The sequence below is a fragment of the Syngnathus typhle genome, unplaced genomic scaffold (genome assembly GCF_033458585.1).
Source record: "Syngnathus typhle isolate RoL2023-S1 ecotype Sweden unplaced genomic scaffold, RoL_Styp_1.0 HiC_scaffold_115, whole genome shotgun sequence".
NCBI lineage: Eukaryota > Metazoa > Chordata > Actinopteri > Syngnathiformes > Syngnathidae > Syngnathus > Syngnathus typhle.
The window spans coordinates 170,868-237,401 of record NW_026872021.1 but is presented as its reverse complement, the minus strand read 5'-3'; the positions used below and the strand labels follow the sequence as shown (position 1 = coordinate 237,401).

Sequence of the window (66,534 nt, the reverse complement as noted above, 5' to 3'; positions counted from 1 at the left end):
GAGCTCTTGAAGCACGAGGGCACCTCACACAGCTCCAGAGAACGGTTGAAGATCCGTGCAAAGGTGGGTGCCAGCTGCTCAGCGCAGACTTTCAAGCAGGAAGGTGACACGCCGTCTGGGCCCGGTGCCTTCCTGGTCTTTTGTCTCCGGAACATCTGGCGCACTTCCTCCTCGCGGACCTGGAGTGCGGGCGCGGCCTCTGCAAGAGAGTGAGTGGGTGACAGCGATGATAGAGGTGTGGACAGAGCAGTTGTGGGGAGAGGTGAGTATGTAGATTGTGTTGCAGGAGGTCCCGTTGTGTGGGAGGACCGATCAAACCTGCAGTAGAGCTTGTTTAGCTGGTTAGCAAGTCTTGGGCTCTCTACAGGACGGGTGGTTCGTTTCTTGTAGCCCGTGATGCTCTGCAGACCTTTCCACACCGTTGAGGGATCAGGATTGGCAGAGAGGTGTCTCTTCAGGTTCTCCCCGTAACACCTCCTGGCTTTCCTGACCTCTTGGTTCAGCGCGTTTCTGGTCTGCCTGAACAGCTCGCGGTCGCCACTCCTGTAGGCCTCCTCCTTGACTTTGCGCAGCCTCCTGAGGTTCGGTGTAAACCAAGGTTTGTCGTTGTTGTACGTGCAGAAGGTCTTAGTCTGCACACACAGATCCTCACAAAAACTGATGTATGATGTGACAGTGTCAGTGAGTTCATGCAAGTCTGAAGTTGCAGCTTCGAAAGCTCCCCAATCGGTGCAGTCAAAGCAGGCTTGGAGGTCCTGCCTTGACTCCACTGTCCACTTCCTCACAGTCCTCACCACAGGCTTAGAAGTTTTTTGTTATTTGTTCATTTAAATGATGACTGTATAAATACTAGGAATAAACAGAAAATCTCCTGCACAAAATGGCCAGTTTACTTGTTCGAAAAGGTGTGGGAACAAGTGATCTATCCAATTTAAGACAAATGTAGTTACCTCTAACAATGTGTTACTTTAGCTATTGTTGTCTGTGACTTTCCCATGAATAAAAAGGAAGGAAGGACTCACCGGAGACGTCTTCGCCAACGTGCAAACGTTGTACTTTGTATCCTTCAAACATACTGGCAACGAACAGCGTGGAACCTAAAGGAATGGAAGAAAACTTTATCATTTGGCCTCAACCAACATTCACAGATACAACACAATGTGACGTGCGAGGTTAGGGTTAAAGATTGAGGGAGGGGCCCTCGTTTTAAACTACTTTTTTGAAAAGGAGTGGGGAATAGCAAGACTTATTAATTTATTTAATGGGAAGAAGTAAGACTTATTTAGTTTATTTAATTTATTTTTGTTCCCTGGCAAAATTGCATTTGCTGCAATTGCAGATTTCAACAAAGTATGGTGCCAAATCGTGACTTGAGACCTTATAGGATGTATTAAATGCTTAGTTTAATTGATAGAAGTTGGTAATAAGAGCGAGTGGAGTCACGGTGGTTGAATGGATGAATGAATGTTGAAAGTAATTTAAATTATGACTTTGTATAAATACTAGGTATTAACAAAACATCTACTGTGCAAAATGGGCAATTTACTTGTTTGAGAAGGAGTGGCAAGAAGAGAAGTAAGACTTATTTAATCTGTTTGTTCCCAGGCAAAATTGGATGTGCTGCAATTCCAGATGTTACCACATGATGGTGCCAGATTTTGACTTCAGCTCTGATAGGCCATATTAAACACTTAGTTGAATTGATAGAAGTTGGTAATAAGACCGAGTGGAGTAACATGAATGTTCTGAATTAGACAGTTTGAATATGCTTTTGAATATTTTTAGGTAAACAGTTTAGCTTCGCTTTGAGCATCATTTGAGCAGTCTGATAATCAACCAAATCTTTGAATTGAAGAATTTGGGATTTAAGAAATAGCTTGTTATCATGTTCAAGGTAATCAGATTTGTTTACAATTCGAATGGCCTTCTTTTAAAAACTATTCTGGACTACTACTTTGGATCTTTCTTGAATGGATGAATGAATGTTGAAAGTAATTTAAATTATGACTTTGTATAAATACTAGGTATTAACAGAACATCTACTGCGCAAAATGGGCAATTTACTTGGTTGAGAAGGAGTGACAAGAAGAAGTAAGATTTATTTAATCAGTTTGTTTCCAGGCAAAATTGGATGTGCTGCAATTCCAGATTCCACCACATGATGGTGCCAGATTTTGACTTCAGCCCTGATAGGCCATATTAAACACTTAGTTGAATGGATAGAAGTTGGTAATAAGACCGAGTGAAGTAACATGAATGTTCTGAATTAGACATAGTTTGTATATGCTTTTGAATATTTTTAGGTAAACAGTTTAGCTTCGCTTTGAGCATCATTTGAGCAGTCTGATAATCAACCAAATCTTTGAATTGAAGAATTTAGGATTTAAGAAATAGCTTGTTATCATGTTCAAGGTAATCAGATTTGTTTACAATTCGAATGGCCTTCTTTTAAAAACTATTCTGGATTACTACTTTGGATCTTTCTTGAATGGATGAATGAATGTTGAAAGTAATTTAAATTATGACTTTGTATAAATACTAGGTATTAACAGAACATCTACTGCGCAAAATGGGCAATTTACTTGGTTGAGAAGGAGTGACAAGAAGAGAAGTAAGATTTATTTAATCCGTTTGTTCCCAGGCAAAATTGGATGTGCTGCAATTCCACATTTCACCACATGATGGTGCCAAATTTTGACTTCAGCCCTGATAGGCCATATTAAACACTTAGTTGAATTGATAGAAGTTTTTTGAATATTTTTGGGGTAAACAGTTTAGCTTCGCTTTGAGCATCATTTGAGCAGTCTGATAATTGACCAAATCTTTGAATTGAAGAATTTGGGATTTACGAAATAGCTTGTTATTATGTTCAGGGTAACCAGATTTGTATATAATTATAATGGCCTTCTTTTGAAAACTATTCTGAATTACAATTTTGGATCTTTTCTTATATTACTTTGCAACAATATACTCGGTGACAGATTACACAGTATAATCACATATGTTAATTTGAGAGTGCCCACACTCAATTTACTTATGGTTATGTGTTACATTTATTACTGTTAGACATGAAATAGTGTTGAACATAAATGGAGGAAGAAAGGGGTACTCACGGTTGTGATCAATGAAGCAAGCCTCCAATTGATTTGTATAGTCATTCTTCTTACATTCTTCTTCTTCTAACAGTGGAAAACATACAGCAAACAACGTTGAACCTAATGGAATGAAATTAAACGTTAACATTTAACCTCAACCAACATACGCAGATGCAACGCAACTACGTTTCAGCTAGGGTTAGCTACTCAGCTACACATTGCTATTACACTGGACGCTAGCTACATCGACAACTTTAGTCAAACTTCACAAAAGTAAATCTCTTTAAACACTACGGCCATCTGCTCCTGGTTCCCGGTTCGGCCGGCGAGTCAAAAAGTTTGCCCACCCCTGCTCTAGACGGTCCAGTTGCAAGCAGAAATTAAAGATATTTCTGTTGATAATCGCCGAGTTTGTATTCGCGCCCACGAATTATAATCTCGGCGGGAGTAGCGCCAATTGCAGTCATATCGGCGTCACATGACTGCAACGTAATATTATCTAAAACGGTAAATTAGAGTTAAATAAAGTTCACTTTTTTATTCAACGCGATCATTTACAACCGTTGACCAGGGAGAATCGTCGAAATTCGGCCTCTGTGGTAGGCCCCAGACGCAGAGTTCGACGTAGCCGGCGCACTCACTCGCTTTTCAGGGCAACAAAAGTACTTCTTTTTAAAAGCAATGAGTTGTATTTACCGTGTACGCTCTAGACGGTCCAGTTGCAAGCAGGAAATAAAAATATTTCTCTTGTTAGTCGTCGCTGCGTCGCGTTTCTCGGCATTGCCGCCGTCCTACGTCCAGTTGCAAGCCGCGTCCTCGGATTTGAATTTTGGCGGAAGCTCCACCCACCGACGTCACGTCCGGGTCACATGACTGCGGCGTAATATTATCTAAAACGGTAAATTAGAGTTATATAAAGTTCTCTTTTTTAATCAACGCGATCATTTACAACCGTTGACCAGGGAGAATCGTCGAAATTCGGCGTCTGTGGCTGAAAGCAGACGCCGAGTTCGACGTCCCGCCCAACCGCCACACTCACTCGCTTTTCAGGGCTACAAAAGTACTTCTTTTTAAAAACAATGGGTTGTATTTACCGTGTGCGCTCTGGACGGTACAGTTGCAAGCAGAAAATAAAAATATTTCTCTTGTTAGTCGTCGCTGTGTCTCGTTGCTCGCCATTGCCGTCTTCCTGTCGCGAGCCGCGCGCTCGGATTTGAATTTTGGCGGAAGCTCCGCCCATCGACATCATGTCCGCGTCATGTGACCACAACATGGCTGACATCCTATAGCAACCGCTGTTTTGTTTAGTAGACTTACAGTTGTTATGCGTTGAAATAATGGCGCAAACTCAAAATAGATTTAAATACATTAAAAAAAGTCTTCCTATTTAATGACCAGCTCAGTGGCAAGATCCGCCCTTCAACGTCACGTGACCACGGTGTGGCAGACGTCATGACATGAAAAATTATGAATCATAACACACACGACATGTCATATTGTACCAATACATCAGAATGATGAGTTAAAAGTTAAATTCCCAATGATCGTCACACACACATCTGGGTGTGGTGAAATTTGTCCTCTGCATTTAACCCATCCCCGTGTGATCTTAATCCATCCCCGGGGGAGAGGGGAGCAGTGAGCAGCAGCGGTGCCGTGCTCGGGAATCATTTGGTGATCTAACCCCCCAATTCCAACCCTTAATGCTGAGTGCCAAGCAGGGAGGCAATAGGTCCCATTTTTATAGTCTTTGGTATGACTCGGCCGGGGTTTGAACCCACAACCTTCCGTCCGTCTCAGGGCGGACACTCTACCACTAGGCCACTGAGCTGGTCAAATAAGATGATCCTTTATTATTCCCTCAATGGGGAAACTCCTGTGTAAGCAGCAGTACACTTAACATATACACACACACACGCATGTGGAGAAGGGGGTAAAAGATTTTAAAAAGTAAAAGATATATATAATTAAAAAAATATGGACAGTATATACACAATATAAATAAATATTAGATAGAAAAATAGTGCAAAGGAAGAAAAAAAACTGTGCAAAAAATAAAGCAGGTAAAAAGAGTATGAGGTAGACAGATATTGCACGTTAATATTCTTTGTGTGACATGTGAAGAGATTGACAATAAAGCTGACTTTTGACTTTTTTGACTTTTTGATTATTGCACGTAATTATTGTCCGTTAGCTACAGTGATAAGCCTGGTTGTCCAGTCTGATGGCAGCAGGGAGGAAGGACCTGCGTGCGATGCCTCTCGGTGGGTCATCGTGGGTGACGAAGCCGGTCACTGATGGAGCTCTCCAGGGCTCTGACAGTCTCATGAAGGGGGTGGGAGATGTTGTCCATGATGGAGGACAGCTTAGCCACCCTCCTCCTCTCCCCTACCACCTCCACACGGTCCAGACTGCAGCCCAGGACAGAGCCGGCTTTTTTCACCACCTTGTCCAGCCTCTTTGTTTGCTACTTGGCACTATGATCATTTAGTAACTGCGTAGCTAAATTCCCTTGTCTCCTAAACATACGCATGGGTCACTGTTTATCTTGGAAATTGGCCGCACATTGCTGCAGGCCGCATTTTGTGTGTGTCGCTGGAATTACCAAAGCCGTGTGTTATTATTTAATAAATGCACCCTGTGTTCTATTTCCTGTCTTACAGTCTTAAGTCACCGAAGCGGAATCCAAATGTGAGAGACCTCCTCTGCTTGCGGTTGGAAGTCACGTTATGAAGACGTCACAGCTTGGCTTTGGCCAATTGATCCCTCAGCTCCAGCCAGGCGAGGGTGGAATAGCTGCAACTGATACTGAGTCCGACGTCAGCGCCACATATACTCCCTGAGTCGACAGCGGCGGGGGCCGAAGATTTCGATGCATTTAATGATTTGGAGTGACACGGATGTTTTGATCAACGTGTTATTTATGTTATATTTATTTGAATAACTGTTCATTTTACGTCAGTTCCTCGTTTGTGTTTATGTAACGTTACAATACCGTATGCGTATCGTTTAGGCTGTTGTTGCCTATTCGTGTCTGTTCTTGATGTTGGATTTTATCGAATTAAGTTCCGCCAAACATGCGACTTACGTTTTTTTTCTTTTTTATTATGCATTTTATGGCTGTTGTTGCGACTTGTACTCCTGAGCGACGGAAAACACTGTAGTTAGCAATCAGTAGACCAGCTTAAAAAAAATGTATGTTGATGTAACAGAACATATGTCTATACACGCGGTTGAAATGAAAGAGTGGGTTGTTAACACAAATGAACATTGAAATATTAAACATTTCTTTGAAGTTATGGACCTTGTGCGTTCTCCATTGAGCCTCTGACCTGGCCAAGCTGTTTCAGAACTCCAGGTCCCAGCCTGACTCGTCATCAGGGGGAGGGCCCTCGGTGTCCAGGGGGAAGTCATCAAAGTTGCTGTTGTCCAACGGGCCGTCCACCTGATGGCAAAAGCGTACAGCGCCGCAGAGCAAAACACCTTCAGCGGCGGGCGGTTTGTCACGCTCGGCATGCCGCGTCTTTGACGACGTCACAGTTGCTCAGCTGTGATTGGGTTAACTGAACAACCGTGACATTATTTTTCTGCAAGCAGCAGCAAAATGCACAAAGCCCTCCGATGGATCAAAGATTTGGCTGTCGCGTCATATTCTTCGAGCTGACTGCCTCTCGGAGCTCACGTGCAATCTTGGCTGGGGCTACCGTGGCGAGCCCTGCAGACGGCAAAGCGCTTCCAGCCCACGCAACCGAGGTGCCTCTAAAGGGGCGCCAACTCACCCTTGGCATAAAGGGACAGTCCAAGGTTCCCTGGCGGAGGCCATCCCAGTTGAAGCCCTCGAACCACCTGATTGCAGGAAGAAGAGGAGGGACAATGAGGGCGCGGACGACCGCCGGCCTGCACGTTATGTTACTCACTTGTGCTTCTGAATGTCCTTTACGCCGTTCTTCTGGTTCCCGAGACGTTCCGAGGGGTTGTCCCTGACACACACACACGCGCTTGCTTACGACGGCCATATTCAGCACTCGAATTCTATCATCTCCTCTACGTCTGCTCCCTTCTCGCCCAAACAGCTCTGACGTGAGCCGACTGTGAACGAGCCGCAGTCGACACCAACTGGCGCCCCGATGAGCAATTGGACGTCAATCCAAACGGAGCGCGGCGGGCGAGAAGAGCGCCCTAAGTGTGCCTTCTGTGAGCGCACAATTTGGGGCCGCTGCGCAAACTGGCCCTCTTGCGACCCCACCTCTCTTAACTAAGAAGGGCAAATACTTGGTAGCCTTTGCTGGGCCACAACCTGCAGAGTCTCTTGATGAGGTTTGCGGCACTCTTGGTGATCTTTTTGGGGAATTCCACCATGTCGATCCCCCTCAAGATGATGTTGTACGTCTTCATGGGGTCCGAGCCGGAAAACGGCGGACTGCGGGACCGACCGGGAAGGGATCAACGCGCTGCCGAAGCCCGCACGATCACGCCAATGCGCACAAGACCGCCCACCCACCTACCTTCCGCTGAGAAGCTCAAAGACCAGGATCCCCAGGGACCAGCAGTCGGCCGAGCTGTCGTGACCTTTGTTGAGGATGATCTCGGGGGCCACGTACTCGGGGGTCCCGCAGAAGGTCCAGGTCTTCTTCCCCAAGCCCACCTTCTTAGCGAAGCCAAAATCCACCTAGCGGCCGGACGCACGCACGCACGCCCGCGCCGCGCCCTCCGTTAGCGTCACGCCGCCGCTGTTGACGAGCGCCTTGAAGACTCACCAACTTGGCGTAGCCTCTGTGGTCAAGGATGATATTCTCCGGCTTGAGGTCTCGGTAGATGATCCCTTTACAGTGGAGCTCCGCCAGAGCCTCGATAACGCACGTCGTGTAGAATCTTGTGGTCCCGTCGTCAAAGGAGCCCCTGGTGGCACAGAAAGGGACAGCACGCTTGCGACGTCGGCGTTTGGGCCCATCTTTGTGACTTTCAAAGAACGCGGCCGGCGGTGCCTTCGCACACAGCGACAACGTGCTCATCCCGACCCGACACCCACCTGTCTCTTAAGAGCGTCCACAGCTCTCCGCCAAGACAAACCTCTAGCAGCATATACAAGTATTTGGGGTCCCGGAAGGTGCGGTACAACCTGCGGACAGGGACGCATTACTGTGCTTCAGAACAGCTGGCGGTGGCCACTTATGAGTAGGGGTGTGACGATGCATCGATATAATGCTCTACGATTTGTTGGCATCGATGCTAAACGTAAACATCGATCTATATCGCCCGTTTTTGACCTCAGACATTAGACGCGACTTTATTTTGAAATCCAGTTCATTGTTGCTTGCTTCCTCTTTCCGGGAGCAGCGCGCGGCGTGTTGTGTTGTGAGCAGAGCAGGCACGTGAAAGGGGAGCCGACAACTACGCGGCTCCTGGGCTGGTGCTATGGCTAGTGTCCAAGAAGACAAGGACATTCGTTCCCCTTTGGGCTTCAAGTCATTCATTTGGAAGCACTTTGTAATTTCCTAAATAAAGAGTTTGCAGTACCTTGTTGATTTTGCGTATGAATTGTTATAAATCAGGATATTGTTCTATATTTATCGTAGAGCACTATATCGTGATGTATCGTGAATGAATCACAGCAGGCTTTAAGATATGAATTGTTATAAATCAGGATATTGTTCTATATCGATCGTAGAGCACTATACCGTGATGTATCGTGAATGAATCACAGCAGGCTTTAAGATATCGGCAAATATCGTATCGTGGTTCTTTGTATCGATATATCGTATCGTGACAAAACCCGCGATTTACACCCCTACTTATGAGGGGAAAAGAAACAATGGGCTTGAGGCCGCTGGCACGCGGGCACCTCAAACCTGCGCTTGGCACCCCACGAGCTGGACTTGTACTTTGCCTGCTTTGGACATGAACGGAGGGACTAAACAGTGACCTGATGATGAAGGGGCTGTTGACTTCCATCATGATGCGGCGTTCCGACAGGATGTGCTCCTGCTGCCTGGTGTCCAGAATGTGGCGCTTCTTCAACACTTTGAGGGCGAAGGAGCGCCCAGCGTCTCTCTTGAGCTGCACCTGAAGGCGACGCGGCCACACGTCACCACGCGTCGGCACCACGGCCGCCGGCGCGGGGACCCACCCACCAGCTCCACGCGGCTGAAGCCACCCATGCCCAAGGTGCAGACCACGGCAAGGTCGTCGAGCGTCACGCCGGAGAAGAAGTCGTCCTCAGCCGGGCACCTGCGCACATGCGTTAGTGCATCGTTGCCTCGACGTCAATAGAGAGTTCGTCGGCGATGTACACCACTTACTTGGCTTTGACGTGCTCGTCGTCTCCCTGCTGGCGGTCCACTTCCTCTAAGCCGCCGATCAGCTGCTTGAAGGACCTGCGGAACAAAGGAGAGTGCCGTGAGGCAGCATGAACCCGACTGAGGAGCGGCCTCACTCCTTCAGATGATGTGGAAAACACACAAGGACGCCAAAGACTCTGTTTTTTAGGACTCTAAATATTCTTTTGATTTTGCTTTGTGTCGAGCAAGTTTCTGCAAGTTTCTGCCGCATTTGCTTCCGTGAAGGCATGACAGTGGCTGCTGGGATAAACAATGACTACTCAGCCATGCACGATGTTTGCCTTGTCTGATGTGAAAGGATGGAACGTGGGAGGAGGCCGTACGCACATCTTCCCTACGAGACAGGAAAGGCAGCACGTTAAATGGATGGCGGGAAGGCACGGGCGACGGCGACGTGAACGGCGTAGCGCGCTTTCACCCTTTCAGCGCTTGCTCGCCAAACCAGTCGCCTTTGGACAGCGTCTTCACCGGCACCTGCTGACCACTGGGGGCGGTCTGCTGCCACACCGTCACCTGCACATGCTCACAAGTGAGATTTTGCACGAAGGAAGCCAAAAGTCATACCTTGTGAGGCCGTGCAAAGTAAAAGTGAGCAGACTTTGCCCAATCCACTTTGGCAGCGCACCTTACGGGCAGGCACGGAACGAGTAGAAAAGCTCACCTGCCCTTCACTGATAATGAAGAAGGTGTCTCCCGTGGCGCCCTGCCGGATGATGTAGTCGCCATTGCTATAGTGAGTCTGATGTGCGCAGACACACACACACGGGGGGTCAGATGACCAGAGAGTGACACGTGCAGGCGGGTCTGGACTCACCTCCTCCAGAACATCAGCCAGCTTGCTGAGAACGTCCTCTGGAAGGGCCTGGAAGGACGGAACGCTAGCGACAGGGAGACGCCACGTCATTTGGACGTCAGGCTGCTGCCATGTCACGACGTCAAGGTTACCTGCGCAGGAAGTCCGTGTACTGGGAATGCTTGATGAGGCCGGTCCTCATCATAATGGTCTGAAAGCCCTGGCGATCAATGGCCCACAACTTGATGTCGGTCAGAGCTGCACACACGCACATGTGCATGCGCGCACACGCACGCACGCACACGCACACACACACGCTGGAAGATGACGCCTGGACTCCGGTCCTAGCTTCAGGGGGCGCTGTCGTGTGCACTGTGGTGTACCCGTCACTGTAGCCGTGCGCGTGCAGTTGTACAAGATGGCGAGCTCGCCAAAGACTTTGCCGGGGCCGATGGTGCACAGCTTTTTGCCTTCTTTGCTCACCTCCACCATGCCCTCTGTGGACGGACGCAAAAGGGAAAACGGGAGCCGTGACTCGGAAGCAAAAGCTGCAGTGACCCACCCTCCAGAACAAAGACGCTAGATCCGTCGTCGCCCTCCTGGATGACGCAGCAGCCTTTGTCCAGGCTGGTGGGCCGCATGCAGTCCAAGATGGTGAGGATCTGGAAACAGGGCGGACGTCAAAGCGTGAGCAAAACAGACGCCAAGTGGGGGGTGAGGGTGGAGGTGTGGTGGGGGGGGGTGGTTGGGGTCTTCTCACCTGTCCATGTTCCAGATGCTTCATGAAGTCATTGTCCATCAGCGCTCTCTGGATCAGCTCGCTGGACCTGCACGCAAACACACCCTGGCTCCAATGGGGCAGGCACCTTTCTCAGGGCCGGCCTTCTCGGTCTCCCACGACCCCGACCGAGAGGCAGCCTCGGCTTGAGGTAGGAAGCGTCGCCTCTGCGCAACACACACTCCTCACGGCTCTTTTTTTTTTTTCACAGCGGAAAGGAATGGTCCGAACCGCAGATGTAACGATTGAAAAGAGTCTGCAAAACACAGAACAAAAATAACATAAGCTCACTCTTTGCTCTTGCAGTAGCTGGTGAGCGTGACGTCGGTGAGTCGGGCAGGATCCAGAGCGCTGGGTTCTGCCGATATGGCCTGTCTCTTGGTGCGCTGAGGCTCATCGAGTGACGGTGCTGGCATTGCTGGAGCGCCACCTGCTGGATGCAACAAAAAAAGGTGAAGAAAATGTTAAAAAAAAACATAACCTCCGCCCGGGCGGACCTCAACAGTTCAGTGACTCAGGAGAACGTTTTGTCACACCTGCGTCGGGTGTCTGTGCAGCGGCAGTATCGTCGGTGCCCGGCATCAAACTACGATGACGGTCCAGCTCGGCCCGCAAATGGCCAATCAGGAGATCTTTGGCATCCAGTTCTGACTCCAGCTCCTCAATCAGCGCGTCTCGCTCCGTCAGCTCCTCAATCTTCCGCTGCAACGCCACCTGCAGGTCACGCAGCATGCCGCCGCCTCTCTTTGTTGCCGCCATCAGCCGAGTGCTCATGCCCTACAAGAAAGAGACTCTTTGTTGCCGCCATCAGCCTAGTGCCCGTGCCCTACAAGGAAGAGACTCGTGTGCAGTCAGACGCGCGCAGACGTGGTTGCACAGGTCAATCCACGGTTTCCATACAAAGGAGCTGATGAGGAGAGCTTAAGTGTGGCTCGGAATAAAACAACTTAGTGTAGGCGCAAAAATAATAATAATGCATTCAATTCATATAGTGTTTTTCAAGGATCCAAAGACGCTTCAATGCTCTGTCTGTTGGTTTTCATTCAGCCTGACCAATTCCGGCTTAAAAACAGCCCAGTTTGGTTCTAAATTGGACCAACCCAAGTACAGTGAAACCTTGGCTTACGAACATCTATGTATACTTGGCAACTTTTTGGGGTCTTGAGATGGTTTTCCCCCTCTGAGTCATTGTCTCCTTTTGTCCTCCCTCTATCGTTCACAGAGTCCTTTGACCATGTGTTGGTTGTTGGGTTTCACTTTCAAAGAGGACTAAGTAAAAAAAAAAGTTTTTTTAAAGAGGACGAAACAAACCTCCTTGTTGTGACTTCAGCACGCTTCTGGAATGAGGATTTGGAAGAATGTTCTGTCGGCGCGTCCTCGGATGAGCTACTCACACGTGCATGCGCACAGGTGACTTTGACAGCTCCTCCTCAGAAAAAAGAGAAAAAAAAGAGCAAAGAATCTGCCACAAATCTTTGCGTTGAAGAAACCGAAGAACTGTGAGCGAAACATTTAGCTTGTGTCAGAAGTCATCAAAGATACAAAGCGTGTATGATTTGGCAAAGGATAAACATATCAACCCACCCCGAACTATAGGCCTGGGACTGAGGTCCGCCACAAGCTCACACAACTTCATAGTACATACATTTGTGGTCGGTCACTCAACCGCGCAGAAGAAATAAATATCCTCCGAACCCGATGGTCGACTTTTGTGCGCTGTCTGCTCTGCCGCTAGGGGGCGGCCGCGCGGGAGGGCGAGCAACGAGTGTGCTCCGATTACTCGGACGAAGAAGGCTTCCGCAGACGAATAACATGGCGGCGCCCGAGAGCGGCGAGCAAGCGAGCCAATTGGAATTGTATCCTTGGATTGCAGTGATGTTGAAGCGTCGAGAGTTCTCTTTGCAGTTTCAGACAAACTAGCAATAAGGTTATCGCGTCTCCGACGTCTCTGGGCCTGATTCTCCGCGAGCGAGCTTGGCTTCTTTCCTGAGCGCTGACGTCGAGTCACTCGCACACGTTTCCTTGACCCTCCCCTTTTCTAGCTCGCTGCAAGTTCCCTTCCAGTCGGCGCGCCAGGCCGCTGTGGCTCTGCGCTCGCTGAGTCCCGACCGCGAGCCCCGGCGAGGAGGCGTCCGCAAGCGGCTGACGCTCGCCGGGAGTGTGCTCAGCGCGTGAGGAGCCTTCGCCCGGCCCCGCTGCCGTCGCCCGCACGCCCACCCGCCAGTGACCTCTTGTGACCTTTTCAGGAAGTGGCGTGCAGAGCAAGCTCGCGTCCTTCGCGTATCCGTCAACTCCTTCCTGGAGCACCTCGGCCTGGTCTTGGAGACCATGCGTGCCTTTCCCGCCGACGTCGGACAGGATCCTCACAACGTTCTTGGTCGTCCACCTTCGATGGACACGCGAGGGCCCGCCTTCATGGAAAACTTCAGCGAGCCGATGCTGCGTTCTTGATTTAAAGTTTTTAGCGTTAAGCATGTTTATCCTTTTTTTTCCTAAGTTGATTTCATCGCGCGCTTGATTACTGGCGTCAGCTATTGCCCAAAATGTCGCCACGAGCTGCTGTAGACGCAAGGCAGCCAAGCCAGCGCTCCGTTGGTTTTGCTCTGACCATTGTGCTCGTCTGCGTTGGGGCAGGGTATTTTTGGTTCTTATTTAAATGTTTTTCCCCTGATCTCACGTGTGCTTCATGTGTAAATGTACGTATCATTTTGCTTTGAATAAAAACAGAAGTCGCCTGCCTTTTTCTTTTTTTTTCTGGTTTGCTTCCTTTGTTCAGTTTGTGTCAAAGTACAAATGAAATCGCAGGGGTGTGACGGACCTGCCGAACCGCAAAAGGTGACACCTGGCTTCACTTGAAGTGTCCTGCCGTTTCTTCCTTGGGTCCTTCCCCGTTTCCTTCCGTCCTGGATCAAAAGTCGTCGTCGTTGCAAATGTCCAAGTAGACGTCAAAGGCTTCTCGGTTGCAGTTTCCGTCGGGCGTGAAGACGTACTTGTGGAAGGTGCCGTCCACGCAGATGGCTGCCATAGAGAGCAAAGGAAATGTTAGAGGCAAAATGTGGCTGGTGCGCAGCAAACGACGACCCCTCCCTCGGACCGATGACGGAGTTGACGTTCTTGGATGTGTTCTTCCCGAAGGCGCAGATGCAGGCGCACTCGGCGGGCACGGTGAAGCTGGCCAGCGACCACTGGCTGTCCACGTACTGGCCGATGACGGGGCCCACCTTGCCCACGCGCGCCAACCTGGCAGGCGCACACGCACGTTGAAGAGGGAGTGGGCGAGGGAGCGGGGCGGCGGCCTTACGCGGAGCGGCGGTCTTACGCGGAGCGGCGGTTAAGTTTGGTGTCTTTCAGGGCGAAGATGTGGACCGTCCCTTTGTCACTGGATGCGCACAAGAAGGACGAGTCGTGACTGAAGTTGAGGCTGTGCAGGTGCGGGGAGGGGACATGGTCAGCGGTGAGCAAACCTACAATTAAAAAAAATAATAATAATAAGGGGGGGGGCACGCTTACCAGTAGAGCGTGGCGGGGTCGGTGCCTCGCCGCAGCTCCACCAGTTTGTCGCGGCTGCTGGTGTCAAAGAGGCGTATGAGCGTCCCCTTGCGAGAGGCCGAGGCGGCCACGCTTCCCGGCTGGTTGAGCGCCAGGCAGGCGATCTCGCTCTGGTGCGCGTTGATGGTGAACGGCGCCGACGACGTCCCGGGCTTGCTGTTGGACAGGTCCTGGAGGGCGGGAGCGGACTAATGACGGCGACGCAGGCTCTCCCACGTACGCTTGGAAGTGTGAGGGGCAATTTACCGCCAGCTGCAGACTTCCACATTTGTGTCCCGGGAAAACCAGCAGCTGCTTGTCCAGACTCGGACACAAGTCGCACAGACCTGGTGGAAAAGCAGACGCTAATAAAAGGAAGCCGCGCGACTGACTGGCCGAGCGCTCGCTGGCTCACTCGCTCACCTTTGGGGTTGTCGCGCGTATCAAACTCAAAGAGCTTGAGCGGCTTGTCGGGAAAGCTGTACAAATAGATCCTGTTCTTCAACACCATGACAATCCTGGGAGGAGGCAGCCCGCCAATTTGTTTGCTTTCAACGTTTGCGCTCCTCTCGGCCAGTTTAGCGAGCCGCCGCCACTCACTTGTCGTGTCGCATCCGGACCGCCAGCACCGGCTTGGTGAAGGTGAACTCCAGGACCAGCTTGTCTTTGGCGTCTCGGGAATCGCACGCGTCATCCCAGATCAGCACTGAAAAGTCACACCGGTTGGCTTCATGGTCGTGCTCGCCCAATTCAAAAGGCACCCACCGGATATCTCAGAGAACTTGGGGCTGACTCCGCCCCCGACCACGGCCAGCAGGTTGGAGCGATGCAGCATGGAGCACGACGCCACGCTGCCCACCTGCTCGTGATCTGCAAAGCAGACGGCGGGCCACGTTAGCAGGCGCCCGGCCAGCGCCGAGCAGCAAGACGCTCACCCAAGTGGCCCTTCTCCATCAAAGGCTCCACATTGTAAATGCGCACACCAGACTCCATGGAGCAGCAGAAACAACCTAAAAGCAAAGCAACGACTGTCACATCTCCAATCCGGTCATGCATTTTCAACATGGCGTGTGGCGTTCAGGACTCTCGGCCTAAATTGTCAGTCTGTGGGAATGGCCCGTTGTCTACTTGGTTTCCAGTCCTTGCCCAAAGCAGCCGGGCTAGGCTACAGCGATACCTGTTCTGCGGATGGACGAGTAGGGGGCACACTGCAAACGATTTTGGAGCGATCTGGCAAAAAATGCCCGTCGCATGTTGATCAAATTTTCTTTGAAACATTGCTCGTGCCTGCAAAGACTGGCTGGAAGCGCGTTACGATTTATAGACCAGAAATAGACGTCTAAAATAGGTTGATTTTTAGATCTAAAATAGGTTGATATATAAGACCTAAAATAGACGCCTAAATTAGGTTGATTTATAGACCCTTAGGTTGATTTATAGACCTAAAGTAGACGCTTAAAATAGGTTTATTTTTAGATCTAAAATAGGTTGATATATAGACCTAAAATAGACGATTTATAGACCAGAAATAGACGTCTAAAATAGGTTGATTTTTAGATCTAAAATAGGTTGATATATAGACCTAAAATAGACGATTTATAGACCAGAAAAAGACGTCTAAAATAGGTTGATTTTTAGATCTAAAATAGGTTGATATATAGACCTAAAATAGACGCCTAAATTAGGTTGATTTATAGACCCTTAGGTTGATTTATAGACCTAAAGTAGACGTTTAAAATAGGTTTATTTTTTGAGATCTAAAATAGGTTGATATACAGACCTAAAATAGACGATTTATAGACCAGAAATAGACGTCTAAAATAGGTTGATTTTTAGATCTAAAATAGGTTGATATATAGACCTAAAATAGACGCCTAAATTAGGTTGATTTATAGACCCTTAGGTTGATTTATAGACCTAAAGTAGATAATTAAAATAGGTTGATTTATAGACCAGAAATAGACGTCTAAAATAGGTTGATTTTTAGATCTAAAATAGGTTGATATATAGACCTAAAATAGACGCCTAAATTAGGTTGATTTATAGACCCTTAGGTTGATTTATAGACCTAAAGTAGACGTTTAAAATAGATCTAAAATAGGTTGATTTATAGACCAGAAATAGACGTCTAAAATAGGTTGATTTTTAGATCTAAAATAGGTTGATATATAGACCTAAAATAGACGCCTAAATTAGGTTGATTTATAGACCTAAAGTAGATGTTCAAAATAGGTTTATTTATATATCTAAAATAGGTTGATTTATAGACCAGAAATAGACGTCTAAAATAGGTTGATTTTTTAGATCTAAAATAGGTTGATATATAGACCTAAAATATACGCCTAGATTAGGTTGATTTATAGACCTAACGTAGACGTTTAAAATAGGTTTAATTATAGATCTCAAATAGACCAGAAATAGACGTCTAAAAAAGGTTGATTTTTAGATCTAAAATAGGTTGATATATAGACCTAAAATAGACGATTTATAGACCAGAAATAGACGTCTAAAATAGGTTGATTTTTAGATCTAAAATAGGTTGATATATAGACCTAAAATAGACGCCTAAATTAGGTTGATTTATAGACCCTTAGGTTGATTTATAGACCTAAAGTAGACGTTTAAAATAGATCTAAAATAGGTTGATTTATAGACCAGAAATAGACGTCTAAAATAGGTTGATTTTTAGATCTAAAATAGGTTGATATATAGACCTAAAATAGACGCCTAAATTAGGTTGATTTATAGACCCTTAGGTTGATTTATAGACCTAAAGTAAACGTTTAAAATAGATCTAAAATAGGTTGATTTATAGACCAGAAATAGACGTCTAAAATAGGTTGATTTTTAGATCTAAAATAGGTTGATATATAGACCTAAAATAGACGCCTAAGTTAGGTGTATTTATAGACCCTTAGGTTGATTTATAGACCTAAAGTAGACGTTTAAAATAGGTTTAATTATAGATCTGAAATAGACCAGAAATAGACGTCTAAAATAGGTTGATTTTTAGATCTAAAATAGGTTGATATATAGACCTAAAATAGACGATTTATAGATCAGAAATATACGTCTAAAATAGGTTGATTTTTAGATCTGAAATAGGTTGACATATAGACCTAAAATACATGCCTAAATTAGGTTGATTTATAGACCCTTAGGTTGATTTATAGACCTAAAGTAGACGTTTAAAATAGGTTGATTTTTAGATCTAAAATAGGTTGATATATAGACCTAAAATAGACGATTTATAGACCAGAAATAGACGTCTAAAATAGGTTGATTTTTAGATCTAAAATAGGTTGATATATAGACCTAAAATAGACGCCTAAATTAGGTTGATTTATAGACCCTTAGGTTGATTTATAGACCTAAAGTAGACGTTTAAAATAGATCTAAAATAGGTTGATTTATAGACCAGAAATAGACGTCTAAAATAGGTTGATTTTTAGATCTAAAATAGGTTGATATATAGACCTAAAATAGACGCCTAAATTAGGTTGATTTATAGACCCTTAGGTTGATTTATAGACCTAAAGTAGACGTTTAAAATAGATCTAAAATAGGTTGATTTATAGACCAGAAATAGACGTCTAAAATAGGTTGATTTTTTAGATCTAAAATAGGTTGATATATAGACCTAAAATAGACACCTAGATTAGGTTGATTTATAGACCCTTAGGTTGATTTATAGACCTAACGTAGACGTTTAAAATAGGTTTATTTATAGATCTAAAATAGGTTGATTTATAGAACAGAAATAGACGTCTAAAATAGGTTGATTTTTAGATCTAAAATAGGTTGATATATAGACCTAAAATAGACGCCTAAATTAGGTTGATTTATAGACCCTTAGGTTGATTTATAGACCCTTAGGTTGATTTATAGACCTAAAGTAGACGTTTAAAATAGATCTAAAATAGGTTGATTTATAGACCAGAAATAGACGTCTAAAATAGGTTGATTTTTAGATCTAAAATAGGTTGATATATAGACCTAAAATAGACGCCTAAATTAGGTTGATTTATAGACCCTTAGGTTGATTTATAGACCTAAAGTAGACGTTTAAAATAGGTTTATTTATAGATCTAAAATAGACCAGAAATAGACGTCTAAAATAGGTTGGTTTTTAGATCTAAAATAGGTTGATATATAGACCTAAAATAGACGCCTAAATTAGGTTGATTTATAGACCCTTAGGTTTATTTATAGACCTAAAGTAGATGTTTAAAATAGATCTAAAATAGGTTTATTTATAGACCAGAAATAGACGTCTAAAAAAGGTTGATTTTTAAACAAAAAATAGACGTCTAAAAAAGGTTGATTTTTAAACCAAAAATAGACGTCTAAAATAGGTTGATTTTTAGACCAAAAATAGACGTCTAAAAAAGGTTGATTTTTAAACCAAAAATAGACGTCTAAAAAAGGTTGATTTTTAAACCAAAAATAGACGTCTAAAATAGGTTAATTTTTAAACCAGAAATAGACGTCTAGAATAGATTGATTTTTAGATCTAAAATAGGTTGATATATAGACCTAAAATAGACACCTAAATTAGGTTGATTTATAGACCCTTAGGTTGATTTATAGACCTAAAGTAGACGTTCAAAATAGGTTTATTTATAGATCTAAAATAGGTTGATTTATAGACCAGAAATAGAAGTCTAAAATAGGTTGATTTTTTAGATCTAAAATAGGTTGATATATAGACCTAAAATAGACGCCTAGATTAGGTTGATTTATAGACCCTTAGGTTGATTTATAGACCTAACGTAGACGTTTAAAATAGGTTTATTTTTTTAGATCTAAAATAGGTTGATATACAGACCTAAAATAGACGATTTATAGACCAGAAATAGACGTCTAAAATAGGTTGATTTTTAGATCTAAAATAGGTTGATATATAGACCTAAAATAGACGCCTAAATTAGGTTGATTTATAGACCTTTAGGTTGATTTATAGACCTAAAGTAGACGTTTAAAATAGGTTTATTTTTAGATCTAAAATAGGTTGATATATAGACCTAAAATAGACGATTTATAGACCAGAAATAGACGTCTAAAATAGGTTGATTTTTAGATCTAAATTAGGTTGATTTATAGACACTTAGGTTGATTTATAGACCTAACGTAGACATTTAAAATAGGTTTATTTATAGATTTAAAATAGACCAGAAATAGACGTCTAAAATAGGTTGATTTTTAGATCTAAAATAGGTTGATATATAGACATAAAATAGACGCCTAAATTAGGTTGATTTATAGACCCTTAGGTTGATTTATAGACCTAAAGTAGACGTTTAAAATAGATCTAAAATAGGTTGATTTATAGACCAGAAATAGACGTCCAAAATAGGTTGATTTTTAGATCTAAAATAGGTTGATATATAGACCTAAAATAGACGCCTAAATTAGGTTTATTTATAGACCCTTAGGTTTATTTATAGACCTAAAGTAGACGTTTAAAATAGGTTTAATTATTGATCTCAAATAGACCAGAAATAGACGTCTAAATTAGGTTGATTTTTAGATCTAAAATAGGTTGATATATAGACCTAAAATAGACGATTCATAGACCAGAAATTGACGTCTAAAATAGGTTGATTTTTAGATCTAAAATAGGTTGATATAAAGACCTAAAATAGACGCCTAAATTAGGTTGATTTATAGACCCTTAGGTTGATTTATAGACCAAAAGTAGACGTTTAAAATAGGTTTATTTTTAGATCTAAAATAGGTTGATATATAGACCTAAAACAGACGATTTATAGACCAGAAATAGACGTCTAAAATAGGTTGATTTTTAGATCTAAAATAGGTTGGTATATAGACCTAAAATAGACGCCTAAATTAGGTTGATTTATAGACCTAAAGTAGACGTTTAAAATAGATCTAAAATAGGTTGATTTATAGACCAGAAATAGACGTCTAAAATAGGTTGATTTTTAGATCTAAAATAGGTTGATATATAGCAGTGCTTCTCAATTATTTTCTGTTACGCCCCCCCCCCCCTAGCAAGAAGAAAACTATTCGCGCCCCCCCTCCCCACCGTGACTATCCTAACTTGTCTTGTAAGTCGTAAAATGTTGCACTGTCGCAAACGTGACAGAAGTAACAATGAGAGCGCCACTGCCCCCTGCTGTAGTAAACGCGCAATTACACTTTATTCTAGTACTGCCAAAAAAAAAGCCTGTTCCCCAGGGTCACACGCGCCCCCCCAGGAATAGCACCGCGCCCCCCTTGGGGGGCGCGCCCCACTATTTGAGAAGCACTGATATATAGACCTAAAATAGACGCCTAAATTAGGTTGATTTATAGACCCTTAGGTTGATTTATAGACCTTAAGTAGAAGTTTAAAATAGGTTTAATTATAGATCTCAAATAGACCAGAAATAGACGTCTAAAATAGGTTTATTTTTAGATCTAAAATAGGTTGATATATAGACCTAAAATAGACGATTTATAGACCAGAAATAGACGTCTAAAATAGGTTGATTTTTTAGATCTAAAATAGGTTGATATATAGACCTAAAATAGACGCCTAGATTAGGTTGATTTATAGACCCTTAGGTTGATTTATAGACCTAACGTAGATGTTTAAAATAGGTTTATTTATAGATCTAAAATAGGTTGATTTATAGACCAGAAATAGACGTCTAAAATAGGTTGATTTTTAGATCTAAAATAGGTTGATATATAGACCTAAAATAGACGCCTAAATTAGGTTGATTTATAGACCCTTAGGTTGATTTATAGACCTAAAGTAGACGTTTAAAATAGATCTAAAATAGGTTGATTTATAGACCAGAAATAGACGTCTAAAATAGGTTGATTTTTAGATCTAAAATAGGTTGATATATAGACCTAAAATAGACGCCTAAGTTAGGTTTATTTATAGACCCTTAGGTTGATTTATAGACCTAAAGTAGACGTTTAAAATAGGTTTAATTATAGATCTGAAATAGACCAAAAATAGACGTCTAAAATAGGTTGATTTTTAGATCTAAAATAGGTTGATATATAGACCTAAAATAGACGATTTATAGACCAGAAATAGACGTCTAAAATAGGTTGATTTTTAGATCTGAAATAGGTTGATATATAGACCTAAAATACATGCCTAAATTAGGTTGATTTATAGACCCTTAGGTTGATTTATAGACCTAAAGTAGACGTTTAAAATAGGTTGATTTTTAGATCTAAAATAGGTTGATATATAGACCTAAAATAGACGATTTATAGACCAGAAATAGACGTCTAAAATAGGTTGATTTTTAGATCTAAAATAGGTTGATATATAGACCTAAAATAGACGCCTAAATTAGGTTGATTTATAGACCCTTAGGTTGATTTATAGACCTAAAGTAGACGTTTAAAATAGATCTAAAATAGGTTGATTTATAGACCAGAAATAGACGTCTAAAATAGGTTGATTTTTAGATCTAAAATAGGTTGATATATAGACCTAAAATAGACGCCTAAATTAGGTTGATTTATAGACCTAAAGTAGACGTTCAAAATAGGTTTATTTATAGATCTAAAATAGGTTGATTTATAGACCAGAAATAGACGTCTAAAATAGGTTGATTTTTTAGATCTAAAATAGGTTGATATATAGACCTAAAATATACGCCTAGATTAGGTTGATTTATAGACCTAACGTAGACGTTTAAAATAGGTTTAATTATAGATCTCAAATAGACCAGAAATAGACGTCTAAAATAGGTTGATTTTTAGATCTAAAATAGGTTGATATATAGACCTAAAATAGACGATTTATAGACCAGAAATAGACGTCTAAAATAGGTTGATTTTTAGATCTAAAATAGGTTGATATATAGACCTAAAATAGACGCCTAAATTAGGTTGATTTATAGACCCTTAGGTTGATTTATAGACCTAAAGTAGACGTTTAAAATAGATCTAAAATAGGTTGATTTATAGACCAGAAATAGACGTCTAAAATAGGTTGATTTTTAGATCTAAAATAGGTTGATATATAGACCTAAAATAGACGCCTAAATTAGGTTGAATTATAGACCCTTAGGTTGATTTATAGACCTAAAGTAGACGTTTAAAATAGGTTTATTTTTAGATCTAAAATAGGTTGATATATAGACCTAAAATAGACGATTTATAAACCAGAAATAGACGTCTAAAATAGGTTGATTTTTAGATCTAAAATAGGTTGATATATAGACCTAAAATAGACGCCTAAATTAGGTTGATTTATAGACCTAAAGTAGACGTTTAAAATAGATCTAAAATAGGTTGATTTATAGACCAGAAATAGACGTCTAAAATAGGTTGATTTTTAGATCTAAAATAGGTTGATATATAGACCTAAAATAGACGCCTAAATTAGGTTGATTTATAGACCCTTAGGTTGATTTATAGACCTTAAGTAGACGTTTAAAATAGGTTTAATTATAGATCTCAAATAGACCAGAAATAGACGTCTAAAATAGGTTTATTTTTAGATCTAAAATAGGTTGATATATAGACCTAAAATAGACGATTTATAGACCAGAAATAGAAGTCTAAAATAGGTTGATTTTTTAGATCTAAAATAGGTTGATATATAGACCTAAAATAGACGCCTAGATTAGGTTGATTTATAGACCCTTAGGTTGATTTATAGACCTAACGTAGACGTTTAAAATAGGTTTATTTATAGATCTAAAATAGGTTGATTTATAGACCAGAAATAGACGTCTAAAATAGGTTGATTTTTAGATCTAAAATAGGTTGATATATAGACCTAAAATAGACGCATAAATTAGGTTGATTTATAGACCCTTAGGTTGATTTATAGACCTAAAGTAGACGTTTAAAATAGATCTAAAATAGGTTGATTTATAGACCAGAAATAGACGTCTAAAAGAGGTTGATTTTTAGATCTAAAATAGGTTGATATATAGACCTAAAATAGACGCCTAAGTTAGGTGTATTTATAGACCCTTAGGTTGATTTATAGACCTAAAGTAGACGTTTAAAATAGGTTTAATTATAGATCTGAAATAGACCAGAAATAGACGTCTAAAATAGGTTGATTTTTAGATCTAAAATAGGTTGATATATAGACCTAAAATAGACGATTTATAGATCAGAAATATACGTCTAAAATAGGTTGATTTTTAGATCTGAAATAGGTTGATATATAGACCTAAAATACATGCCTAAATTAGGTTGATTTATAGACCCTTAGGTTGATTTATAGACCTAAAGTAGACGTTTAAAATAGGTTGATTTTTAGATCTAAAATAGGTTGATATATAGACCTAAAATAGACGATTTATAGACCAGAAATAGACGTCTAAAATAGGTTGATTTTTAGATCTAAAATAGGTTGATATATAGACCTAAAATAGACGCCTAAATTAGGTTGATTTATAGACCCTTAGGTTGATTTATAGACCTAAAGTAGACGTTTAAAATAGATCTAAAATAGGTTGATTTATAGACCAGAAATAGACGTCTAAAATAGGTTGATTTTTAGATCTAAAATAGGTTGATATATAGACCTAAAATAGACGCCTAAGTTAGGTTTATTTATAGACCCTTAGGTTGATTTATAGACCTAAAGTAGACGTTTAAAATAGGTTTAATTATAGATCTGAAATAGACCAGAAATAGACGTCTAAAATAGGTTGATTTTTAGATCTAAAATAGGTTGATATATAGACCTAAAATAGACGATTTATAGACCAGAAATAGACGTCTAAAATAGGTTGATTTTTAGATCTGAAATAGGTTGATATATAGACCTAAAATACATGCCTAAATTAGGTTGATTTATAGACCCTTAGGTTGATTTATAGACCTAAAGTAGACGTTTAAAATAGGTTGATTTTTAGATCTAAAATAGGTTGATATATAGACCTAAAATAGACGATTTATAGACCAGAAATAGACGTCTAAAATAGGTTGATTTTTAGATCTAAAATAGGTTGATATATAGACCTAAAATAGACGCCTAAATTAGGTTGATTTATAGACCCTTAGGTTGATTTATAGACCTAAAGTAGACGTTTAAAATAGATCTAAAATAGGTTGATTTATAGACCAGAAATAGACGTCTAAAATAGGTTGATTTTTAGATCTAAAATAGGTTGATATATAGACCTAAAATAGACGCCTAAATTAGGTTGATTTATAGACCTAAAGTAGACGTTCAAAATAGGTTTATTTATAGATCTAAAATAGGTTGATTTATAGACCAGAAATAGACGTCTAAAATAGGTTGATTTTTTAGATCTAAAATAGGTTGATATATAGACCTAAAATATACGCCTAGATTAGGTTGATTTATAGACCTAACGTAGACGTTTAAAATAGGTTTAATTATAGATCTCAAATAGACCAGAAATAGACGTCTAAAATAGGTTGATTTTTAGATCTAAAATAGGTTGATATATAGACCTAAAATAGACGATTTATAGACCAGAAATAGACGTCTAAAATAGGTTGATTTTTAGATCTAAAATAGGTTGATATATAGACCTAAAATAGACGCCTAAATTAGGTTGATTTATAGACCCTTAGGTTGATTTATAGACCTAAAGTAGACGTTTAAAATAGATCTAAAATAGGTTGATTTATAGACCAGAAATAGACGTCTAAAATAGGTTGATTTTTAGATCTAAAATAGGTTGATATATAGACCTAAAATAGACGCCTAAATTAGGTTGAATTATAGACCCTTAGGTTGATTTATAGACCTAAAGTAGACGTTTAAAATAGGTTTATTTTTAGATCTAAAATAGGTTGATATATAGACCTAAAATAGACGATTTATAAACCAGAAATAGACGTCTAAAATAGGTTGATTTTTAGATCTAAAATAGGTTGATATATAGACCTAAAATAGACGCCTAAATTAGGTTGATTTATAGACCTAAAGTAGACGTTTAAAATAGATCTAAAATAGGTTGATTTATAGACCAGAAATAGACGTCTAAAATAGGTTGATTTTTAGATCTAAAATAGGTTGATATATAGACCTAAAATAGACGCCTAAATTAGGTTGATTTATAGACCCTTAGGTTGATTTATAGACCTTAAGTAGACGTTTAAAATAGGTTTAATTATAGATCTCAAATAGACCAGAAATAGACGTCTAAAATAGGTTTATATTTAGATCTAAAATAGGTTGATATATAGACCTAAAATAGACGATTTATAGACCAGAAATAGACGTCTAAAATAGGTTGATTTTTAGATCTAAAATAGGTTGATATATAGACCTAAAATAGACGCCTAAATTAGGTTGATTTATAGACCCTTAGGTTGATTTATAGACCTAAAGTAGACGTTTAAAATAGATCTAAAATAGGTTGATTTATAGACCAGAAATAGACGTCTAAAAGAGGTTGATTTTTAGATCTAAAATAGGTTGATATATAGACCTAAAATAGACGCCTAAGTTAGGTGTATTTATAGACCCTTAGGTTGATTTATAGACCTAAAGTAGACGTTTAAAATAGGTTTAATTATAGATCTGAAATAGACCAGAAATAGACGTCTAAAATAGGTTGATTTTTAGATCTAAAATAGGTTGATATATAGACCTAAAATAGACGATTTATAGATCAGAAATATACGTCTAAAATAGGTTGATTTTTAGATCTGAAATAGGTTGATATATAGACCTAAAATACATGCCTAAATTAGGTTGATTTATAGACCCTTAGGTTGATTTATAGACCTAAAGTAGACGTTTAAAATAGGTTGATTTTTAGATCTAAAATAGGTTGATATATAGACCTAAAATAGACGATTTATAGACCAGAAATAGACGTCTAAAATAGGTTGATTTTTAGATCTAAAATAGGTTGATATATAGACCTAAAATAGACGCCTAAATTAGGTTGATTTATAGACCCTTAGGTTGATTTATAGACCTAAAGTAGACGTTTAAAATAGATCTAAAATAGGTTGATTTATAGACCAGAAATAGACGTCTAAAATAGGTTGATTTTTAGATCTAAAATAGGTTGATATATAGACCTAAAATAGACGCCTAAGTTAGGTTTATTTATAGACCCTTAGGTTGATTTATAGACCTAAAGTAGACGTTTAAAATAGGTTTAATTATAGATCTGAAATAGACCAGAAATAGACGTCTAAAATAGGTTGATTTTTAGATCTAAAATAGGTTGATATATAGACCTAAAATAGACGATTTATAGACCAGAAATAGACGTCTAAAATAGGTTGATTTTTAGATCTGAAATAGGTTGATATATAGACCTAAAATACATGCCTAAATTAGGTTGATTTATAGACCCTTAGGTTGATTTATAGACCTAAAGTAGACGTTTAAAATAGGTTGATTTTTAGATCTAAAATAGGTTGATATATAGACCTAAAATAGACGATTTATAGACCAGAAATAGACGTCTAAAATAGGTTGATTTTTAGATCTAAAATAGGTTGATATATAGACCTAAAATAGACGCCTAAATTAGGTTGATTTATAGACCCTTAGGTTGATTTATAGACCTAAAGTAGACGTTTAAAATAGATCTAAAATAGGTTGATTTATAGACCAGAAATAGACGTCTAAAATAGGTTGATTTTTAGATCTAAAATAGGTTGATATATAGACCTAAAATAGACGCCTAAATTAGGTTGATTTATAGACCTAAAGTAGACGTTCAAAATAGGTTTATTTATAGATCTAAAATAGGTTGATTTATAGACCAGAAATAGACGTCTAAAATAGGTTGATTTTTTAGATCTAAAATAGGTTGATATATAGACCTAAAATATACGCCTAGATTAGGTTGATTTATAGACCTAACGTAGACGTTTAAAATAGGTTTAATTATAGATCTCAAATAGACCAGAAATAGACGTCTAAAATAGGTTGATTTTTAGATCTAAAATAGGTTGATATATAGACCTAAAATAGACGATTTATAGACCAGAAATAGACGTCTAAAATAGGTTGATTTTTAGATCTAAAATAGGTTGATATATAGACCTAAAATAGACGCCTAAATTAGGTTGATTTATAGACCCTTAGGTTGATTTATAGACCTAAAGTAGACGTTTAAAATAGATCTAAAATAGGTTGATTTATAGACCAGAAATAGACGTCTAAAATAGGTTGATTTTTAGATCTAAAATAGGTTGATATATAGACCTAAAATAGACGCCTAAATTAGGTTGAATTATAGACCCTTAGGTTGATTTATAGACCTAAAGTAGACGTTTAAAATAGGTTTATTTTTAGATCTAAAATAGGTTGATATATAGACCTAAAATAGACGATTTATAAACCAGAAATAGACGTCTAAAATAGGTTGATTTTTAGATCTAAAATAGGTTGATATATAGACCTAAAATAGACGCCTAAATTAGGTTGATTTATAGACCTAAAGTAGACGTTTAAAATAGATCTAAAATAGGTTGATTTATAGACCAGAAATAGACGTCTAAAATAGGTTGATTTTTAGATCTAAAATAGGTTGATATATAGACCTAAAATAGACGCCTAAATTAGGTTGATTTATAGACCCTTAGGTTGATTTATAGACCTTAAGTAGACGTTTAAAATAGGTTTAATTATAGATCTCAAATAGACCAGAAATAGACGTCTAAAATAGGTTTATTTTTAGATCTAAATTAGGTTGATATATAGACCTAAAATAGACGATTTATAGACCAGAAATAGAAGTCTAAAATAGGTTGATTTTTTAGATCTAAAATAGGTTGATATATAGACCTAAAATAGACGCCTAGATTAGGTTGATTTATAGACCCTTAGGTTGATTTATAGACCTAACGTAGACGTTTAAAATAGGTTTATTTATAGATCTAAAATAGGTTGATTTATAGACCAGAAATAGACGTCTAAAATAGGTTGATTTTTAGATCTAAAATAGGTTGATATATAGACCTAAAATAGACGCCTAAATTAGGTTGATTTATAGACCCTTAGGTTGATTTATAGACCTAAAGTAGACGTTTAAAATAGATCTAAAATAGGTTGATTTATAGACCAGAAATAGACGTCTAAAAGAGGTTGATTTTTAGATCTAAAATAGGTTGATATATAGACCTAAAATAGACGCCTAAGTTAGGTGTATTTATAGACCCTTAGGTTGATTTATAGACCTAAAGTAGACGTTTAAAATAGGTTTAATTATAGATCTGAAATAGACCAGAAATAGACGTCTAAAATAGGTTGATTTTTAGATCTAAAATAGGTTGATATATAGACCTAAAATAGACGATTTATAGATCAGAAATATACGTCTAAAATAGGTTGATTTTTAGATCTGAAATAGGTTGATATATAGACCTAAAATACATGCCTAAATTAGGTTGATTTATAGACCCTTAGGTTGATTTATAGACCTAAAGTAGACGTTTAAAATAGGTTGATTTTTAGATCTAAAATAGGTTGATATATAGACCTAAAATAGACGATTTATAGACCAGAAATAGACGTCTAAAATAGGTTGATTTTTAGATCTAAAATAGGTTGATATATAGACCTAAAATAGACGCCTAAATTAGGTTGATTTATAGACCCTTAGGTTGATTTATAGACCTAAAGTAGACGTTTAAAATAGATCTAAAATAGGTTGATTTATAGACCAGAAATAGACGTCTAAAATAGGTTGATTTTTAGATCTAAAATAGGTTGATATATAGACCTAAAATAGACGCCTAAATTAGGTTGATTTATAGACCCTTAGGTTGATTTATAGACCTAAAGTAGACGTTTAAAATAGATCTAAAATAGGTTGATTTATAGACCAGAAATAGACGTCTAAAATAGGTTGATTTTTTAGATCTAAAATAGGTTGATATATAGACCTAAAATAGACACCTAGATTAGGTTGATTTATAGACCCTTAGGTTGATTTATAGACCTAACGTAGACGTTTAAAATAGGTTTATTTATAGATCTAAAATAGGTTGATTTATAGACCAGAAATAGACGTCTAAAATAGGTTGATTTTTAGATCTAAAATAGGTTGATATATAGACCTAAAATAGACGCCTAAAATTGGTTGATTTATAGACCCTTAGGTTGATTTATAGACCTAAAGTAGACGTTTAAAATAGGTTTATTTATAGATCTAAAATAGACCAGAAATAGACGTCTAAAATAGGTTGATTTTTAGATCTAAAATAGGTTGATATATAGACCTAAAATAGACGCCTAAATTAGGTTGATTTATAGACCCTTAGGTTGATTTATAGACCTAAAGTAGACGTTTAAAATAGATCTAAAATAGGTTGATTTATAGACCAGAAATAGACGTCTAAAATAGGTTGATATATAGACCTAAAATAGACGCCTAAATTAGGTTGATTTATAGACACTTAGGTTGATTTATAGACCTAAAGTAGACGTTTAAAATAGGTTTAATTATAGATCTCAAATAGACCAGAAATAGACGTCTAAAATAGGTTGATTTTTAGATCTAAAATAGGTTGATATAGACCTAAAATAGACGATTTATGGACCAGAAATAGACGTCTAAAATAGGTTGATATATAGACCTAAAATAGACGCCTAAATTAGGTTGATTTATAGACCCTTAGGTTGATTTATAGACCTAAAGTAGACGTTTAAAATAGGTTTATTTTTAGATCTAAAATAGGTTGATATATAGACCTAAAATAGACGATTTATAGACCAGAAATAGACGTCTAAAATAGGTTGATATATAGACCTAAAATAGACGCCTAAATTAGGTTGATTTATAGACCCTTAGGTTGATTTATAGATCTAAAGTAGACGTTTAAAATAGGTTTATTTATAGATCTAAAATAGACCAGAAATAGACGTCTAAAATAGGTTGATTTTTAGATCTAAAATAGGTTGATATATAGACCTAAAATAGACGCCTAAATTAGGTTGATTTATAGACCCTTAGGTTGATTTATAGACCTAAAGTAGATGTTTAAAATAGATCTAAAATAGGTTTATTTATAGACCAGAAATAGACGTCTAAAAAAGGTTGATTTTTAAACAAAAAATAGACGTCGAAAAAAGGTTGATTTTTAAACCAAAAATAGACGTCTAAAATAGGTTGATTTTTAGACCCAAAATAGACGTCTAAAAAAGGTTGATTTTTAAACCAAAAATAGACGTCTAAAATAGGTTGATTTTTAAACCAGAAATAGACGTCTAGAATAGATTGATTTTTAAACCAGAAATAGACGTCTAGAATAGATTGATTTTTAGATCTAAAATAGGTTGATATATAGACCTAAAATAGACACCTAAATTAGGTTGATTTATAGACCCTTAGGTTGATATATAGACCTAAAATAGACGCCTAGATTAGGTTGATTTATAGACCCTTAGGTTGATTTATAGACCTAACGTAGACGTTTAAAATAGGTTTATTTTTTTAGATCTAAAATAGGTTGATATACAGACCTAAAATAGACGATTTATAGACCAGAAATAGACGTCTAAAATAGGTTGATTTTTAGATCTAAAATAGGTTGATATATAGACCTAAAATAGACGCCTAAATTAGGTTAATTTATAGACCCTTAGGTTGATTTATAGACCTAAAGTAGACGTTTAAAATAGGTTTATTTTTAGATCTAAAATAGGTTGATATATAGACCTAAAATAGACGATTTATAGACCAGAAATAGACGTCTAAAATAGGTTGATTTTTAGATCTAAAATAGGTTGATATATAGACCTAAAATAGACGCCTAAATTAGGTTGATTTATAGACACTTAGGTTGATTTATAGACCTAAAGTAGACGTTTAAAATAGATCTAAAATAGGTTGATTTATAGACCAGAAATAGACGTCTAAAATAGGTTGATTTTTAGATCTAAAATAGGTTGATATATAGACCTAAAATAGACGCCTAAAATTGGTTGATTTATAGACCCTTAGGTTGATTTATAGACCTAAAGTAGACGTTTAAAATAGGTTTATTTATAGATCTAAAATAGACCAGAAATAGACGTCTAAAATAGGTTGATTTTTAGATCTAAAATAGGTTGATATATAGACCTAAAATAGACGCCTAAATTAGGTTGATTTATAGACCCTTAGGTTGATTTATAGACCTAAAGTAGACGTTTAAAATAGATCTAAAATAGGTTGATTTATAGACCAGAAATAGACGTCTAAAATAGGTTGATATATAGACCTAAAATAGACGCCTAAATTAGGTTGATTTATAGACACTTAGGTTGATTTATAGACCTAAAGTAGACGTTTAAAATAGGTTTAATTATAGATCTCAAATAGACCAGAAATAGACGTCTAAAATAGGTTGATTTTTAGATCTAAAATAGGTTGATATAGACCTAAAATAGACGATTTATGGACCAGAAATAGACGTCTAAAATAGGTTGATATATAGACCTAAAATAGACGCCTAAATTAGGTTGATTTATAGACCCTTAGGTTGATTTATAGACCTAAAGTAGACGTTTAAAATAGGTTTATTTTTAGATCTAAAATAGGTTGATATATAGACCTAAAATAGACGATTTATAGACCAGAAATAGACGTCTAAAATAGGTTGATATATAGACCTAAAATAGACGCCTAAATTAGGTTGATTTATAGACCCTTAGGTTGATTTATAGATCTAAAGTAGACGTTTAAAATAGGTTTATTTATAGATCTAAAATAGACCAGAAATAGACGTCTAAAATAGGTTGATTTTTAGATCTAAAATAGGTTGATATATAGACCTAAAATAGACGCCTAAATTAGGTTGATTTATAGACCCTTAGGTTGATTTATAGACCTAAAGTAGATGTTTAAAATAGATCTAAAATAGGTTTATTTATAGACCAGAAATAGACATCTAAAAAAGGTTGATTTTTAAACAAAAAATAGACGTCGAAAAAAGGTTGATTTTTAAACCAAAAATAGACGTCTAAAATAGGTTGATTTTTAGACCCAAAATAGACGTCTAAAAAAGGTTGATTTTTAAACCAAAAATAGACGTCTAAAATAGGTTGATTTTTAAACCAGAAATAGACGTCTAGAATAGATTGATTTTTAAACCAGAAATAGACGTCTAGAATAGATTGATTTTTAGATCTAAAATAGGTTGATATATAGACCTAAAATAGACACCTAAATTAGGTTGATTTATAGACCCTTAGGTTGATATATAGACCTAAAATAGACGCCTAGATTAGGTTGATTTATAGACCCTTAGGTTGATTTATAGACCTAACGTAGACGTTTAAAATAGGTTTATTTTTTTAGATCTAAAATAGGTTGATATACAGACCTAAAATAGACGATTTATAGACCAGAAATAGACGTCTAAAATAGGTTGATTTTTAGATCTAAAATAGGTTGATATATAGACCTAAAATAGACGCCTAAATTAGGTTAATTTATAGACCCTTAGGTTGATTTATAGACCTAAAGTAGACGTTTAAAATAGGTTTATTTTTAGATCTAAAATAGGTTGATATATAGACCTAAAATAGACGATTTATAGACCAGAAATAGACGTCTAAAATAGGTTGATTTTTAGATCTAAAATAGGTTGATATATAGACCTAAAATAGACGCCTAAATTAGGTTGATTTATAGACACTTAGGTTGATTTATAGACCTAACGTAGACATTTAAAATAGGTTTATTTATAGATTTAAAATAGACCAGAAATAGACGTCTAAAATAGGTTGATTTTTAGATCTAAAATAGGTTGATATATAGACCTAAAATAGACGCCTAAATTAGGTTGATTTATAGACCCTTAGGTTGATTTATAGACCTAAAGCAGACGTTTAAAATAGATCTAAAATAGGTTGATTTATAGACCAGAAATAGACGTCCAAAATAGGTTGATTTTTAGATCTAAAATAGGTTGATATATAGACCTAAAATAGACGCCTAAATTAGGTTTATTTATAGACCCTTAGGTTTATTTATAGACCTAAAGTAGACGTTTAAAATAGGTTTAATTATTGATCTCAAATAGACCAGAAATAGACGTCTAAATTAGGTTGATTTTTAGATCTAAAATAGGTTGATATATAGACCTAAAATAGACGATTCATAGACCAGAAATAGACGTCTAAAATAGGTTGATTTTTAGATCTAAAATAGGTTTATATAAAGACCTAAAATAGACGCCTAAATTAGGTTGATTTATAGACCCTTAGGTTGATTTATAGACCTAAAGTAGACGTTTAAAATAGATCTAAAATAGGTTGATTTATAGACCAGAAATAGACGTCTAAAATAGGTTGATTTTTAGATCTAAAATAGGTTGATATATAGACCTAAAATAGACGCCTAAATTAGGTTGATTTATAGACCCTTAGGTTGATTTATAGACCTAAAGTAGACGTTTAAAATAGGTTTAATTATAGATCTCAAATAGACCAGAAATAGACGTCTAAAATAGGTTGATTTTTAGATCTAAAATAGGTTGATATATAGACCTAAAATAGACGATTTATAGACCAGAAATAGACGTCTAAAATAGGTTGATTTTTAGATCTAAAATAGGTTGATATATAGACCTAAAATAGACGCCTAAATTAGGTTGATTTATAGACCCTTAGGTTGATTTATAGACCTAAAGTAGACGTTTAAAATAGATCTAAAATAGGTTGATTTATAGACCAGAAATAGACGTCTAAAATAGGTTGATTTTTAGATCTAAAATAGGTTGATATATAGACCTAAAATAGACGCCTAAATTAGGTTGAATTATAGACCCTTAGGTTGATTTATAGACCTAAAGTAGACGTTTAAAATAGGTTTATTTTTAGATCTAAAATAGGTTGATATATAGACCTAAAATAGACGATTTATAAACCAGAAATAGACGTCTAAAATAGGTTGATTTTTAGATCTAAAATAGGTTGATATATAGACCTAAAATAGACGATTTATAAACCAGAAATAGACGTCTAAAATAGGTTGATTTTTAGATCTAAAATAGGTTGATATATAGACCTAAAATAGACGCCTAAATTAGGTTGATTTATAGACCTAAAGTAGACGTTTAAAATAGATCTAAAATAGGTTGATTTATAGACCAGAAATAGACGTCTAAAATAGGTTGATTTTTAGATCTAAAATAGGTTGATATATAGACCTAAAATAGACGCCTAAATTAGGTTGATTTATAGACCCTTAGGTTGATTTATAGACCTTAAGTAGACGTTTAAAATAGGTGTAATTATAGATCTCAAATAGACCAGAAATAGACGTCTAAAATAGGTTTATTTTTAGATCTAAAATAGGTTGATATATAGACCTAAAATAGACGATTTATAGACCAGAAATAGAAGTCTAAAATAGGTTGATTTTTTAGATCTAAAATAGGTTGATATATAGACCTAAAATAGACGCCTAGATTAGGTTGATTTATAGACCCTTAGGTTGATTTATAGACCTAACGTAGACGTTTAAAATAGGTTTATTTATAGATCTAAAATAGGTTGATTTATAGACCAGAAATAGACGTCTAAAATAGGTTGATTTTTAGATCTAAAATAGGTTGATATATAGACCTAAAATAGACGCCTAAATTAGGTTGATTTATAGACCCTTAGGTTGATTTATAGACCTAAAGTAGACGTTTAAAATAGATCTAAAATAGGTTGATTTATAGACCAGAAATAGACGTCTAAAATAGGTTGATTTTTAGATCTAAAATAGGTTGATATATAGACCTAAAATAGACGCCTAAGTTAGGTGTATTTATAGACCCTTAGGTTGATTTATAGACCTAAAGTAGACGTTTAAAATAGGTTTAATTATAGATCTGAAATAGACCAGAAATAGACGTCTAAAATAGGTTGATTTTAAGATCTAAAATAGGTTGATATATAGACCTAAAATAGACGATTTATAGATCAATAATATACGTCTAAAATAGGTTGATTTTTAGATCTGAAATAGGTTGATATATAGGTTGATTTTTAAACCAAAAATAGACGTCTAAAAAAGGTTGATTTTTAAACCAAAAATAGACGTCTAAAATAGGTTAATTTTTAAACGAGAAATAGACGTCTAGAATAGGTTAATTTTTAAACGAGAAATAGACGTCTAGAATAGATTGATTTTTAGATCTAAAATAGGTTGATATATAGACCAGAAATAGACGTCTAAAAAAGGTTGATTTTTAAACCAAAAATAGACGTCTAAAATAGGTTGATTTTTAAACCAAAAATAGACGTCTAAAATAGGTTAATTTTTAAACCAGAAATAGACGTCTAGAATAGATTGATTTTTAGATCTAAAATAGGTTGATATATAGACCTAAAATAGACACCTAAATTAGGTTGATTTATAGACCCTTAGGTTGATTTATAGACCTAAAGTAGACGTTTAAAATAGATCTAAAATAGGTTGATTTATAGACCAGAAATAGACGTCTAAAATAGGTTGATTTTTTAGATCTAAAATAGGTTGATATATAGACCTAAAATAGACGCCTAGATTAGGTTGATTTATAGACCCTTAGGTTGATTTATAGACCTAACGTAGACGTTTAAAATAGGTTTATTTATAGATCTAAAATAGGTTGATTTATAGACCAGAAATAGACGTCTGAAATAGGTTGATTTTTAAATCTAAAATAGGTTGATATATAGACCTAAAATAGACGCCTAAATTAGGTTGATTTATAGACCCTTAGGTTGATTTATAGACCTAAAGTAGACGTTTAAAATGGGTTTATTTATAGATCTAAAATAGACCAGAAATAGACGTCTAAAATAGGTTGATTCTTAGATCTAAAATAGGTTGATATATAGACCTAAAATAGACACCTACATTAGGTTGATTTATAGACTCTTAGGTTGATTTATAGACCTAAAGTAGACGTTTAAAATAGGTTTATGTATAGCTCTAAAATAGGTTGATTTATAGACCAGAAATAGACGTCTAAAATAGGTTGATTTTTTAGATCTAAAATAGGTTGATATATAGACCTAAAATAGACGCCTAGATTAGGTTGATTTATAGACCCTTAGGTTGATTTATAGACCTAACGTAGACGTTTAAAATAGATCTAAAATAGGTTGATTTATAGACCAGAAATAGACGTCTAAAATAGGTTGATTTTTAAACAAAAAATAGACGTCTAAAATAGGTTGATTTTTAAACCAAAAATAGACGTCTAAAAAAGGTTGATTTTTAAACCAAAAATAGACGTCTAAAATAGGTTAATTTTTAAACGAGAAATAGACGTCTAGAATAGGTTAATTTTTAAACGAGAAATAGACGTCTAGAATAGATTGATTTTTAGATCTAAAATAGGTTGATATATAGACCTAAAATAGACACCTAAATTAGGTTGATTTATAGACCCTTAGGTTGATTTATAGACCTAAAGTAGACGTTCAAAATAGGTTTATTTATAGATCTAAAATAGGTTGATTTATAGACCAGAAATAGACGTCTAAAATAGGTTGATTTTTTAGATCTAAAATAGGTTAATATATAGACCTAAAATAGACGCCTAGATAAGTTTGATTTATAGACCCTTAGGTTGATTTATAGACCTAACGTAGACGTTTAAAATAGGTTTATTTATAGATCTAAAATAGGTTGATTTATAGACCAGAAATAGACGTCTAAAATAGGTTGATTTTTAGATCTAAAATAGGTTGATATATAGACCTAAAATAGACGCCTAAATTAGGTTGATTTATAGACCCTTAGGTTGATTTATAGACCTAAAGTAGACTTTTAAAATAGGTTTAAAATAGTTAAACATTAAATATGATCATATTATGGAATTTTGAAGTCTGAACAAGCCGTAAGTTGTATAAATAATGCACAGAAGTTGTTTGGGTTTAACAAGCATATTGATCCGTACATGTGAATTGGTTATTCCTGTACCACTGATAAAGATAAAATTAAGTTGATTTTCAGACCAAAAATAGACGTTTAAAAAAGGTTGATTTTTAAACCAAAAATTGACTAAAGGTTGATTTTTAAACCAAAAATAGACGTCTAAAATAGGTTGATTTTTAAACCCAAAATAGACGTCTAAAAAAGGTTGATTTTTAAACCAAAAATAGACGTCTAAAAAAGGTTGATTTTTAGACCAAAAATAGACGTCTAAAAAAGGTTGATTTTTAGACCAAAAATAGACGTCTAAAATAGGTTGATTTTTAAACCAAAAATAGACGTCTAAAATAGGTTGATTTTTAGATCTAAAATAGGTTGATATATAGACCTAAAATAGACACCTACATTAGGTTGATTTGTAGACTCAGGTTGATTTATAGACCTAAAGTAGACGTTTAAAATAGGTTTATGTATAGATCTAAAATAGGTTGATTTACAGACCAGAAATAGACGTCTAAAATAGGTTGATTTTTTAGATCTAAAAGAGGTTGATATATAGACCTAAAATAGACGCCTAGATTAGGTTGATTTATAGACCCTTAGGTTGATTTATAGACCTAACGTAGACGTTTAAAATAGATCTAAAATAGGTTGATTTATAGACCAGAAATAGACGTCTAAATTAGGTTGATTCTTAAACAAAAAATAGACGTCTAAAATAGGTTGATTTTTAAACCAAAAATAGATGTCTAAAATAGGTTGATTTTTAAACCAAAAATAGACGGCTAAAATAGGTTGATTTTTAAACCAAAAATACACGTCTAAAAAAGGTTGATTTTTAAACCAAAAATAGACGTCTAAAATAGGTTGATTTTTAAACCAAAAATAGACGTCTAAAATAGGTTAATTTTTAAACGAGAAATAGACGTCTAGAATAGGTTAATTTTTAAACGAGAAATAGACGTCTAGAATAGATTGATTTTTAGATCTAAAATAGGTTGATATATAGACCTAAAATAGACACCTAAATTAGGTTGATTTATAGACCCTTAGGTTGATTTATAGACCTAAAGTAGACGTTCAAAATAGGTTTATTTATAGATCTAAAATAGGTTGATTTATAGACCAGAAATAGACGTCTAAAATAGGTTGATTTTTTAGATCTAAAATAGGTTAATATATAGACCTAAAATAGACGCCTAGATAAGTTTGATTTATAGACCCTTAGGTTGATTTATAGACCTAACGTAGACGTTTAAAATAGGTTTATTTATAGATCTAAAATAGGTTGATTTATAGACCAGAAATAGACGTCTAAAATAGGTTGATTTTTAGATCTAAAATAGGTTGATATATAGACCTAAAATAGACGCCTAAATTAGGTTGATTTATAGACCCTTAGGTTGATTTATAGACCTAAAGTAGACGTTTAAAATAGATCTAAAATAGGTTGATTTATAGACCAAAAATAGACGTCTAAAATAGGTTGATTTTTTAGATCTAAAATAGGTTGATATATAGACCTAAAATAGACGCCTAGATTAGGTTGATTTATAGACCCTTAGGTTGATTTATAGACCTAACGTAGACGTTTAAAATAGGTTTATTTATAGATCTAAAATAGGTTGATTTATAGACCAGAAATAGACGTCTAAAATAGGTTGATTTTTAAATCTAAAATAGGTTGATATATAGACCTAAAATAGACGCCTAAATTAGGTTGATTTATAGACCCTTAGGTTGATTTATAGACCTAAAGTAGACGTTTAAAATGGGTTTATTTATAGATCTAAAATAGACCAGAAATAGACGTCTAAAATAGGTTGATATATAGACCTAAAATAGACACCTACATTAGGTTGATTTATAGACTCTTAGGTTGATTTATAGACCTAAAGTAGACGTTTAAAATAGGTTTATTTATAGATCTAAAATAGGTTGATTTATAGACCAGAAATAGACGTCTAAAATAGGTTGATTTTTTAGATCTAAAATAGGTTTATATATAGACCTAAAATAGACGCCTAGATTAGGTTGATTTATAGACCCTTAGGTTGATTTATAGACCTAACGTAGACGTTTAAAATAGATCTAAAATAGGTTGATTTATAGACCAGAAATAGACGTCTAAAATAGGTTGATTTTTAAACAAAAAATAGACGTCTAAAATAGGTTGATTTTTAAACCAAAAATAGACGGCTAAAATAGGTTGATTTTTAAACGAGAAATAGACGTCTAGAATAGATTGATTTTTAGATCTAAAATAGGTTGATATATAGACCTAAAATAGACACCTAAATTAGGTTGATTTATAGACCCTTAGGTTGATTTATAGACCTAAAGTAGACGTTCAAAATAGGTTTATTTATAGATCTAAAATAGGTTGATTTATAGACCAGAAATAGACGTCTAAAATAGGTTGATTTTTTAGATCTAAAATAGGTTAATATATAGACCTAAAATAGACGCCTAGATAAGTTTGATTTATAGACCCTTAGGGTTGATTTATAGACCTAACGTAGACGTTTAAAATAGGTTTATTTATAGATCTAAAATAGGTTGATTTATAGACCAGAAATAGACGTCTAAAATAGGTTGATTTTTAGATCTAAAATAGGTTGATATATAGACCTAAAATAGACGCCTAAATTAGGTTGATTTATAGACCCTTAGGTTGATTTATAGACCTAAAGTAGACGTTTAAAATAGGTTTATTTATAGATCTAAAATAGACCAGAAATAGACGTCTAAAATAGGTTGATTTTTTAGATCTAAAATAGGTTAATATATAGACCTAAAATAGACGCCTAGATAAGTTTGATTTATAGACCCTTAGGGTTGATTTATAGACCTAACGTAGACGTTTAAAATAGGTTTATTTATAGATCTAAAATAGGTTGATTTATAGACCAGAAATAGACGTCTAAAATAGGTTGATTTTTAGATCTAAAATAGGTTGATATATAGACCTAAAATAGACGCCTAAATTAGGTTGATTTATAGACCCTTAGGTTGATTTATAGACCTAAAGTAGACGTTTAAAATAGGTTTATTTATAGATCTAAAATAGACCAGAAATAGACGTCTAAAATAGGTTGATTTTTAGATCTAAAATAGGTTGATATATAGACCTAAAATAGACGCCTAAATTAGGTTTATTTATAGACCCTTAGGTTGATTTATAGACCTAAAGTAGACGTTTAAAATAGATCTGAAATAGGTTGATTTATAGACCAGAAATAGACGTCTAAAATAGGTTGATTTTTAGATCTAAAATAGGTTGGTATATAGACCTAAAATAGACGCCTAAATTAGGTTGATTTATAGACCCTTAGGTTGATTTATAGACCTTAAGTAGACGTTTAAAATAGGTTTAATTATAGATCTCAAATAGACCAGAAATAGACGTCTAAAATAGGTTGATTTTTAGATCTAAAATAGGTTGATATATAGACTAAAATAGACGATTTATAGACCAGAAATAGACGTCTAAAATAGGTTGATTTTTAGATCTAAAATAGGTTGATATATTGACCTAAAATAGACGCCTAAAATAGGTTGATTTATAGACCCTTAGGTTGATTTATAGACGTAAAGTAGACGTTTAAAATAGGTTTATTTTTAGATCTAAAATAGGTTGATATATAGACCTAAAATAGACGATTTATAGACCAGAAATAGACGTCTAAAATAGGTTGATTTTTAGATCTAAAATAGGTTGATATATAGACCTAAAATAGACGCCTAAATTAGGTTGATTTATAGACCCTTAGGCTGATTTATAGGCCTAAAGTAGACGTTTAAAATAGATCTAAAATAGGTTGATTTATAGACCAGAAATAGACGTCTAAAAAAGGTTGATTTTTAAACCAAAAATAGACGTCTAAAATAGGTTGATTTTTAAACCAAAAATAGACGTCTAAAATAGGTTAATTTTTAAACCAGAAATAGACGTCTAGAAAAGATTGATTTTTAGATCTAAAATAGGTTGATATATAGACCTAAAATAGACACCTAAATTAGGTTGATTTATAAACCCTTAGGTTGATTTATAGACCTAAAGTAGACGTTTAAAATAGATCTAAAATAGGTTGATTTATAGACCAGAAATAGACGTCTAAAATAGGTTGATTTTTTAGATCTAAAATAGGTTGATATATAGACCTAAAATAGACGCCTAGATTAGGTTGATTTATAGACCCTTAGGTTGATTTATAGACCTAACGTAGACGTTTAAAATAGGTTTATTTATAGACCAGAAATAGACGTCTAAAATAGGTTGATTTTTAAATCTAAAATAGGTTGATATATAGACCTAAAATAGACGCCTAAATTAGGTTGATTTATAGACCCTTAGGTTGATTTATAGACCTAAAGTAGACGTTTAAAATGGGTTTATTTATAGATCTAAAATAGACCAGAAATAGACGTCTAAAATAGGTTGATTTTTAGATCTAAAATAGGTTGATATATAGACCTAAAATAGACACCTACATTAGGTTGATTTATAGACTCTTAGGTTGATTTATAGACCTAAAGTAGACGTTTAAAATAGGTTTATGTATAGATCTAAAATAGGTTGATTTATAGACCAGAAATAGACGTCTAAAATAGGTTGATTTTTTAGATCTAAAATAGGTTGATATATAGACCTAAAATAGACGCCTAGATTAGGTTGATTTATAGACCCTTAGGTTGATTTATAGACCTAACGTAGACGTTTAAAATAGATCTAAAATAGGTTGATTTATAGACCAGAAATAGACGTCTAAAATAGGTTGATTTTTAAACAAAAAATAGACGTCTAAAATAGGTTGATTTTTAAACCAAAAATAGATGTCTAAAATAGGTTGATTTTTAAACCAAAAAAAGACGGCTAAAATAGGTTGATTTTTAAACCAAAAATAGACGTCTAAAATAGGTTAATTTTTAAACGAGAAATAGACGTCTAGAATAGATTGATTTTTAGATCTAAAATAGGTTGATATATAGACCTAAAATAGACACCTAAATTAGGTTGATTTATAGACCCTTAGGTTGATTTATAGACCTAAAGTAGACGTTCAAAATAGGTTTATTTATAGATCTAAAATAGGTTGATTTATAGACCAGAAATAGACGTCTAAAATAGGTTGATTTTTTAGATCTAAAATAGGTTAATATATAGACCTAAAATAGACGCCTAGATAAGTTTGATTTATAGACCCTTAGGTTGATTTATAGACCTAACGTAGACGTTTAAAATAGGTTTATTTATAGATCTAAAATAGGTTGATTTATAGACCAGAAATAGACGTCTAAAATAGGTTGATATATGGACCTAAAATAGACGCCTAAATTAGGTTGATTTATAGACCCTTAGGTTGATTTATAGACCTAAAGTAGACGTTTAAAATAGGTTTATTTATAGATCTAAAATAGACCAGAAATAGACGTCTAAAATAGGTTGATTTTTAGATCTAAAATAGGTTGATATAAAGACCTAAAATAGACGCCTAAATTAGGTTGATTTATAGACCCTTAGGTTGATTTATAGACCTAAAGTAGACGTTTAAAATAGATCTGAAATAGGTTGATTTATAGACCAGAAATAGACGTCTAAAATAGGTTGATTTTTAGATCTAAAATAGGTTGGTATATAGACCTAAAATAGACGCCTAAATTAGGTTGATTTATAGACCCATAGGTTGATTTATAGACCTTAAGTAGACGTTTAAAATAGGTTTAATTATAGATCTCAAATAGACCAGAAATAGACGTCTAAAATAGGTTGATTTTTAGATCTAAAATAGGTTGATATATAGACCTAAAATAGACGATTTATAGACCAGAAATAGACGTCTAAAATAGGTTGATTTTTAGATCTAAAATAGGTTGATATATAGACCTAAAATAGACGCCTAAATTAGGTTGATTTATAGACCCTTAGGCTGATTTATAGGCCTAAAGTAGACGTTTAAAATAGATCTAAAATAGGTTGATTTATAGACCAGAAATAGACGTCTAAAAAAGGTTGATTTTTAAACCAAAAATAGACGTCTAAAATAGGTTGATTTTTAAACCAAAAATAGACGTCTAAAATAGGTTAATTTTTAAACCAGAAATAGACGTCTAGAATAGATTGATTTTTAGATCTAAAATAGGTTGATATATAGACCTAAAATAGACACCTAAATTAGGTTGATTTATAGACCCTTAGGTTGATTTATAGACCTAAAGTAGACGTTTAAAATAGATCTAAAATAGGTTGATTTATAGACCAGAAATAGACGTCTAAAATAGGTTGATTTTTTAGATCTAAAATAGGTTGATATATAGACCTAAAATAGACGCCTAAATTAGGTTGATTTATAGACCCTTAGGTTGATTTATAGACCTAAAGTAGACGTTTAAAATGGGTTTATTTATAGATCTAAAATAGACCAGAAATAGACGTCTAAAATAGGTTGATTCTTAGATCTAAAATAGGTTGATATATAGACCTAAAATAGACACCTACATTAGGTTGATTTATAGACTCTTAGGTTGATTTATAGACCTAAAGTAGACGTTTAAAATAGGTTTATGTATAGCTCTAAAATAGGTTGATTTATAGACCAGAAATAGACGTCTAAAATAGGTTGATTTTTTAGATCTAAAATAGGTTGATATATAGACCTAAAATAGACGCCTAGATTAGGTTGATTTATAGACCCTTAGGTTGATTTATAGACCTAACATAGACGTTTAAAATAGATCTAAAATAGGTTGATTTATAGACCAGAAATAGACGTCTAAAATAGGTTGATTTTTAAACAAAAAATAGACGTCTAAAATAGGTTGATTTTTAAACCAAAAATAGACGTCTAAAAAAGGTTGATTTTTAAACCAAAAATAGACGTCTAAAATAGGTTAATTTTTAAACGAGAAATAGACGTCTAGAATAGGTTAATTTTTAAACGAGAAATAGACGTCTAGAATAGATTGATTTTTAGATCTAAAATAGGTTGATATATAGACCTAAAATAGACACCTAAATTAGGTTGATTTATAGACCCTTAGGTTGATTTATAGACCTAAAGTAGACCTTCAAAATAGGTTTATTTATAGATCTAAAATAGGTTGATTTATAGACCAGAAATAGACGTCTAAAATAGGTTGATTTTTTAGATCTAAAATAGGTTAATATATAGACCTAAAATAGACGCCTAGATAAGTTTGATTTATAGACCCTTAGGTTGATTTATAGACCTAACGTAGACGTTTAAAATAGGTTTATTTATAGATCTAAAATAGGTTGATTTATAGACCAGAAATAGACGTCTAAAATAGGTTGATTTTTAGATCTAAAATAGGTTGATATATAGACTTAAAATAGACGCCTAAATTAGGTTGATTTATAGACCCTTAGGTTGATTTATAGACCTAAAGTAGACTTTTAAAATAGGTTTAAAATAGTTAAACATTAAATATGATCATATTATGGAATTTTGAAGTCTGAACAAGCCGTAAGTTGTATAAATAATGCACAGAAGTTGTTTGGGTTTAACAAGCATATTGATCCGTACATGTGAATTGGTTATTCCTGTACCACTGATAAAGATAAAATTAAGTTGATTTTCAGACCAAAAATAGACGTTTAAAAAAGGTTGATTTTTAAACCAAAAATTGACTAAAGGTTGATTTTTAAACCAAAAATAGACGTCTAAAATAGGTTGATTTTTAAACCCAAAATAGACGTCTAAAAAAGGTTGATTTTTAAACCAAAAATAGACGTCTAAAAAAGGTTGATTTTTAGACCAAAAATAGACGTCTAAAAAAGGTTGATTTTTAGACCAAAAATAGACGTCTAAAATAGGTTGATTTTTAAACCAAAAATAGACGTCTAAAATAGGTTGATTTTTAGATCTAAAATAGGTTGATATATAGACCTAAAATAGACACCTACATTAGGTTGATTTGTAGACTCTTAGGTTGATTTATAGACCTAAAGTAGACGTTTAAAATAGGTTTATGTATAGATCTAAAATAGGTTGATTTATAGACCAGAAATAGACGTCTAAAATAGGTTGATTTTTTAGATCTAAAAGAGGTTGATATATAGACCTAAAATAGACGCCTAGATTAGGTTGATTTATAGACCCTTAGGTTGATTTATAGACCTAACGTAGACGTTTAAAATAGATCTAAAATAGGTTGATTTATAGACCAGAAATAGACGTCTAAATTAGGTTGATTCTTAAACAAAAAATAGACGTCTAAAATAGGTTGATTTTTAAACCAAAAATAGATGTCTAAAATAGGTTGATTTTTAAACCAAAAATAGACGGCTAAAATAGGTTGATTTTTAAACCAAAAATACACGTCTAAAAAAGGTTGATTTTTAAACCAAAAATAGACGTCTAAAATAGGTTGATTTTTAAACCAAAAATAGACGTCTAAAATAGGTTAATTTTTAAACGAGAAATAGACGTCTAGAATAGGTTAATTTTTAAACGAGAAATAGACGTCTAGAATAGATTGATTTTTAGATCTAAAATAGGTTGATATATAGACCTAAAATAGACACCTAAATTAGGTTGATTTATAGACCCTTAGGTTGATTTATAGACCTAAAGTAGACGTTCAAAATAGGTTTATTTATAGATCTAAAATAGGTTGATTTATAGACCAGAAATAGACGTCTAAAATAGGTTGATTTTTTAGATCTAAAATAGGTTAATATATAGACCTAAAATAGACGCCTAGATAAGTTTGATTTATAGACCCTTAGGTTGATTTATAGACCTAACGTAGACGTTTAAAATAGGTTTATTTATAGATCTAAAATAGGTTGATTTATAGACCAGAAATAGACGTCTAAAATAGGTTGATTTTTAGATCTAAAATAGGTTGATATATAGACCTAAAATAGACGCCTAAATTAGGTTGATTTATAGACCCTTAGGTTGATTTATAGACCTAAAGTAGACGTTTAAAATAGATCTAAAATAGGTTGATTTATAGACCAAAAATAGACGTCTAAAATAGGTTGATTTTTTAGATCTAAAATAGGTTGATATATAGACCTAAAATAGACGCCTAGATTAGGTTGATTTATAGACCCTTAGGTTGATTTATAGACCTAACGTAGACGTTTAAAATAGGTTTATTTATAGATCTAAAATAGGTTGATTTATATTCCAGAAATAGACGTCTAAAATAGGTTGATTTTTAGATCTAAAATAGGTTGATATATAGACCTAAAATAGACGCCTAAATTAGGTTGATTTATAGACCCTTAGGTTGATTTATAGACCTAAAGTAGACGTTTAAAATGGGTTTATTTATAGATCTAAAATAGACCAGAAATAGACGTCTAAAATAGGTTGATTTTTAGATCTAAAATAGGTTGATATATAGACCTAAAATAGACGCCTAAATTAGGTTGATTTATAGACCCTTAGGTTGATTTATAGACCTAAAGTAGACGTTTAAAATAGATCTAAAATAGGTTGATTTATAGACCAGAAATAGACGTCTAAAATAGGTTGATTTTTTAGATCTAAAATAGGTTGATATATAGACCTAAAATAGACGCCTAGATTAGGTTGATTTATAGACCCTTAGGTTGATTTATAGACCTAACGTAGACGTTTAAAATAGGTTTATTTATAGATCTAAAATAGGTTGATTTATAGACCAGAAATAGACGTCTAAAATAGGTTGATTTTTAAATCTAAAATAGGTTGATATATAGACCTAAAATAGACGCCTAAATTAGGTTGATTTATAGACCCTTAGGTTGATTTATAGACCTAAAGTAGACGTTTAAAATGGGTTTATTTATAGATCTAAAATAGACCAGAAATAGACGTCTAAAATAGGTTGATTTTTAGATCTAAAATAGGTTGATATATAGACCTAAAATAGACACCTACATTAGGTTGATTTATAGACTCTTAGGTTGATTTATTTATCCTAAAGTAGACGTTTAAAATAGGTTTATTTATAGATCTAAAATAGGTTGATTTATAGACCAGAAATAGACGTCTAAATAGGTTGATTTTTTAGATCTAAAATAGGTTTATATATAGACCTAAAATAGACGCCTAGATTAGGTTGATTTATAGACCCTTAGGTTGATTTAAAGACCTAACGTAGACGTTTAAAATAGATCTAAAATAGGTTGATTTATAGACCAGAAATAGACGTCTAAAATAGGTTGATTTTTAAACAAAAAATAGACGTCTAAAATAGGTTGATTTTTAAACCAAAAATAGATGTCTAAAATAGGTTGATTTTTAAACCAAAAATAGACGGCTAAAATAGGTTGATTTTTAAACCAAAAATAGACGTCTAAAAAAGGTTGATTTTTAAACCAAAAATAGACGTCTAAAATAGGTTGATTTTTAAACCAAAAATAGACGTCTAAAATAGGTTAATTTTTAAACGAGAAATAGACGTCTAGAATAGATTGATTTTTAGATCTAAAATAGGTTGATATATAGACCTAAAATAGACACCTAAATTAGGTTGATTTATGGACCCTTAGGTTGATTTATAGACCTAAAGTAGACGTTCAAAATAGGTTTATTTATAGATCTAAAATAGGTTGATTTATAGACCAGAAATAGACGTCTAAAATAGGTTGATTTTTTAGATCTAAAATAGGTTAATATATAGACCTAAAATAGACGCCTAGATAAGTTTGATTTATAGACCCTTAGGTTGATTTATAGACCTAACGTAGACGTTTAAAATAGGTTTATTTATAGATCTAAAATAGGTTGATTTATAGACCAGAAATAGACGTCTAAAATAGGTTGATTTTTAGATCTAAAATAGGTTGATATATAGACCTAAAATAGACGCCTAAATTAGGTTGATTTATAGACCCTTAGGTTGATTTATAGACCTAAAGTAGACGTTTAAAATAGGTTTATTTATAGATCTAAAATAGACCAGAAATAGACGTCTAAAATAGGTTGATTTTTAGATCTAAAATAGGTTGATATATAGACCTAAAATAGACGCCTAAATTAGGTTGATTTATAGACCCTTAGGTTGATTTATAGACCTAAAGTAGACGTTTAAAATAGATCTGAAATAGGTTGATTTATAGACCAGAAATAGACGTCTAAAATAGGTTGATTTTTAGATCTAAAATAGGTTGGTATATAGACCTAAAATAGACGCCTAAATTAGGTTGATTTATAGACCCTTAGGATGATTTATAGACCTTAAGTAGACGTTTAAAATAGGTTTAATTATAGATCTCAAATAGACCAGAAATAGACGTCTAAAATAGGTTGATTTTTAGATCTAAAATAGGTTGATATATAGACCTAAAATAGACGATTTATAGACCAGAAATAGACGTCTAAAATAGGTTGATTTTTAGATCTAAAATAGGTTGATATATAGACCTAAAATAGACGCCTAAATTAGGTTGATTTATAGACCCTTAGGTTGATTTATAGACGTAAAGTAGACGTTTAAAATAGGTTTATTTTTAGATCTAAAATAGGTTGATATATAGACCTAAAATAGACGATTTATAGACCAGAAATAGACGTCTAAAATAGGTTGATTTTTAGATCTAAAATAGGTTGATATATAGACCTAAAATAGACGCCTAAATTAGGTTGATTTATAGACCCTTAGGCTGATTTATAGGCCTAAAGTAGACGTTTAAAATAGATCTAAAATAGGTTGATTTATAGACCAGAAATAGACGTCTAAAAAAGGTTGATTTTTAAACCAAAAATAGATGTCTAAAATAGGTTGATTTTTAAACCAAAAATAGACGTCTAAAATAGGTTAATTTTTAAACCAGAAATAGACGTCTAGAATAGATTGATTTTTAGATCTAAAATAGGTTGATATATAGACCTAAAATAGACACCTAAATTAGGTTGATTTATAGACCCTTAGGTTGGATTTATAGACCTAAAGTAGACGTTTAAAATAGATCTAAAATAGGTTGATTTATAGACCAGAAATAGACGTCTAAAATAGGTTGATTTTTTAGATCTAAAATAGGTTGATATATAGACCTAAAATAGACGCCTAGATTAGGTTGATTTATAGACCCTTAGGTTGATTTATAGACCTAACGTAGACGTTTAAAATAGGTTTATTTATAGATCTAAAATAGGTTGATTTATAGACCAGAAATAGACGTCTAAAATAGGTTGATTTTTAGATCTAAAATAGGTTGATATATAGACCTAAAATAGACGCCTAAATTAGGTTGATTTATAGACCCTTAGGTTGATTTATAGACCTAAAGTAGACGTTTAAAATAGATCTAAAATAGGTTGATTTATAGACCAAAAATAGACGTCTAAAATAGGTTGATTTTTTAGATCTAAAATAGGTTGATATATAGACCTAAAATAGACGCCTAGATTAGGTTGATTTATAGACCCTTAGGTTGATTTATAGACCTAACGTAGACGTTTAAAATAGGTTTATTTATAGATCTAAAATAGGTTGATTTATATTCCAGAAATAGACGTCTAAAATAGGTTGATTTTTAGATCTAAAATAGGTTGATATATAGACCTAAAATAGACGCCTAAATTAGGTTGATTTATAGACCTAAAGTAGACGTTTAAAATGGGTTTATTTATAGATCTAAAATAGACCAGAAATAGACGTCTAAAATAGGTTGATTTTTAGATCTAAAATAGGTTGATATATAGACCTAAAATAGACGCCTAAATTAGGTTGATTTATAGACCCTTAGGTTGATTTATAGACCTAAAGTAGACGTTTAAAATAGATCTAAAATAGGTTGATTTATAGACCAGAAATAGACGTCTAAAATAGGTTGATTTTTTAGATCTAAAATAGGTTGATATATAGACCTAAAATAGACGCCTAGATTAGGTTGATTTATAGACCCTTAGGTTGATTTATAGACCTAACGTAGACGTTTAAAATAGGTTTATTTATAGATCTAAAATAGGTTGATTTATAGACCAGAAATAGACGTCTAAAATAGGTTGATTTTTAAATCTAAAATAGGTTGATATATAGACCTAAAATAGACGCCTAAATTAGGTTGATTTATAGACCCTTAGGTTGATTTATAGACCTAAAGTAGACGTTTAAAATGGGTTTATTTATAGATCTAAAATAGACCAGAAATAGACGTCTAAAATAGGTTGATTTTTAGATCTAAAATAGGTTGATATATAGACCTAAAATAGACACCTACATTAGGTTGATTTATAGACTCTTAGGTTGATTTATTTATCCTAAAGTAGACGTTTAAAATAGGTTTATTTATAGATCTAAAATAGGTTGATTTATAGACCAGAAATAGACGTCTAAAATAGGTTGATTTTTTAGATCTAAAATAGGTTTATATATAGACCTAAAATAGACGCCTAGATTAGGTTGATTTATAGACCCTTAGGTTGATTTAAAGACCTAACGTAGACGTTTAAAATAGATCTAAAATAGGTTGATTTATAGACCAGAAATAGACGTCTAAAATAGGTTGATTTTTAAACAAAAAATAGACGTCTAAAATAGGTTGATTTTTAAACCAAAAATAGATGTCTAAAATAGGTTGATTTTTAAACCAAAAATAGACGGCTAAAATAGGTTGATTTTTAAACCAAAAATAGACGTCTAAAAAAGGTTGATTTTTAAACCAAAAATAGACGTCTAAAATAGGTTAATTTTTAAACGAGAAATAGACGTCTAGAATAGATTGATTTTTAGATCTAAAATAGGTTGATATATAGACCTAAAATAGACACCTAAATTAGGTTGATTTATAGACCCTTAGGTTGATTTATAGACCTAAAGTAGACGTTCAAAATAGGTTTATTTATAGATCTAAAATAGGTTGATTTATAGACCAGAAATAGACGTCTAAAATAGGTTGATTTTTTAGATCTAAAATAGGTTAATATATAGACCTAAAATAGACGCTTAGATAAGTTTGATTTATAGACCCTTAGGTTGATTTATAGACCTAACGTAGACGTTTAAAATAGGTTTATTTATAGATCTAAAATAGGTTGATTTATAGACCAGAAATAGACGTCTAAAATAGGTTGATTTTTAGATCTAAAATAGGTTGATATATAGACCTAAAATAGACGCCTAAATTAGGTTGATTTATAGACCCTTAGGTTGATTTATAGACCTAAAGTAGACGTTTAAAATAGATCTGAAATAGGTTGATTTATAGACCAGAAATAGACGTCTAAAATAGGTTGATTTTTAGATCTAAAATAGGTTGGTATATAGACCTAAAATAGACGCCTAAATTAGGTTGATTTATAGACCCTTAGGTTGATTTATAGACCTTAAGTAGACGTTTAAAATAGGTTTAATTATAGATCTCAAATAGACCAGAAATAGACGTCTAAAATAGGTTGATTTTTAGATCTAAAATAGGTTGATATATAGACCTAAAATAGACGATTTATAGACCAGAAATAGACGTCTAAAATAGGTTGATTTTTAGATCTAAAATAGGTTGATATATAGACCTAAAATAGACGCCTAAATTAGGTTGATTTATAGACCCTTAGGTTGATTTATAGGCCTAAAGTAGACGTTTAAAATAGATCTAAAATAGGTTGATTTATAGACCAGAAATAGACGTCTAAAAAAGGTTGATTTTTAAACCAAAAATAGACGTCTAAAATAGGTTGATTTTTAAACCAAAAATAGACGTCTAAAATAGGTTAATTTTTAAACCAGAAATAGACGTCTAGAATAGATTGATTTTTAGATCTAAAATAGGTTGATATATAGACCTAAAATAGACAACTAAATTAGGTTGATTTATAGACCCTTAGGTTGATTTATAGACCTAAAAGATGTTCAAAATAGGTTTATTTATAGATCTAAAATAGGTTGATTTATAGACCAGAAATAGACGTCTAAAATAGGTTGATTTTTTAGATCTAAAATAGGTTGATATATAGACCTAAAATAGACGCCTAGATTAGGTTGATTTATAGACCTAACGTAGACGTTTAAAATAGGTTCATTTATAGAGCTAAAATAGGTTGATTTATAGACCAGAAATAGACGTCTAAAATAGGTTGATTTTTAGATCTAAAATAGGTTGATATATAGACCTAAAATAGACGCCTAAATTAGGTTGATTTATAGACCCTTAGGTTGATTTATAGACCTAAAGTAGACGTTTAAAATAGGTTTAATTATAGATCTCAAATAGACCAGAAATAGACGTCTAAAATAGGTTGACTTTTAGATCTAAAATAGGTTGATATATAGACCTAAAATAGACGATTTATAGACCAGAAATAGACGTCTAAAATAGGTTGATTTTTAGATCTAAAATAGGTTGATATATAGACCTAAAATAGACGCCTAAATTAGGTTGATTTATAGACCCTTAGGTTGATTTATAGACCTAAAGTAGACGTTTAAAATAGATCTGAAATAGGTTGATTTATAAACCAGAAATAGACGTCTAAAATAGGTTGATTTTTAGATCTAAAATAGGTTGGTATATAGACCTAAAATAGACGCCTAAATTAGGTTGATTTATAGACCCATAGGTTGATTTATAGACCTTAAGTAGACGTTTAAAATAGGTTTAATTATAGATCTCAAATAGACCAGAAATAGACGTCTAAAATAGGTTTATTTTTAGATCTAAAATAGGTTGATATATAGACCTAAAATAGACGATTTATAGACCAGAAATAGACGTCCTAAAATAGGTTGATTTTTAGATCTAAAATAGGTTGATATATAGACCTAAAATAGACGCCTAAATTAGGTTGATTTATAGACCCTTAGAGGTTGATTTATAGACGTAAAGTAGACGTTTAAAATAGGTTTATTTTTAGATCTAAAATAGGTTGATATATAGACCTAAAATAGACGATTTATAGACCAGAAATAGACGTCTAAAATAGGTTGATTTTTAGATCTAAAATAGGTTGCTATATAGACCTAAAATAGACGCCTAAATTAGGTTGATTTATAGACCCTTAGGCTGATTTATAGGCCTAAAGTAGACGTTTAAAATAGATCTAAAATAGGTTGATTTATAGACCAGAAATAGACGTCTAAAAAAGGTTGATTTTTAAACCAAAAATAGACGTCTAAAATAGGTTGATTTTTAAACCAAAAATAGACGTCTAAAATAGGTTAATTTTTAAACCAGAAATAGACGTCTAGAATAGATTGATTTTTAGATCTAAAATAGGTTGATATATAGACCTAAAATAGACACCTAAATTAGGTTGATTTATAGACCCTTAGGTTGATTTATAGACCTAACGTAGACGTTTAAAATAGGTTTATTTATAGATCTAAAATAGGTTGATTTATAGACCAGAAATAGACGTCTAAAATAGGTTGATTTTTAGATCTAAAATAGGTTGATATATGGACCTAAAATAGACGCCTAAATTAGGTTGATTTATAGACCCTTAGGTTGATTTATAGACCTAAAGTAGACGTTTAAAATAGGTTTATTTATAGATCTAAAATAGACCAGAAATAGACGTCTAAATTAGGTTGATTTTTAGATCTAAAATAGGTTGATATAAAGACCTAAAATAGACGCCTAAATTAGGTTGATTTATAGACCCTTAGGTTGATTTATAGACCTAAAGTAGACGTTTAAAATAGATCTGAAATAGGTTGATTTATAGACCAGAAATAGACGTCTAAAATAGGTTGATTTTTAGATCTAAAATAGGTTGGTATATAGACCTAAAATAGACGCCTAAATTAGGTTGATTTATAGACCCTTAGGTTGATTTATAGACCTAAAGTAGACGTTTAAAATAGATCTGAAATAGGTTGATTTATAGACCAGAAATAGACGTCTAAAATAGGTTGATTTTTAGATCTAAAATAGGTTGGTATATAGACCTAAAATAGACGCCTAAATTAGGTTGATTTATAGACCCTTAGGTTGATTTATAGACCTTAAGTAGACGTTTAAAATAGGTTTAATTATAGATCTCAAATAGACCAGAAATAGACGTCTAAAATAGGTTGATTTTTAGATCTAAAATAGGTTGATATATAGACCTAAAATAGACGATTTATAGACCAGAAATAGACGTCTAAAATAGGTTGATTTTTAGATCTAAAATAGGTTGATATATAGACCTAAAATAGACGCCTAAATTAGGTTGATTTATAGACCCTTAGGTTGATTTATAGGCCTAAAGTAGACGTTTAAAATAGATCTAAAATAGGTTGATTTATAGACCAGAAATAGACGTCTAAAAAAGGTTGATTTTTAAACCAAAAATAGACGTCTAAAATAGGTTGATTTTTAAACCAAAAATAGACGTCTAAAATAGGTTAATTTTTAAACCAGAAATAGACGTCTAGAATAGATTGATTTTTAGATCTAAAATAGGTTGATATATAGACCTAAAATAGACAACTAAATTAGGTTGATTTATAGACCCTTAGGTTGATTTATAGACCTAAAAGATGTTCAAAATAGGTTTATTTATAGATCTAAAATAGGTTGATTTATAGACCAGAAATAGACGTCTAAAATAGGTTGATTTTTTAGATCTAAAATAGGTTGATATATAGACCTAAAATAGACGCCTAGATTAGGTTGATTTATAGACCTAACGTAGACGTTTAAAATAGGTTCATTTATAGAGCTAAAATAGGTTGATTTATAGACCAGAAATAGACGTCTAAAATAGGTTGATTTTTAGATCTAAAATAGGTTGATATATAGACCTAAAATAGACGCCTAAATTAGGTTGATTTATAGACCCTTAGGTTGATTTATAGACCTAAAGTAGACGTTTAAAATAGGTTTAATTATAGATCTCAAATAGACCAGAAATAGACGTCTAAAATAGGTTGACTTTTAGATCTAAAATAGGTTGATATATAGACCTAAAATAGACGATTTATAGACCAGAAATAGACGTCTAAAATAGGTTGATTTTTAGATCTAAAATAGGTTGATATATAGACCTAAAATAGACGCCTAAATTAGGTTGATTTATAGACCCTTAGGTTGATTTATAGACCTAAAGTAGACGTTTAAAATAGATCTGAAATAGGTTGATTTATAAACCAGAAATAGACGTCTAAAATAGGTTGATTTTTAGATCTAAAATAGGTTGGTATATAGACCTAAAATAGACGCCTAAATTAGGTTGATTTATAGACCCATAGGTTGATTTATAGACCTTAAGTAGACGTTTAAAATAGGTTTAATTATAGATCTCAAATAGACCAGAAATAGACGTCTAAAATAGGTTTATTTTTAGATCTAAAATAGGTTGATATATAGACCTAAAATAGACGATTTATAGACCAGAAATAGACGTCCTAAAATAGGTTGATTTTTAGATCTAAAATAGGTTGATATATAGACCTAAAATAGACGCCTAAATTAGGTTGATTTATAGACCCTTAGAGGTTGATTTATAGACGTAAAGTAGACGTTTAAAATAGGTTTATTTTTAGATCTAAAATAGGTTGATATATAGACCTAAAATAGACGATTTATAGACCAGAAATAGACGTCTAAAATAGGTTGATTTTTAGATCTAAAATAGGTTGCTATATAGACCTAAAATAGACGCCTAAATTAGGTTGATTTATAGACCCTTAGGCTGATTTATAGGCCTAAAGTAGACGTTTAAAATAGATCTAAAATAGGTTGATTTATAGACCAGAAATAGACGTCTAAAAAATGTTGATTTTTAAACCAAAAATAGACGTCTAAAATAGGTTGATTTTTAAACCAAAAATAGACGTCTAAAATAGGTTAATTTTTAAACCAGAAATAGACGTCTAGAATAGATTGATTTTTAGATCTAAAATAGGTTGATATATAGACCTAAAATAGACACCTAAATTAGGTTGATTTATAGACCCTTAGGTTGATTTATAGACCTAACGTAGACGTTTAAAATAGGTTTATTTATAGATCTAAAATAGGTTGATTTATAGACCAGAAATAGACGTCTAAAATAGGTTGATTTTTAGATCTAAAATAGGTTGATATATGGACCTAAAATAGACGCCTAAATTAGGTTGATTTATAGACCCTTAGGTTGATTTATAGACCTAAAGTAGACGTTTAAAATAGGTTTATTTATAGATCTAAAATAGACCAGAAATAGACGTCTAAATTAGGTTGATTTTTAGATCTAAAATAGGTTGATATAAAGACCTAAAATAGACGCCTAAATTAGGTTGATTTATAGACCCTTAGGTTGATTTATAGACCTAAAGTAGACGTTTAAAATAGATCTGAAATAGGTTGATTTATAGACCAGAAATAGACGTCTAAAATAGGTTGATTTTTAGATCTAAAATAGGTTGGTATATAGACCTAAAATAGACGCCTAAATTAGGTTGATTTATAGACCCATAGGTTGATTTATAGACCTTAAGTAGACGTTTAAAATAGGTTTAATTATAGATCTCAAATAGACCAGAAATAGACGTCTAAAATAGGTTGATTTTTAGATCTAAAATAGGTTGATATATAGACCTAAAATAGACGATTTATAGACCAGAAATAGACGTCTAAAATAGGTTGATTTTTAGATCTAAAATAGGTTGATATATAGACCTAAAATAGACGCCTAAATTAGGTTGATTTATAGACCCTTAGGCTGATTTATAGGCCTAAAGTAGACGTTTAAAATAGATCTAAAATAGGTTGATTTATAGACCAGAAATAGACGTCTAAAAAAGGTTGATTTTTAAACCAAAAATAGACGTCTAAAATAGGTTGATTTTTAAACCAAAAATAGACGTCTAAAATAGGTTAATTTTTAAACCAGAAATAGACGTCTAGAATAGATTGATTTTTAGATCTAAAATAGGTTGATATATAGACCTAAAATAGACACCTAAATTAGGTTGATTTATAGACCCTTAGGTTGATTTATAGACCTAAAGTAGACGTTTAAAATAGATCTAAAATAGGTTGATTTATAGACCAGAAATAGACGTCTAAAATAGGTTGATTTTTTAGATCTAAAATAGGTTGATATATAGACCTAAAATAGACGCCTAGATTAGGTTGATTTATAGACCCTTAGGTTGATTTATAGACCTAACGTAGACGTTTAAAATAGGTTTATTTATAGATCTAAAATAGGTTGATTTATAGACCAGAAATAGACGTCTGAAATAGGTTGATTTTTAAATCTAAAATAGGTTGATATATAGACCTAAAATAGACGCCTAAATTAGGTTGATTTATAGACCCTTAGGTTGATTTATAGACCTAAAGTAGACGTTTAAAATGGGTTTATTTATAGATCTAAAATAGACCAGAAATAGACGTCTAAAATAGGTTGATTCTTAGATCTAAAATAGGTTGATATATAGACCTAAAATAGACACCTACATTAGGTTGATTTATAGACTCTTAGGTTGATTTATAGACCTAAAGTAGACGTTTAAAATAGGTTTATGTATAGCTCTAAAATAGGTTGATTTATAGACCAGAAATAGACGTCTAAAATAGGTTGATTTTTTAGATCTAAAATAGGTTGATATATAGACCTAAAATAGACGCCTAGATTAGGTTGATTTATAGACCCTTAGGTTGATTTATAGACCTAACGTAGACGTTTAAAATAGATCTAAAATAGGTTGATTTATAGACCAGAAATAGACGTCTAAAATAGGTTGATTTTTAAACAAAAAATAGACGTCTAAAATAGGTTGATTTTTAAACCAAAAATAGACGGCTAAAATAGGTTGATTTTTAAACCAAAAATAGACGTCTAAAAAAGGTTGATTTTTAAACCAAAAATAGACGTCTAAAATAGGTTAATTTTTAAACGAGAAATAGACGTCTAGAATAGGTTAATTTTTAAACGAGAAATAGACGTCTAGAATAGATTGATTTTTAGATCTAAAATAGGTTGATATATAGACCTAAAATAGACACCTAAATTAGGTTGATTTATAGACCCTTAGGTTGATTTATAGACCTAAAGTAGACGTTCAAAATAGGTTTATTTATAGATCTAAAATAGGTTGATTTATAGACCAGAAATAGACGTCTAAAATAGGTTGATTTTTTAGATCTAAAATAGGTTAATATATAGACCTAAAATAGACGCCTAGATAAGTTTGATTTATAGACCCTTAGGTTGATTTATAGACCTAACGTAGACGTTTAAAATAGGTTTATTTATAGATCTAAAATAGGTTGATTTATAGACCAGAAATAGACGTCTAAAATAGGTTGATTTTTAGATCTAAAATAGGTTGATATATAGACCTAAAATAGACGCCTAAATTAGGTTGATTTATAGACCCTTAGGTTGATTTATAGACCTAAAGTAGACTTTTAAAATAGGTTTAAAATAGTTAAACATTAAATATGATCATATTATGGAATTTTGAAGTCTGAACAAGCCGTAAGTTGTATAAATAATGCACAGAAGTTGTTTGGGTTTAACAAGCATATTGATCCGTACATGTGAATTGGTTATTCCTGTACCACTGATAAAGATAAAATTAAGTTGATTTTCAGACCAAAAATAGACGTTTAAAAAAGGTTGATTTTTAAACCAAAAATTGACTAAAGGTTGATTTTTAAACCAAAAATAGACGTCTAAAATAGGTTGATTTTTAAACCCAAAATAGACGTCTAAAAAAGGTTGATTTTTAAACCAAAAATAGACGTCTAAAAAAGGTTGATTTTTAGACCAAAAATAGACGTCTAAAAAAGGTTGATTTTTAGACCAAAAATAGACGTCTAAAATAGGTTGATTTTTAAACCAAAAATAGACGTCTAAAATAGGTTGATTTTTAGATCTAAAATAGGTTGATATATAGACCTAAAATAGACACCTACATTAGGTGTATTTGTAGACTCTTAGGTTGATTTATAGACCTAAAGTAGACGTTTAAAATAGGTTTATGTATAGATCTAAAATAGGTTGATTTATAGACCAGAAATAGACGTCTAAAATAGGTTGATTTTTTAGATCTAAGAGGTTGATATATAGACCTAAAATAGACGCCTAGATTAGGTTGATTTATAGACCCTTAGGTTGATTTATAGACCTAACGTAGACGTTTAAAATAGATCTAAAATAGGTTGATTTATAGACCAGAAATAGACGTCTAAATTAGGTTGATTCTTAAACAAAAAATAGACGTCTAAAATAGGTTGATTTTTAAACCAAAAATAGATGTCTAAAATAGGTTGATTTTTAAACCAAAAATAGACGGCTAAAATAGGTTGATTTTTAAACCAAAAATACACGTCTAAAAAAGGTTGATTTTTAAACCAAAAATAGACGTCTAAAATAGGTTGATTTTTAAACCAAAAATAGACGTCTAAAATAGGTTAATTTTTAAACGAGAAATAGACGTCTAGAATAGGTTAATTTTTAAACGAGAAATAGACGTCTAGAATAGATTGATTTTTAGATCTAAAATAGGTTGATATATAGACCTAAAATAGACACCTAAATTAGGTTGATTTATAGACCCTTAGGTTGATTTATAGACCTAAAGTAGACGTTCAAAATAGGTTTATTTATAGATCTAAAATAGGTTGATTTATAGACCAGAAATAGACGTCTAAAATAGGTTGATTTTTTAGATCTAAAATAGGTTAATATATAGACCTAAAATAGACGCCTAGATAAGTTTGATTTATAGACCCTTAGGTTGATTTATAGACCTAACGTAGACGTTTAAAATAGGTTTATTTATAGATCTAAAATAGGTTGATTTATAGACCAGAAATAGACGTCTAAAATAGGTTGATTTTTAGATCTAAAATAGGTTGATATATAGACCTAAAATAGACGCCTAAATTAGGTTGATTTATAGACCCTTAGGTTGATTTATAGACCTAAAGTAGACGTTTAAAATAGATCTAAAATAGGTTGATTTATAGACCAAAAATAGACGTCTAAAATAGGTTGATTTTTTAGATCTAAAATAGGTTGATATATAGACCTAAAATAGACGCCTAGATTAGGTTGATTTATAGACCCTTAGGTTGATTTATAGACCTAACGTAGACGTTTAAAATAGGTTTATTTATAGATCTAAAATAGGTTGATTTATAGACCAGAAATAGACGTCTAAAATAGGTTGATTTTTAAATCTAAAATAGGTTGATATATAGACCTAAAATAGACGCCTAAATTAGGTTGATTTATAGACCCTTAGGTTGATTTATAGACCTAAAGTAGACGTTTAAAATGGGTTTATTTATAGATCTAAAATAGACCAGAAATAGACGTCTAAAATAGGTTGATATATAGACCTAAAATAGACACCTACATTAGGTTGATTTATAGACTCTTAGGTTGATTTATAGACCTAAAGTAGACGTTTAAAATAGGTTTATTTATAGATCTAAAATAGGTTGATTTATAGACCAGAAATAGACGTCTAAAATAGGTTGATTTTTTAGATCTAAAATAGGTTTATATATAGACCTAAAATAGACGCCTAGATTAGGTTGATTTATAGACCCTTAGGTTGATTTATAGACCTAACGTAGACGTTTAAAATAGATCTAAAATAGGTTGATTTATAGACCAGAAATAGACGTCTAAAATAGGTTGATTTTTAAACAAAAAATAGACGTCTAAAATAGGTTGATTTTTAAACCAAAAATAGACGGCTAAAATAGGTTGATTTTTAAACCAAAAATAGACGTCTAAAAAAGGTTGATTTTTAAACCAAAAATAGACGTCTAAAATAGGTTGATTTTTAAACCAAAAATAGACGTCTAAAATAGGTTAATTTTTAAACGAGAAATAGACGTCTAGAATAGATTGATTTTTAGATCTAAAATAGGTTGATATATAGACCTAAAATAGACACCTAAATTAGGTTGATTTATAGACCCTTAGGTTGATTTATAGACCTAAAGTAGACGTTCAAAATAGGTTTATTTATAGATCTAAAATAGGTTGATTTATAGACCAGAAATAGACGTCTAAAATAGGTTGATTTTTTAGATCTAAAATAGGTTAATATATAGACCTAAAATAGACGCCTAGATAAGTTTGATTTATAGACCCTTAGGGTTGATTTATAGACCTAACGTAGACGTTTAAAATAGGTTTATTTATAGATCTAAAATAGGTTGATTTATAGACCAGAAATAGACGTCTAAAATAGGTTGATTTTTAGATCTAAAATAGGTTGATATATAGACCTAAAATAGACGCCTAAATTAGGTTGATTTATAGACCCTTAGGTTGATTTATAGACCTAAAGTAGACGTTTAAAATAGGTTTATTTATAGATCTAAAATAGACCAGAAATAGACGTCTAAAATAGGTTGATTTTTAGATCTAAAATAGGTTGATATATAGACCTAAAATAGACGCCTAAATTAGGTTGATTTATAGACCCTTAGGTTGATTTATAGACCTAAAGTAGACGTTTAAAATAGATCTGAAATAGGTTGATTTATAGACCAGAAATAGACGTCTAAAATAGGTTGATTTTTAGATCTAAAATAGGTTGGTATATAGACCTAAAATAGACGCCTAAATTAGGTTGATTTATAGACCCTTAGGTTGATTTATAGACCTTAAGTAGACGTTTAAAATAGGTTTAATTATAGATCTCAAATAGACCAGAAATAGACGTCTAAAATAGGTTGATTTTTAGATCTAAAATAGGTTGATATATAGACTAAAATAGACGATTTATAGACCAGAAATAGACGTCTAAAATAGGTTGATTTTTAGATCTAAAATAGGTTGATATATTGACCTAAAATAGACGCCTAAAATAGGTTGATTTATAGACCCTTAGGTTGATTTATAGACGTAAAGTAGACGTTTAAAATAGGTTTATTTTTAGATCTAAAATAGGTTGATATATAGACCTAAAATAGACGATTTATAGACCAGAAATAGACGTCTAAAATAGGTTGATTTTTAGATCTAAAATAGGTTGATATATAGACCTAAAATAGACGCCTAAATTAGGTTGATTTATAGACCCTTAGGCTGATTTATAGGCCTAAAGTAGACGTTTAAAATAGATCTAAAATAGGTTGATTTATAGACCAGAAATAGACGTCTAAAAAAGGTTGATTTTTAAACCAAAAATAGACGTCTAAAATAGGTTGATTTTTAAACCAAAAATAGACGTCTAAAATAGGTTAATTTTTAAACCAGAAATAGACGTCTAGAAAAGATTGATTTTTAGATCTAAAATAGGTTGATATATAGACCTAAAATAGACACCTAAATTAGGTTGATTTATAAACCCTTAGGTTGATTTATAGACCTAAAGTAGACGTTTAAAATAGATCTAAAATAGGTTGATTTATAGACCAGAAATAGACGTCTAAAATAGGTTGATTTTTTAGATCTAAAATAGGTTGATATATAGACCTAAAATAGACGCCTAGATTAGGTTGATTTATAGACCCTTAGGTTGATTTATAGACCTAACGTAGACGTTTAAAATAGGTTTATTTATAGACCAGAAATAGACGTCTAAAATAGGTTGATTTTTAAATCTAAAATAGGTTGATATATAGACCTAAAATAGACGCCTAAATTAGGTTGATTTATAGACCCTTAGGTTGATTTATAGACCTAAAGTAGACGTTTAAAATGGGTTTATTTATAGATCTAAAATAGACCAGAAATAGACGTCTAAAATAGGTTGATTTTTAGATCTAAAATAGGTTGATATATAGACCTAAAATAGACACCTACATTAGGTTGATTTATAGACTCTTAGGTTGATTTATAGACCTAAAGTAGACGTTTAAAATAGGTTTATGTATAGATCTAAAATAGGTTGATTTATAGACCAGAAATAGACGTCTAAAATAGGTTGATTTTTTAGATCTAAAATAGGTTGATATATAGACCTAAAATAGACGCCTAGATTAGGTTGATTTATAGACCCTTAGGTTGATTTATAGACCTAACGTAGACGTTTAAAATAGATCTAAAATAGGTTGATTTATAGACCAGAAATAGACGTCTAAAATAGGTTGATTTTTAAACAAAAAATAGACGTCTAAAATATGTTGATTTTTAAACCAAAAATAGATGTCTAAATAGGTTGATTTTTAAACCAAAAAAAGACGGCTAAAATAGGTTGATTTTTAAACCAAAAATAGACGTCTAAAATAGGTTAATTTTTAAACGAGAAATAGACGTCTAGAATAGATTGATTTTTAGATCTAAAATAGGTTGATATATAGACCTAAAATAGACACCTAAATTAGGTTGATTTATAGACCCTTAGGTTGATTTATAGACCTAAAGTAGACGTTCAAAATAGGTTTATTTATAGATCTAAAATAGGTTGATTTATAGACCAGAAATAGACGTCTAAAATAGGTTGATTTTTTAGATCTAAAATAGGTTAATATATAGACCTAAAATAGACGCCTAGATAAGTTTGATTTATAGACCCTTAGGTTGATTTATAGACCTAACGTAGACGTTTAAAATAGGTTTATTTATAGATCTAAAATAGGTTGATTTATAGACCAGAAATAGACGTCTAAAATAGGTTGATATATGGACCTAAAATAGACGCCTAAATTAGGTTGATTTATAGACCCTTAGGTTGATTTATAGACCTAAAGTAGACGTTTAAAATAGGTTTATTTATAGATCTAAAATAGACCAGAAATAGACGTCTAAAATAGGTTGATTTTTAGATCTAAAATAGGTTGATATAAAGACCTAAAATAGACGCCTAAATTAGGTTGATTTATAGACCCTTAGGTTGATTTATAGACCTAAAGTAGACGTTTAAAATAGATCTGAAATAGGTTGATTTATAGACCAGAAATAGACGTCTAAAATAGGTTGATTTTTAGATCTAAAATAGGTTGGTATATAGACCTAAAATAGACGCCTAAATTAGGTTGATTTATAGACCCATAGGTTGATTTATAGACCTTAAGTAGACGTTTAAAATAGGTTTAATTATAGATCTCAAATAGACCAGAAATAGACGTCTAAAATAGGTTGATTTTTAGATCTAAAATAGGTTGATATATAGACCTAAAATAGACGATTTATAGACCAGAAATAGACGTCTAAAATAGGTTGATTTTTAGATCTAAAATAGGTTGATATATAGACCTAAAATAGACGCCTAAATTAGGTTGATTTATAGACCCTTAGGCTGATTTATAGGCCTAAAGTAGACGTTTAAAATAGATCTAAAATAGGTTGATTTATAGACCAGAAATAGACGTCTAAAAAAGGTTGATTTTTAAACCAAAAATAGACGTCTAAAATAGGTTGATTTTTAAACCAAAAATAGACGTCTAAAATAGGTTAATTTTTAAACCAGAAATAGACGTCTAGAATAGATTGATTTTTAGATCTAAAATAGGTTGATATATAGACCTAAAATAGACACCTAAATTAGGTTGATTTATAGACCCTTAGGTTGATTTATAGACCTAAAGTAGACGTTTAAAATAGATCTAAAATAGGTTGATTTATAGACCAGAAATAGACGTCTAAAATAGGTTGATTTTTTAGATCTAAAATAGGTTGATATATAGACCTAAAATAGACGCCTAGATTAGGTTGATTTATAGACCCTTAGGTTGATTTATAGACCTAACGTAGACGTTTAAAATAGGTTTATTTATAGATCTAAAATAGGTTGATTTATAGACCAGAAATAGACGTCTGAAATAGGTTGATTTTTAAATCTAAAATAGGTTGATATATAGACCTAAAATAGACGCCTAAATTAGGTTGATTTATAGACCCTTAGGTTGATTTATAGACCTAAAGTAGACGTTTAAAATGGGTTTATTTATAGATCTAAAATAGACCAGAAATAGACGTCTAAAATAGGTTGATTCTTAGATCTAAAATAGGTTGATATATAGACCTAAAATAGACACCTACATTAGGTTGATTTATAGACTCTTAGGTTGATTTATAGACCTAAAGTAGACGTTTAAAATAGGTTTATGTATAGCTCTAAAATAGGTTGATTTATAGACCAGAAATAGACGTCTAAAATAGGTTGATTTTTTAGATCTAAAATAGGTTGATATATAGACCTAAAATAGACGCCTAGATTAGGTTGATTTATAGACCCTTAGGTTGATTTATAGACCTAACATAGACGTTTAAAATAGATCTAAAATAGGTTGATTTATAGACCAGAAATAGACGTCTAAAATAGGTTGATTTTTAAACAAAAAATAGACGTCTAAAATAGGTTGATTTTTAAACCAAAAATAGACGTCTAAAAAAGGTTGATTTTTAAACCAAAAATAGACGTCTAAAATAGGTTAATTTTTAAACGAGAAATAGACGTCTAGAATAGGTTAATTTTTAAACGAGAAATAGACGTCTAGAATAGATTGATTTTTAGATCTAAAATAGGTTGATATATAGACCTAAAATAGACACCTAAATTAGGTTGATTTATAGACCCTTAGGTTGATTTATAGACCTAAAGTAGACGTTCAAAATAGGTTTATTTATAGATCTAAAATAGGTTGATTTATAGACCAGAAATAGACGTCTAAAATAGGTTGATTTTTTAGATCTAAAATAGGTTAATATATAGACCTAAAATAGACGCCTAGATAAGTTTGATTTATAGACCCTTAGGTTGATTTATAGACCTAACGTAGACGTTTAAAATAGGTTTATTTATAGATCTAAAATAGGTTGATTTATAGACCAGAAATAGACGTCTAAAATAGGTTGATTTTTAGATCTAAAATAGGTTGATATATAGACTTAAAATAGACGCCTAAATTAGGTTGATTTATAGACCCTTAGGTTGATTTATAGACCTAAAGTAGACTTTTAAAATAGGTTTAAAATAGTTAAACATTAAATATGATCATATTATGGAATTTTGAAGTCTGAACAAGCCGTAAGTTGTATAAATAATGCACAGAAGTTGTTTGGGTTTAACAAGCATATTGATCCGTACATGTGAATTGGTTATTCCTGTACCACTGATAAAGATAAAATTAAGTTGATTTTCAGACCAAAAATAGACGTTTAAAAAAGGTTGATTTTTAAACCAAAAATTGACTAAAGGTTGATTTTTAAACCAAAAATAGACGTCTAAAATAGGTTGATTTTTAAACCCAAAATAGACGTCTAAAAAAGGTTGATTTTTAAACCAAAAATAGACGTCTAAAAAAGGTTGATTTTTAGACCAAAAATAGACGTCTAAAAAAGGTTGATTTTTAGACCAAAAATAGACGTCTAAAATAGGTTGATTTTTAAACCAAAAATAGACGTCTAAAATA

The 66,534-nt window shown here is 33.2% G+C and overlaps 3 protein-coding genes across 5 annotated transcripts; 1 reads left to right on the top strand and 2 right to left on the bottom strand.

Moving 5' to 3' along the window:
• Positions 1-6,179: 6,179 nt before the first annotated feature.
• On the bottom strand, positions 6,180-11,793 carry LOC133148563 (cGMP-dependent protein kinase 1-like). Of its 3 annotated transcripts, XM_061271605.1 has the most exons (20): positions 11,541-11,793; positions 11,296-11,437; positions 10,987-11,053; positions 10,789-10,888; positions 10,610-10,723; positions 10,379-10,484; positions 10,248-10,311; positions 10,095-10,172; positions 9,852-9,946; positions 9,699-9,767; positions 9,395-9,469; positions 9,227-9,323; positions 9,019-9,158; positions 8,125-8,214; positions 7,853-7,994; positions 7,601-7,764; positions 7,393-7,515; positions 7,013-7,075; positions 6,875-6,941; positions 6,180-6,540 (listed from the first exon to the last, which is right to left on the bottom strand). In XM_061271605.1, the coding sequence occupies exons 1-20, from the start codon at positions 11,776-11,778 to the stop codon at positions 6,442-6,444; spliced, it is 2,133 nt and encodes a 710-aa protein (XP_061127589.1). In that variant the 5' UTR covers positions 11,779-11,793; the 3' UTR covers positions 6,180-6,441. The 3 variants fall into 3 exon arrangements, with proteins under 3 accessions (XP_061127589.1, XP_061127590.1, XP_061127591.1); XM_061271606.1 differs by lacking the exons at positions 10,789-10,888; positions 10,987-11,053; positions 11,296-11,437; positions 11,541-11,793 and having other exon boundaries at positions 10,379-10,446; positions 10,535-10,615; XM_061271607.1 differs by lacking the exons at positions 9,852-9,946; positions 10,095-10,172; positions 10,248-10,311; ... (4 more) ...; positions 11,296-11,437; positions 11,541-11,793 and having other exon boundaries at positions 9,761-9,767.
• LOC133148564 (WD repeat domain phosphoinositide-interacting protein 4) lies at positions 11,642-15,541 on the bottom strand. The gene is made up of 11 exons (XM_061271608.1): positions 15,468-15,541; positions 15,298-15,402; positions 15,133-15,238; positions 14,956-15,050; positions 14,800-14,879; positions 14,515-14,723; positions 14,324-14,425; positions 14,099-14,244; positions 13,823-14,022; positions 12,316-12,430; positions 11,642-11,781 (listed from the first exon to the last, which is right to left on the bottom strand). Exons 1-9 carry the CDS (start codon positions 15,523-15,525, stop codon positions 13,913-13,915), a joined length of 1,011 nt encoding a protein of 336 aa, XP_061127592.1. The 5' UTR covers positions 15,526-15,541; the 3' UTR covers positions 11,642-11,781; positions 12,316-12,430; positions 13,823-13,912.
• On the top strand, positions 12,704-13,743 carry LOC133148565 (EKC/KEOPS complex subunit LAGE3-like). The gene is made up of 3 exons (XM_061271609.1): positions 12,704-12,860; positions 13,047-13,175; positions 13,251-13,743. Exons 1-3 carry the CDS (start codon positions 12,817-12,819, stop codon positions 13,453-13,455), a joined length of 378 nt encoding a protein of 125 aa, XP_061127593.1. The 5' UTR covers positions 12,704-12,816; the 3' UTR covers positions 13,456-13,743.
• Positions 15,542-66,534: the final 50,993 nt, after the last annotated feature.

Bases quoted from the DNA above. Each gene is read 5' to 3' on its own strand.
- LOC133148564 (XM_061271608.1), bottom strand. From the start codon at position 15,525: ATGGAGTCTGGTGTGCGCATTTACAATGTGGAGCCTTTGATGGAGAAG. The intron at 15,239-15,297 runs GTGGGTGCCTTT...GTGACTTTTCAG, and splicing joins CAAGTTCTCTGAGATATCCG to TGCTGATCTGGGATGACGCG. The intron at 14,426-14,514 runs GTAAGCGTGCCC...GCACCTGCACAG, and splicing joins GACCCCGCCACGCTCTACTG to CCTCAACTTCAGTCACGACT.
- LOC133148563 (XM_061271605.1), bottom strand. From the start codon at position 11,778: ATGAGCACTCGGCTGATGGCGGCAACAAAGAGAGGCGGCGGCATGCTG. The intron at 11,054-11,295 runs GTGAGCTTATGT...GTTTGCGTGCAG, and splicing joins AGCTACTGCAAGAGCAAAGA to GTCCAGCGAGCTGATCCAGA. The intron at 6,942-7,012 runs GTGAGTAACATA...TCCTGCAATCAG, and splicing joins AAGGACATTCAGAAGCACAA to GTGGTTCGAGGGCTTCAACT.
- LOC133148565 (XM_061271609.1), top strand. From the start codon at position 12,817: ATGGCGGCGCCCGAGAGCGGCGAGCAAGCGAGCCAATTGGAATT. The intron at 12,861-13,046 runs GTATCCTTGGAT...CCCCTTTTCTAG, and splicing joins CAAGCGAGCCAATTGGAATT to CTCGCTGCAAGTTCCCTTCC. The intron at 13,176-13,250 runs GTGAGGAGCCTT...TGACCTTTTCAG, and splicing joins GCCGGGAGTGTGCTCAGCGC to GAAGTGGCGTGCAGAGCAAG.